This window comes from Odocoileus virginianus, chromosome 2 (genome assembly GCF_023699985.2).
Source record: "Odocoileus virginianus isolate 20LAN1187 ecotype Illinois chromosome 2, Ovbor_1.2, whole genome shotgun sequence".
Taxonomy (NCBI): Eukaryota; Metazoa; Chordata; class Mammalia; order Artiodactyla; family Cervidae; genus Odocoileus; species Odocoileus virginianus.
The window spans coordinates 45,752,985-45,821,331 of record NC_069675.1 but is presented as its reverse complement, the minus strand read 5'-3'; the positions used below and the strand labels follow the sequence as shown (position 1 = coordinate 45,821,331).

Below are 68,347 nucleotides of genomic sequence, written 5' to 3'. Positions count from 1 at the left end.
AACTCTGTAGACCCAGCAGGCTGAGGCACTCATGTTTTTAGGTAGTTTTTTAGAAGTCTCAGTTATCTTATACTGATGTGCCCTTGAAAACCCAGGAGGAAATGTGGTTTTGGGAGCGGCGATGCTGGTAGCCTGTGTTGTATTCTGAGCTCTGCCACTAGCTGTCGGAAGAGTCCATCTGGGCCACAGGAGTGAAGAGGCGGTCATACCTGCTCTCTGCTTAGCCAGCTCACCACCCTGGTGGTGTGGCAGGGTGATGGATATATCTCCTCCCAATCAACAAAACAAAGAGTTACTTTAAAATGGTGATTTTCTTGCAAACAATGGAATATTCAGAGAATCTGACATGTGTGGGCTTGTCAGTGAAGAGGAAACAAGGGCCACGGATCAACTCACAGTGATACCATTGAAGGTGCTGGGCCAGGGAACACCAACAGGTGTGTTGGGAAAGCAAATGACCTAGGAAGGGTGGCTGTATACCTGGGTGCATCTCTTAACCCCTACCACATGGAAAGAACCCCAACTCACCTTCTCAGCCTTCTCTGTGTGGGTAGCTTACTGCGTCATTGCTGGGCGTGAAGTGTGGCAATTAAAAATACCCACTTCCTAAAATGGAGAGCAGGGTCAAGATTGTTCTTTGATATAACACAGTATCACTTGCGTTGCTGTTGGCTTCCTTGTGTGGGCTAGAAAGAGATGGAGTGACAGCTGGCACACTGGGCATCAGCCATGGAGATGGTCACATGTGGATATAGCTGTGAATTTTGAGGGGTTCTTGAAGCATGCAGGGACTTTCCTTTGAGAAAAAAGGAATTCCACCAGTGGAATTGTTGCAGAAAGGGGGACCCCTTCCAGGGCCCAAAAGGAGGCTCTTGTCTAACACTTGGAAATGAACTGTCCAAGAAGACACATGTGCAGGCAAAGCAAGAGACTTTATTGGGAAGGGGCACCCCCGGGTGGAGAGCAGCAGGGTAAGGGAACCAGGAGAACTGCTCTGCAACATGGCTCACAGTCTCCTGTTTTATGGTGATGGGATTGGTTTCCTGGTTGTCTCTGGCCAGTCATTCTGACTCAGGGTCCCTCCTGGGGGCACGCATATCGCTCAGCCAAGATGGATTCCAGTGAGAAGGATCCTGGGAGGTGGTAGGACATGTGACATCTCCTTTTAACCTTTCCCAAATTCTTCCTGTTCATGGTGGCTTATAAATTCAGTGTTCCTTACCAGGATCTCCTGTCATAAAATAACTCACAAAAATGGTTACTATGGTGCCTGGCCATGAAGGGCAGTTATAGTCAGTGTGTTTACCCAGCAGAATTGGTTAAATGTAAGTTGGGTTGCCCAGAGAATGTGAGATCCATGTCACAGAAGATATTCAAATGGGAGGTGGACAAACTCTTGGCAAGGTTATTGTGAAGGGTGTTCAAGTATTGGGTTGCTGAAAAGATCCATTTGTGTTTTTCTGTAACACCTTATGGCCAACCCAATATTATTTTGGAAGCTGAATTCTATGGGCTTTCAGTTCCTTTCCCAACATAGAGATCTATATCTGAAGGATCAGACTTTACCAGTTGCAAAGATTTTTGAATTTTAGTTGCAGTTTTCTGCTGCTTCAGCCACAAGTAAAGTAGGGAAGGAGCCCACAGCATACCTTCTATGTAGGGATCATGCATGGACGCTGGGACTTGGTATGGTGAGAAGATTGGGTAAGTTTATGCAGGACCCAATTTAACCACTCTTGTACTAGTCTCTATAGGTTGGGGTGGGGGACAGGACATCATACCAGGTCTCACTGGATGGTGGTATTTGGGTAAAGTCCTTTCTCTGCCATTTACTTTCCAGCCTGGGGACTGGATGGAGCTTGGGCTTAGTGTCCTGCTTATAAAATAGCAAGAATGCATCTATGCATAAGGGGTTAGTTGAGACAGTGCAGGTAAAACAGTACAGTACCAAGCACATGTGTGTGTGTGTGTGTGTGTGTGTGTGTGTTTGCACGCAGTTGTGTCAGACTCTTTGTGACCTCATGGACTTGTAGCCACCCCAGGGTCCTCTGTCCATGGCATGTCCCATGCAAGAATATTGAAGTGGATCGCCATTTCTTTCTCCAGGGGATGTTCCCAACCCAGGGATCGAAACCACGTCTCCTGTCTTCTGCACTGGCAGTCAGATTCTTTACCACTGAGCCACCTGGGAAGCCCCACCAAGCACATAAGTGCTTAATAAGTGGAGATAGTGACTGGCAGTTGAGGTAGAATCGAACGTCAGTAAACAATGTGTGAAGACGTGGGTCATCTGGTAACTTTAAACTCTAAGTGAGTTTGGAGGCAGGCAACCCTCCTCTGAAAACAAGTAGAAATGTGTATACGAGTGTGGTCAGACCCACAGACAACTTCTTAAAAGAGGCCCATAAAGTCCATAACCTTATTGATTGATATGTTGGAAATTTTAAATTTCTTTTGATGATTTTTTTTTTCCTCTCAAAGGAGATTTTTGCAGCTGTGGGGGATGCTGTTTTTGAGCTCAGTTTAAAGGGTAAGATGCCTTTCTGACAGCCCTGGACTCAGAGACATGAAATCTTCAGGGCGGCTGGAGACGGTGAGTCTGTGATGTTTGCAGCCAACATGTAAGTATGAAAGTCTGTATTTTTTAAAATTATGTTTAAAATGAGTATGTTTTAAATAGGTACAGCCTGAAAAAACATTATTTTCTTATTTTCAAAGTCATGTATCTTTTATGAGAAAATTTAGGATATAGCAAAGCAAAGAGAAGAGGAAAATTAAAATATTCATACAATTCTATGCCCAGAGATACAACTGGCAACCTCTGCTACGGCACTTTCAAGATTCTCTGTCTTAAAAATGGCGCCATGTTCTGGTTGCTCTGATAATTCTTCATAGCTTTTTAAAAATGTTTTTAAGCAGTAATTTTTGTCATTATACATTCTCCTCATATATATTTAAAAAAATTAAAATTCCTTACTGTTTTGTCTGGCTATAAATGTAATACACAATTGGAAGCAATTCACATGCATAAACAAGAAGGAAAAAACCACCTGCAATCTGCCCCCTCCCCCAACCCCTATAACAATCCGACTGAGCATTTTGGCACATAGTCTTTCTGACTCTCTTTTTAATGTGTCTTTTTTATACACAGATAATTCCCCTCTCCTCCAAGATTGGGTTCCTATAACATTTGATGTTCCATGAACTTATTTTTAAATTTGAAAATACACTGGGTACAGACAGAGAAAAAAAACTTTTGGTTACCAAGGGGAAAAAGGAAGAGAGGGATAGATGTGAAATTTGAGATTAACAGATACAGACTACTATATATAAAATAGATGAACAACAGGACCTACTGTAGTGCACAGGGAACTATATTCAGTATCTTGTAATAACCTATAATGGCAAAGAATCTGAAAAATAATATGTATATATACACATATAACTGAATCACTTTGCTGTACATGTGAAACATTGTAAATCAACTATACTTCAATAAAAAATAAAAAACAAGCAAATATATTGTGAATATCTTTCCAGTTATTAAGCATTCTTGCACAGCATTGTTTTAGGGGCTCTCTTTATGGTATATGGATGTATTCTTTTACTCCACTGGTGGATATTCAGGTTTCTAGCATGTTTATAATATGCTTACAATAGCATGATGCATATCTTTGCTGTTACTAATCCCTATGTGTAGCCATAATCACCTTTTCATGATATAATTCATAGAAATGGAATTGTTGGGTCAAAAAATATAAACAGCTTATGTCTCCTGATACATGCTAACAAATTGCCCTTCACAGTGGTGGCATCAGTCTGCATTCTGAGCCATGGAATACTACTGGGCTCATTTATCAGCATTCTCATCTATCTAGAATATTATTTTCTGGTATGATCAGGTGAAATGCATTTTAAAAATGAATTCCTATTTGTTGTTTACCTGTTTAAACAACTTCAGTCTATATTAGAAGCAAGTTTGTCTTTAATTTTTGAAACATTAACTTATTGAAACCACCTGAAATTTCTTTTGGTGCAAGATGTAAAGAGCTAAAACTTCCTTCTTCCCTAATAGTTACCAATTGTCTCAACACCCTTTATTATAGAATATTATAGAATCCTTTCTCTCCCTGTATATGTGAAGGCCACTCATAGCATGTAATCCATGTATCTACTGGGGTCTGTTCTTTGAATCACTGTATTTTAATTATTGGGATTAGTAATTGTAAATTGACCAGAATGTGTCTAGTAGCCATCACTTCCTTCAGGTGGGAGAGGCTCTCACCTTTGAGAAAGAAAACTTTCTGATTCTAAAAAGATGATTGAGTCACATTCTTCATTCTCTGCAAATTTTTCCCTCTGTTGGGACATAAGGATGGGAAAAACAGGCCATCACAGTGAGGAAGCAGGAATTCAGAATATGACCAACCAACAACAAAGCTTCTGTGAAAGCTTAAGCTCCCCCAGTCCCCGGGGGTGGAGGGTCATCACAGAAAAAAAAACTAAAGATCAGCCTCAGGGATTCTGACATTTTGAGAAGTCAGCTAGATTCGGGACCCTGATGAGAAATTAAAAACGAAGAGTTTTAAGTTTTTAAAGAGTTTTTAAGAGTCTCCTTAAAAGGAGATCATGAAGGACAGGGAAGCCTGGTGTGCTGCAGTCCTTGGGGTTGTAAGGAGTCGGACATCACTTAGTGACTGAACAACAGCAAGAGTTTGGAGAGATGAGGGACATTTTATTCTCCAGCTTTTAGAAAAATAACTTTTTAAAAAGGATCAAAGAACCATGTTTCAGTAGGTCAACAACTTCATTGGACCAATATGCTCGAAATGCATCTTTTTGAATGCAGAAACTTGTTCAGCTACTGCAGTAACAAATTCTACTTCTGTGGAAAAAAGTACTGATGAGTGGAAATTGCGCTGTATCATCTCACCGTGCTTCTGAGCGACCCGAGTGTTCACACCATGAACCCACAGCCGGAGCATCACAGACCATGGGGGGAGGCAAACTGTAATTATAGATAAATTTAGAAGAGAAAATAAGTTTCCTGGAGTGACTGGAAAACTAAAGCTGGAAAGTAAGAGGTGATATCATTTGAGGATGAAGGACACAGAAACATCAAGTTTTACCAGCACAGATAAGCTGGCTTAGAGATGCTGAAGGCCAGTTGGGCTTCTGTGATGTTGCCACAGCTCTGTCCCATTGCTGGTTCATCCTTTCTTATGGTTCCCTCCCTGCATATAGCTTTGTAAACTGCCCCAAATCCTTTCAGAAATAGAGCAATGCCTGAATAAATAAAAATATTGATTTTTAGGTGCTTTCTGATGTATTGTGAAATTGAATTTTAACAGTCAAGGTAATTAAAATAAAAGGAGGGTTACTTTTGTTTTAATCTTTCATTATTGAAATGAAACTAATTCCTCAGTGCTTTTTAGCACTTGTGACTCATGTTGGTGGTCTGGCAGATGTCCTTCTATAGTGGCATTTATTGATAGCTCCTCATGCAATCATATGCTCAGCTATATGTTTGTAGAAGGTTTTCTACAGGTGATTATTTGCTTTATAGAAATATGATCTTTTGGGGTTTTTTGGCCATGCGGCATATGGGATGCTAGTTCCCTGAGGGAAGGAACCCGTGCCCCCTGCATTGGAAGGGCAGAGTCCTAACCACTAGACCACCAGGGAAGTCCCAGCATCATATTTTAAATACACTCTGTTTTTGTTTCCTGAGGATCCCTGGTGGTCTTGCCAGAGCATTCTTGTAAGTCATTCTTTTGATGGCTAGGTGATATTTTAGGGTGTGGCTAGATCACAATTTATTTAGTGATTCCCCACTCATTAGCTTGGGGTTGTCCAAGCTAATGGACAACCCGCTTTTTATTTTGTCCAAATAAAGGAAAATGCAATAATCATCTTTATACATTTATTCTAAGGTAATGTGCTTTGACTTCATAGGAGTGCTGAGTTAGAGTATATCATTTATATTAGACGTTATTAGATTGCTGTTGCTTTTGTTCAGTCACTAAGTTGTGTCCTACTCTTTGCAGCCCCATGGACTGCAGCATGCCAGGCTTCTCTGTCCTTCACTATCTCCTGGAATTTGCTCAAATTCATGTCCATTGGGTTGGTGACACCATCCAACCATCTCATCCTCTGTTGCATCCCCTTCTCCTCCTGCCCTCAGTCTTTCCCAGAATCAGGGTCTTTTCCAATGAGCTAGCTGTTTGCATCAGGTGGCCAAAGTACTGGAGCTTCAGCTTCAGCATCAGTCCTTCCAATGAGTATTCAGGGTTGATTTCCTTTGGGAATGACTGGTTTGATCACCTTGCAGTCCAAGGGACTCTCAAGTCTTCTCCAGCACCACAATTCAAAAGCGCCGATTCTTTGGCACTCAGCCTTCTTTATGGTCCAACTCTCATGTCTGTACATAACTACTGGATGTTACTAGATACCGCTAAACTGTTTTCTTGAAGTTTCCAGTGTTTCATGATACTATGGGCAATGCCTCTGAGGTTGTCCACATCCTCTCCAGCAGTGAGTGGTATCCTGCATTTACATTTTCACCCAATGACTGTTTGTATGTAAATGACAGATTTCCATTTTCTGGAAAATGTAGTATTCTTAACCAGGATGGAGACACAACTCATTCTATGAAGATGAAATTTTGCTGTAGAGGTAATAGCAGGAGACAGAGAACAGTTTGAATTAACCCCCCTCTCATAAACACACAGATACACTCAAAGGTCTTAATTTAGTTTGGTTGAATACTAAAGGCAGGGTAGAGAGGCAGTGGGGAGACTTTGTGTTGACATCAGCAGAGTCTGACTAGGTTCAAGTATGAGGACACCTGTCTATTGAAAGGTCTTGTCTGTCGATAATCAGGAATACGATCTATGGCAAATACACTGACCCACTTCACTTGCCACATACACACAGGAGCACACTAAATCGGAAATTACATAGATAAAACCCCAGTGGCATCATTCTCTTTTCCACGAGTTAGCTCCTTATGTGCTGGCTGAGCTAACAGAGTCCTGGCACAGGAAGATGTGAACAGCCGTTGGAGCAAAGACTGGCTCTTGTTTGAGCCCCAGTGCACTTTTCTTCTTGCTTTCTTCAACCCTCCACACAACTGGGTGGGCCACCAGAGATGGGGTTCTGAGTTTCTGAGTTTGAGTGGGGTCCAGAGAAGGTCTTCCACAAAGGCCTGCTTCTCTTGTGGGAGTCATTTTTCTTCCTATCCCCCAATCTCCCTGGGCCCCCCAGGCTTGGCTGAGGCCTGGAGTGTGGTGAGGGGGCAGAGACAGGAATCACAGCATCCCTTTTGCCTAGCCTGGCCCTCCCCTGACAGCAGATCTAGCCAAGCCACCAGCTTTCTGCCCACAGGATGCTGAGGGGCTGCTGGGGGAGGGGATGCACTGGGGAAGGGGGGCCTCTGCCACCTGCCAACACTTCAAATCTTCCCCTTTTCACTTTGCCCCCACCCAACCGCAGAGACCTCCACAAATCTACTGTGAGCAGCTGCAAACCCTACTGTCAGAGGAACATAACTCTTTTATTTTATTTTTTATGTTTATTTATTTACATATTTGGCTGACCCAGGTCTTTAGTTGCAGCACACAGAATCTTTTTTCTAAAATTAATTTATTATAATTAGAGGCTAATTACTTTACAATATTGTGGTGGTTTCTGCCATATATTGATATGAATCAGCCACAGGTGAACATGTTGTGTCCTCCCCATTCTGAACTCCCTTCCTACTTCCCTCCCCATTCCAGCCCTCTGGGTTGTCCCAGTGCACCGGCTTTGAGTGCTGTTCCATGCATCGAACTTGGACCGGTAATCTATTTCACATACGGTAATATACATGTTTCAATGCTATTTTCTCAAATCATCTCACCCTCACCTTCTCCCACAGAGTCCAAAAGTCTGTTCTTTATATTTGTGTCTCTTTTTCTGTCTCACATATAGGGTCATCATTACCATCTTTCTAAATTCTAAATATATGCATTAATATACTGTATAGGTGTTTTTCTTTCTGACTTACTTCACTCTGTATAATAGGCTCCAGTTTCATTCACCTTATTAGAACTGACTCAAATGCTTTCTTTTTAATAGCTGAGTATTATTCCATTGTGTATATGTACCACAACTTTCTTATCTATTCATCTGCCAATGGACATCTAGGTTGCTTCCATATCCTAGCTATTGTAAACATGTCATTGCAATGAACATTGGGCAATGAAACATGTCTCTTTTAATTCTGGTTTCCTCGGTGTGTATGCCCAGTGGGATTGCTGGGTCGTATGGAAGTTCTATTTCCAGTTTTTTTTTAAGGAATCTCCACATTGTTCTCCATAGTGGCTATGTTAGTGTGCATTCCCACCAACAGTGTAAGAGGGTTCCCTTTTCTCCACACCCTCTCCAGCATTTATTGTTTATAGAGTTTTTGATAACAGCCATTCTGACTGGCATGAGATGGTACCTCATTTTGATTTGCATTTCTCTGACAATGAGTGATGTTGAGCATCTTTTCATGTGTTTATTAGCCATCTGTATGTCTTCTTTGGAGACATGTCTGTTTAGTTCTTGGGCCCATTTTTTGATTGGGTCATTTATTTTTCTGGTGTTGGGCTGCATAAGCTGCTTGTATATTTTTGAGATTAATTCTTTGTCAATTGCTTCTTTTGCTATTATTTTCTCCCATTCTGAGGGCTGTCTTTTCACCTTGCTTATAGTTTCCTTCATCATGCAAAAGCTGTTAAGTTCAATTAGATCCCATTGTTTATTTTTTCTTTTATTTCCATTACTCTGGGAGGTGGGTCATAGAGGGTCTTGCTGTGATTTATGTCAGAGGGTGTTCTGCCTATGTTTTACTCTAGGAGTTTTATAGTTTCTGGCCTTACATTTAGATCTTTAATCCATTTTGAGTTTATTTTTGTGTATGGTGTTAGAAAGTGTTCTAGTTTCATTCTCTTACAGATGGTTGACCAGTTTTCTCAGCACCATTTTTAAAGACATTATCTTTTTTCCATTGTATATTTTTGCCTCCTTTGTCAAAGACAAGGTGTCCATAGGTGCATGGATTAATCTCTGGGCTTTCCATTTTGTTCCATTGATCTACATTTCTGTCGTTGTGCCAGTACCATACTGTCTTGATGACTGTAGCTTTGTAATACAGTCTGAAGTCAGGCAGGTTGATTCCTCCAGTTCCATTCTTCTTTCTCAAGATTGCTTTGGCTTTTCAAGGATTTTTGTATTTCCATACAAATTGTGAAAGTATTTGTTCCAGTTCTGTGAAAAATACCATTGGTATCTTGATAGGGATTGCATCGAATCTATAGATTGCTTTGGGTAGTATACTCATTTTCACTATATTGATTCTTCTGATCTATGAACATGGTATATTTCTCCATCTGTTTGGGCACACAGAATCTTTAGTTGCAGCATGTGGGGTCTAGTTTCCTGACAAGGAATAGAACCCAAGCCCCCTGCATTGGGAATGTGAAGTCTTAGCCACTGGACCACCAGAGAAGTCCCAGAATGAATCTTTTCGTGAGGATGTGATTCATGCCATGGCCTTGTGTTCCCATCAGCTAGGTGTTTACCAGTGAATTGTTTACTGTCTGTCTAGGGCCAGCTCAAGGGTGGGGTGAGTGACGCCTCAAAGGCACTCACTCTGACATCACCCAAGTGCTAGCCTTCTTTCTGTCCCGACCCCCAAAGATGATGTAAGCTCAGGGTTGGTGCCAAGAGTACATTAGGTGTTCAATTAGCATCTAATATGTTGAGTTTGTGTTCTCCAGGGGGTTTGTCAATTGCACTTGGCAGTAAACACTGAAAAAGTGGAGAAGTTGAGTCCTTGCCACCCTGGGATGCCCAGAGGCATTGGGTAGGGGTTCCAGGAGAAGAGGTGCTGGTGGAGGTTGAGGGTGGTGTGTAGAGAGAGGGCAGTGCTTCTGGCTCACTGACATGGCCCACTGCCTGAGGCCTCCCAGATGAGCCTTCTTCTTTGTTTGTTTGTTTATTCACGTAGACTCTGGTCCTAGACCTTGGGAATGCTGAGCATCTGGGCAGATGGCAGGACAGGGCCAGAAGGTCCCACAGCCCTCGGTCCCCTCACTCAAGGAAATGAAGGACTGGCTTCAGCCTAGAACCTCTTTTGTAGCACACATGAGTCTGGAGGGCTGGGCAGTGTCCCTCTGGCCACCTTCATCCCAACACAAGGCAGGCCAGCACACAAAGGTGCTGGAGTTAATATATTTGTAGCAGCAGCAAGCAGCCTAAGGAAGAGCATCACAAACTGCACAGAGAGGACTGGATGATTTCTTCACATAAATGAGGGGCAGGAAGGAAGATGGTCTGCAGTCAATAATATATGAACCTTGAGACTGTCACATATAGTGAAGTAAGTCAGAAAGAGTATCATTTATTAACAAGTATCATTTATTAATGCATATGTATGGAATCTAGAAAAATGTTACAGATGAACCTCTTTGCAAAACAGAGATAGAGACACAGATGCAGAGAACAAATGTAAGGCTACCACAGGGGAAAAGGGTGAGATGAATTGGGAGATTGGAATTGACATGTATACAGTATTGATGGGCTCAGTAGTAAAGAATACACCTGCCAAGCAGGAGATGCGGGTTCAGTCCCTGGGTTGAGAAGATCCCCTGGAGAAGGCAATGGCAACCCACTCCAATATTCTTGCCTGGGAAATCCCATGGACAGAGGAGTCTGGTGGTCTGTAGTCCATGGGATCACAAACGAGTCGGACACGACTGAGCATCTAAACCACCACCACCACATTACTGATACTATGTACAAATAGATAACTAAATGGAATCTGCTGTATAGCACAGGGAACTCTACTCAGTGCTCTGTAGTGACCTAAATGGGAAGGGAATCCAAAAAAGAGGGGATACATGTGTATGTATAGCTGATTCACTTTGCTGTGTGGCAGAAACTAACATGACACTGTAAAGCAACTATACTCCAATGAGAATCAGTAAAAAATAATCATATATGAATTGAGATATAGGTAGTTTCCATTCAAATTTAGGAACTGAAGCTAAACTCTAAGATGGGGTGGTGGTTTAGTTGCAAAGTAGTGTACAACTCTTTGTGACTCCCTGGACTGTAGCCTGCCAGGCTCCCCTGTCTATGGGATTCTCCAGGCAAGAATACTGGAATGAATTGCCATGCCCTCCTCCAGGGGATCTTCTCAACCCAGGAATTGAACCTGGGTCTCCTGCATTGCAGGTGGGTTCTTTACCAAATGAGCCACAAGGGAAGTCCTAAGATGAGGACCTGCATGTAAAAGGCAGTCAATTAATGGAAAAAAAAAAAAAAAAACAGGACTCCGGAGAGCCAATGAGACCTCACAGGGACAGCAGTGCCCTTTTCAGCACTTCTGCTTTCGGCTTGATAAGAATCACATGTGTCACACGTATTTCTGGGAATCCCAAACTCATCAGTGTTGGGGCCTATGGTTTCCTTCTGTTGGGGTTCATGCGCGGAGCTTTGCAGGAGGAGGACTCCAGGAACCAGTGACTCACAGCCACCAAGGAGTGTCAGTGACGCATCTGAGGAGGTTTCCCAAGAAGCAACAGAGGAAACCTCTTTTTGTCCTCCACACCTGGAAAGGCCCCTGAACATAGGGCTCTTTCTCTCTTTCCCTTTGACTGGGGTGGTAGATTCGGATCAGCTCTGCAGCCCACACTGGGGGGCCGGGGATCACGTTCTGAAAACAAGTTGCTCACTTCCTACAGGTAGAGAGCAGCCGGCGGGGGTGGGGGTGGGGCTGTCAGGATGTAAGGGAAGGGGATGTGAGAGCCTCCTTCCTCCTTTGAACTTGGCCTCCACTGGGAGAGGGGGGCACCCTTGCTTCCCATTGAGAGGAAGGGAGGGGAGGAAACCAGCATTGCCCCAGACCCTCCTATCTGTGGTCATTCAAGGCCAACAGCAAGATCAAGAAGGAGATACCTCTGGAGCCCCCATTTCAAAGGAAAGAACAGGTTCACAGAGGTCAAATAGCTTGCTCAAGGTTATAGAGCTGGTAGAGTAAGACCCTGTTAGCCAGCCACCTCAGCATGTATCACTGATTTCCATTGTACAGATTTTTAAAAATCATGATTTAGGAACAAATCCCTTATTGATGGCTATTTAAACTGATTCCAGTTTTTTAATATTACAATCATCAGAGCCTCTTTTAACAGAAGCTGTTTCTTTTTTCCAAGCTTTTTCTTTCTCCCCAATTATAAAAGTAATAGGTGATTGTTGTAAAAAAAAAAAAAAAGAAATTCACAGACCATAGAAATGTATGATGCAGAAATGGAAATTCCCCAGTGTAATTGCCATTAACAGTTTGGAATCTGTCTTTCCAGACCTTTTTCTATGAATGTAGGAACAAACATGTCCAGAGGTCTCGATATATTATTAGAGAAAAAAATCAAGCAAAACAATTCTATGTTCTATGTTTTATATTATACATTATATTTTATAAGATTCTAAGTTTTGGTTTAGAAAGTGCATAAAGGGGGACTTCCCTGTGGCCCAGTGGTCCAATGTAGGGGGCCTGGTTTCCATCCCTTGTCAGAGAACTAGATCCTACATGTCCCAACTATGAGTTCACATGCTGCAACTAAAAGTTCCCACATACTGCAACTAATACCTAGCACAACCAAGTAAGTAAAAAGAAATAAATTTTTTAAAAAGATAAGACAAAATTTTTAATAAATAAATAAATAAAAAGTATGTGGAACTTTGAATAAATTTTTTTAAAAAGTACATTCTGGAAGAACAAGAAACTTTCAAATACCAATTTTACACATTTCTGCAACATTCTGTACTTTGATTTTTAAACTATCTCTTTATAGAAGTATAATGTACACCTATTTCCATAGCTATATATGAAAGTTGAGGGCTTCCCAGGCGGCTCAGTGGCAAAGAATCTGCTTGCCAATGCAGGAGATGCAGGTTCAATTCCTGAGTCAGGAAGATCCCCTGAGGAAGGAAATGGCAACCCACTCCTGTATCCTTGCCTGGGAAATTCCATGGACAGAGGTGCCTGGTGGGCTATAGTCCTTGGGATCACAAAAGAGTCAGACACGACCTAGTGACTAAGCCACAATATGAAAGTTGACATCTCATGACTATACAGCTCTATGACTTTTCACAAACTGAATACCCCCTGGGACCAGCTCCCACATGGAAAAACAAAACATGTGCACCCCAAACCTCTGCTCCCTTCTCATGATCATCCTTGCACCAAGGGTACCCATATCCTGACTTCTAACTTACATACATTTGCCTGTTTTTTAAAATCTGTGCTTGAATTTTAACACTGACCATGTATTACATTTAAAATGAGAATAATCTGGGACTTTCTAGGCAGTCCAGTGGTCAAGACTCTGTGCATCCACTGCAGGGGACACAGGTTCGAGTCCTGATCGGGGAATTAAGATCCCACGTGCCTCACAGTGAGGCCAAAATAAATAAATAATAAAAAGAGAATAATCCATACAGATGTTAAAATAGATGCAGATGTAGTGGTCATCATTTGATGGCAGTGAATAGGCATCGGTTCTTTTCTTCACAGTTACATGGAGTCCCTTGCACAGCATTTGATCTGACTGGCTCTTTTTAAGGGACATTTGGATTGTTTCCAATTTTTGGCTCACAGGCAACACTCCAAGGAACAACCTGATGCATATTTCTATGCCACATCACTTTGGGATGTGTTTTGTTGAGATACACGCCGGGATGTGTTTCTTTAAGATACACGCCGATGAGTGAAACTGCTAGTCAAAAGATAGCTAAATCAAGAAACATTTTTGGATATTTTTCTGTAACAGCCCTACAGAAAGCAATAAATGCTCTGTTACTTCTTCAAAACAAGAGTCAGGTGCTGAGTGCAAACGTCCTCACCGCAGCCCCCTCTCACTGGCAGCCAAGTCTGTACACCTGGCTCCCAAGGCAGATGGAGCCCACGAGCACTGAAAACAGAGGGGCCCCCCTTCCCCACCCAGACCCCCAAACCTCACTCCATGAGAACGTGCAAACAACTAAACACTACCGCAAAGACAGCGGCCGGGAGATGCAGTTACATAGCAGAGCTTGTAGAGGAATGAGGCTGTTGAGGCCTGCTCTTAACTTCCGCTGCGGACGGGGTGTGACCTTCAGGGAGGGCAGAGTGCACATCTGGGCCTTAGTCTCTTATTAAATAGGGCATCTCGGAGCTAAGTGAACCCTGGAGGACTCTGGTCCAGGCTTCCCTGGTGGCTCAGATGGTAAAGAGTCCACCTGCAATGCGGGAGACCCAGGTTCAATCCCTGGGTCGGGAAGATCCCCTGGAGGAGGAGATGGCAACCCACTCCAGAATTCTTGCCTGGAGAATTCCATGGACAGAGGAACCTGGTGGGTTACAGTCTGTGGGGTTGCAAAGAGTCAGAAACAACTGAGCGACTAACACTACACTACTAAATCGGGCATCTTGGAGCAAAGTGAACCCTGGAGGACTCTGGTCTAGATTAACCTGGCCCTTTTAGATGACCCATCAGCCTCAGAAGACAACCTATTCTGTTGACCTCACAGCTCGTGGGCAGAAAATGTTTGCTTCTCTTCCTCACTTCCTTCATCTAAGCCCTTCTGACTCCCATCCACCATACCTAGACCTGCCCTGTCCCTAACTCCACAGGGAAACTTTCAGATGCCAGAAAATGTTTCACACCAGCCCAGGTCACAGTCACATTCTGTGGCTGCCAGAGACCTCTGCACAGAGCCTGGTTTGTCATTGCCCTTCTTAAATTACACCTCCCAGCCCAGGGAAGGCCAGGAAATGCAGGTGGGACTCTTTCCTCCTTTGACCTGGGTCGTGTGCTTCTGTTAACGTGACCAAATGTTGAATTCTTCTCTGGCCCCATAGCTCTTAAGTTGCTCAAGTGCAGGCTGGGAAACTAAGATAAGATCCAGCGGCTCTTATGACTCCTCCACTTCAGCTCAGCATCTTCTCCTTGTATCTTTCTTCTCTGACTACTGAAGCTGAGAGACAGTAAAATATTAATGGACATGTGGCAGAGACCCTGAGGTCTCTCACCTTCCTCTCTCTCTCTTTTTATTTTTTGATGTGGGTCATTTTTAAAGTCTTTATTTGGTTTGTTACAACACTGCTTCTGTTCTATGTGTTGGTTGTTTGGCCAAGAGGCATGCAGGATCCCAGCTCCCCAAACTGGGGAGACTGAACCCGTCTCCTGCGTTGGAAGGTGTAGTCCCAACCACTGAACCACCAGGGAAGTCTCTCTCACCTCTTCTTTGGTGCAAGTTCACCTGCCTCATGGCCAGGCGTCCCCAGGGTTCCATGCTCAGTAGAAACGAACAGGTAGGTGTTAGTGAAAGCAGTTTGGGGGTTGGGCTGGAGCGGGGGTTGGCCTTGGAGGCATCTGCTTCTTGGCTCTAGGCTCCATCCCCTCCAGGCTTTCTCTATAGCTACAAAGAGGACTATGGCATGTTTGGGGGCAAATGAGGGTGGTGCTAATGGTAAAGAACCCTCCTGCCAATGCAGGAGACATAAGAGATGTGGGTTCAATTCCGGCTTGGGAAGATCCCCTGGAGGAGGAAATGACAACTCACTCCAGTATTCTTGCCTAGAGAATCCCATGGATAGAGGAGCCTGGCAGGCTACAGCCCACAGGGTTGCAGGATAGGACACAACTACAGCAACTTAGCACGAATATACGAGGAGCTTGATGCAGAATGAAGCCATAGTCATTTTAACCTTGTTAATTTCTTTTTAACTGAGCACCAACATCTTTGCCGCACAGATGAGCTTTTGTGCATTTATATCACAGGAGCCATCTGCATCTTTTTACTCAAGGCTTTATTGTTACAACAAAGATATTATAATAAAAGGAACAGCGAGCAAGAGAAGAAATATATAAACCATGGGAGGGCAGAAGTGAAAGCAGAACTTCCTAGCAGGATATCAAGGGGTCTCTTGTCGCCCAGACCGCAAGTTCCCAGCCCCAAAGGAGATCCTCAGAAACTGAAGTGACCCTGAGAGCCAGATCAGCCCCTTGGAAGCCTCATTTCCAATCTGGGTCTGCTCTCAGGGGCACCCTGTGGAAAGGGTTAGCCCCGGCCTGGGAAGACCAAGGGGACCCAGCCCATCACCATCCCATGAGAGATTCGGGTCTCAGTGTCATTGTCCTACCTGGGCAAAGAAATGCGGTGGCTGGACAGTCAACACAAAGTTCCCAGCCCAACCCAGGCTGAGTTACAGGAGCCAGAAGTGATGCACTGCGTGCCATTTTGTACTCAGTCCTCCAGAGTGCCTTGCAAGTAGCAGGAAGTGCCGTGGGGTTCTGAAGCCTTCTCTCTAAGATTGCCAGTGACCATGTAACAAGTTGATTCCACGAATGAGGCCCATAGAAAGAACTTGCAGTAGTTAAAAACAGGCAGCTTCTGCAGTTTCAGTGACATTTCCATGGCTGAATGTGTCCATTCTTTCTCATTTTTCTGGATCTCACTCATCACTGACCATGTATTTTTGTAGCGGGACACCAAAAAACATATTCTCTGATCACTTGTAAAACCTGAAAACAACAGGCAACTTGTGAAACCACTTATTTTCAGGCTAATGCTATTGAATTTCCTGTAACAGAGATAAATAGCTCCTCAGGATGCAGGGCTCTAGTCCCAGTAACTAGCCTACAGCCAAGAGTTTTGTGTTAGAGTGTTTTTAAGGCCCATCTTCGTCATTAAGGAAAAATTAAAAATGCTTGGAGAAGGAAATGGCAACCCATTCCAGTATTCTTGTCTGGGAAATCCCATGGACAGAGGGGCCTGACAGGCTACAGTCCATAGGGTAGCAAAGAGTTGGACATGACTTAGCAGCTAATGAGAACACTTTCATGCTCAGGATGGATTTTCTAGCTCCAAGTCACCTTTTGAGGAACTGCCTCACTTTGCACTGTTTTGTGTAAACATAAAGACTATTGTTTAAGACACACACACAAAATTAAAATGCTTAAAAAAATGCAGCCCTAAGAACTCTAGCTTTGAATAGTGTTACCTCTTGCGGTGCCTTCTAAGATAAGCGATTCACTCATGTGCACTAAGGGACCAGAGGAAGATGACCTGCTGACGGATGATTTTCTAAAGCCAGTTAGCGGGTGGGGAATGTCTGCCCCAAACTGCAACTTGAATTTGTAACAGATGCTCTTTGAGGCCCAGGGACTATTTCATCCACACCTGGATCCTGAGAATAAACCCAGAGGTGGTTTTCAAACTTCTTTTAGCCTCAGACCCTTTTGTTCAACGACATCTTACAGGTAAGTGTAACTATGGGCAATGGATGAGAGGAGAGCTCTTTGGAATGAAGAGGGTGAAGGGGCTCGGTTCCCACCTAGGGCCACCCCCAGCCCCTTGCTTGCCTGACCTGATCCTTAGAACCCCTGGGTTTGGCACAGCATGAGGTCTGAAACAGACTCCCCCTAAACTGGCATCAAATCATCAGGGGAAAAAGTTAAAACAAAGTGGTGGGAGGGAGGTAGTCACAGGCAGTACCCTGAGGGGGAGACGTTTTCCATAAGAGGTCACCACAAGGAAGAGATGGACGAAACACACCGGAGGTCTAGGGTGAGCAAAAACTCTTAAGTTACTGTGTCCTAAATGTGGGGGAGTTTCTAAATCCAGCACATAAATTAAAAATTGCCGACCATCAAAACGATCATCGAAGGACTTCCCTGGTAGTCCAGTGGTTAAGAATCTGCCTGCCAATACAGGGGACACGGGTTTGATCCCTGGTTCTGGAAGATTCCAGCTGTGAGGCAACTGAGCCTGGGCACCGCAACTACTGAGCTGACACTCTAGAGCCCAGGAGCCGCAAGTACTGAAGCCCACACACCCAGAGCTTGTGCTCTGAAGCTAGAGAAGCCACCACAATGAGAAGCCTGCACACCACAGCTAGAGAAAGTCTGCTCCCAGCAATAAAGACCCAGTACAGCCAAAAAAAAAAACCCCACAAAAATTATCATCAAAAACATATGAAACGTAATAGGCATGTTTAAGCAACTGTATAATACAACATGTATAAATACATACAAATACAATGTGCATGATAATGTAGAACATATAGTATAGTGAGTATGTTTGAAAATTTATAATTTCACAATATTTAAAAGTACATTGTGGTCTTCCCTGGTGGCTCAGTGGTTAAGAATTTGCCTGCCAATGCAGGAGACACAGGTTCAATCCCTGATCCAGGAAGATCCCTCTTGCCTCAGGGCAACTAAGCCCAGTGCGCCACAACTACTGAGCCTGTACTCTGGAGCCCAGGAGCTGCAGCTATTGAAGCCCTAGAACCATAGAGCCTGTGCTCCACAAGTGAAGCCACCACAATGAGAAGCCCTTGCACCACAACTAGAGAGTAGCCCCTGCTCACCTAACCTGGAAAAAAGCCTGTGTAGCAATGAAGACCCAGCATAGCCAAAAATAAGTAAATAAATAAAAATAAACATTTAAAAAATACTTTGTATGTTACACACCTGAAACTAGTATAATATTGTATGTCATTTATAATCAACAAAAAAACATTTTGTGTCTTGGGTGTTGGGCTCATAAAATTGTCTTTTGTAAGTAGCATGAGCTGGTGCTTGGACTCCAAGAATACAGGAGCTGAGCATCTGGAAGGTGTTTCCCCAGTAAATCCTTACAATAGCCATGTGGTTGTTACTGCTGTCCCATGAGGGATCAGAGGCTCAGAGAGGTGAAGTGACTTGCCTGCAGTCACAAAGATAGTGAGTAGCAGACAGAATTCAAACCAAGATCTGCTTGAATGGAGCCAGAGCTCTTTATCCTCAATCTAAGGGCAGGAACTTTCTTTTTTTTCTTTTTTCAAACACCCCTACATAGAGGGGAATGTAATTAATGAGATAGGTAGATGTGAAACTATCTCTGTTTTGAGGCAGAAAAAGCAGTCCAAGGGCACTGCCCATGACCAAATACTGATCCAGAAGCCCTTCAGTATGGAAGCAGCAAGCAGCCTTGGCTTCTGCTGGAGCTTACACAGTTCAGTGGGCCTGAAGAGCAAGCTTGTTGCCCCTGTGTCTGTGTGACTCAGCCGGTGGGTTTGCTGACTCCTGGGACCCAGGTGGGGTCAAGTCCAACACACAACACTAGCCAGGAAGGAATTCCACTGCCCTTGGGGTCAACTGACTTGTCTTCAAGTTCCATTCTTCTCTCTACTGCCCCAAGTGCTTTGAGCAAATCTTGATCTGTAAAAATAACCCTCTTATGTCATGCAGGACCAAGTTTAATGAAATAACAGGTGACAAAATGTTTGGGATATCCTACTAGTTCTAACCAAGCAGGAGTTGGTTATTCAATAACCTATAGTGGAAAAGAATCTGAAAAATAAAATATATATAACTGCATCACTTTGCTGTATACCTGAAACTAATGCAACAATATAAATCAACTATACTGCAATTAGGAAAAAACAAAAAAGAAAAGAATTCACTGTTATCCTCAGAAAAGCTAAGAACTAAATCTTATCACACTTGACATAAACTTAAACAACTAGCCAGTATTCTGTTTGCTTATTTCTCTCTTTGCCTGAACTCCACCACCACACCTACTTATACAGTGTGTGAGTTTTTGAAGGTAGTGTCTGGCTGGGGCTCCTCAGATGCCTGTGAGCAGCTGCCAGGGTGAGAAAGCCAGGGCCACACCCAGGGCTGCAGACTGGGCACTTTTTCAAGACCCCAACCACTTACTGTTTTAAGAGACGAAGCCGGGCTCTCCTCTGCAGGCCTGGAAGGAGGAAACAAAAAGTATGGGTTGATGTGGGTTGTGAACTACAGATACCAAGCCCCAGAGAGCAAGCAGAGTGATGAGAGGGACAGCTAACACCTAGAACCACTTCTTTGGTTCCAGGCTCTGCTCCAAACATTTCATGGGTTTTAACTCCTTTAATGCTATGAGTTGAATACTACCTTTATTATCTCATTTTGCAGATGGGGAAACTGATCTAGAGAGCGAGTGTGTAACTGAGTAACTTGCTTAAACTCCTGTAGCTAGTGAGTGAGTGATTGTGTGCCCTTGAATGCACCATCTTGCCCTTCATGGCAGGTCACGAAGGAGAGGCTGTACAGACAGGTAGTCTTAAACCAGAGCTTGTGGACTCTGGGGGTGTACAAGATTTCCCCTTGGGATGTAAGAAGGAAATATGAGCATGTGTATTTTCATGTTTATCTCATCCTTTTTATCTCTGAAGAACATTTAATAATATACACAGTACTGAGTTGGACAAAAAGTTTAGCTGGGATTTCTATAAGATGGTACAGAGAAATCTGAACCAACATTTTGGCTAATGCAACATATTAAATAAACCCAGCTAACATAAATGTTAATAATTTATTAAATAAATATTTATAAGTATATATTAAATATATACATACACAATATATTAAAAATACAGTTAGTTGCAGTTAGTATTTATAATTAAAAGATTTTTTTCAATGAAAAAGCTCAATGATGAGTTCATTGAGCAAAATATTTGCAGACCCCTGAGCTCTAAAAGTTCTTAGAATGAAATAAATTGATCCTTTTTTGGGAGGCAATTGTATGCAAAAGTGTGCACACCATGCATTTCCCTGTAGAGGGGGTCCATAATTGTGATCATATGTTCAAAGGTATCTGTGACTTATGAAAGAGCCACTGACCTAGTCCATGTTCCAGTGGGCCAACCCCTCTCATTTTATAGAAGCCCAGAGAGGGTGAGTGACTCGCTCAAGCCCAGAGTGCACCAGTGAGCAGCAGGGTCAGGAGTAGAGTCTGGGGCTCTGGGCTCTTGACCAGCTGTGCTGGCCTCCCCTAAAAGTCCCCTGAAAGTGAAAGTGTTAGTTTCTCAGTCAAGTCTGACTCTTTGTGACCCCGTGGACTGTAGCCCACCAGGTCCTTTGTCCATGAAATTCTCCAGACAAGAATACTGGAGTGGGTTGCCATTCCCTTCTCCAGGGGATCTTCCCAACCCAGGGATCAAACCCGGATCTCCTGCATTTCAGGCAGATTCTTTACTATCTGAGCCACCAGCTCCCCCGGAGGCCCGTAGAAGGAGGTGATCCTACCCCTGAAGTGGCCGAGAACAGCAAACCATCTCTGAGTTTCCCAACAGCCTCAAGGGGAGGATTTCTAGCTTTGGGGAGTGAAATGCAACCCCCAGTGTAATTTCCATGCACTGTTTCCACCCCAAATGCTCCTCGGTGTTCCTGCTTATAGAGTACATGCCCTGGGGCAGGACTTTACAAAAACAACCCAGGGAGGTAGGTAATATAGTTACCCTGGGTAGGGCCGCTGAGCCTCAAGGGGGCCAGGGCATCTGCCCAAGTCGCTAGATAAAGAGTTGAATTCAAATCCAGGTTTGTCTGACTCCAGAGATGGGGTGGTCTCTGACTCCTGCAGCTTGGCCTCAGGCCAAGAATCACTTCTGGGAATTATCAAGGGTTTGGGGTTGGAGGAGCAAACTTCCCACCAGGCTGCCACCTGCCCTGTTCCCCTAGAGAAGAAAGGACCCTGTAGGACACATCCAGCAGCAAAAGGAGTCACCATGAAGATCCAGGCTTGCCAGGTGATAAAGAATCCACCTGGAGAAGGAAACAGCAACCCACTCCTGTGTTCTTGCCTGGGAAATCGCATAGACAGAGGAGCCTGGCGGGCTACAGTCCTTGGGGTTGCAAGAGCAGAACACACCTGAGCAACTGAGCAAACACACGCACATGGCGGCCCAAGAGGGCAGAACTTACATCGCAGGTGGATGGCCACACCTAAGGACACCAGAAGAATCAGGACAGCGGCCACCAGCAGGCCGATGATGAGCGGGGTGCAGGACAGACCTGGAAAACACACATGTGCTGAATGAACATTTGAGATGTGCAGATAAACACACAGAGGGAAAAATCCACAGGAAGCCCCACCCGTCACTCAGAGAATACCACTTTTTTTGCATGCTTCCTTCTAGTCTTTTCTAAGCTCTTTAAACATATTGAAATCATTTCATATATAAAACTTCAGGAAAGTGAAAGTGAAGTTGCTCAGTCTTGTCCGACTCTTTTCGACCCCATGGACTGTAGCCCACCAGGCACCTCCATCCATGGAATTTTCCAGACAAGAATACTGGAGTAGGTTGCCATTTCCTTCTCCAGGGGATCTTCCTGACCCAGGGATCGAACCTGGGTCTCCCACATTGCAGGCAGATGCTTTACCGTCTGAGCCACCAGGGAAGCCCAATCTTCAGGTCCCACATCCAAATTTAAAGAGTTGATAAACTCAGTAGCTACTTTTATTCAAAATGAGATAGACAATTTGCATGCCTGGTAATGGGATTTTTATTATTTATTTTAAAAAATTTTAATTTTAGAAGAAATAGCTGAATATATTTTCACTGTAGCTCCTTCACAGAAATAATTACCATTGTTAATTTGCCTATATATAATTTACATAGACACATCACATATAGTTTTATTTTAATTTATTTTTAATTGGAGATAGTTGCTTTACAGTGTTGTGTAGGCTTCTGCCATACATCAACATGAGTCAGTCATAGGTATACATAGGTCCCCTCCCTCGGGAACCTCGCTCCCACCCGTCTAGGTTATGACAGATCGCCAGGTTGAGCTCCTTATACTATACAGCAATTTCCCATTACCTCACATTGGTCAGAACGGCCATCAGCAAAAAGTCTACAATAAATGCTGGAGAGGGTGTGGAGAAAAGGGAACCCTCTTGCGCTGTTGGTGGGAATGTAAATTGATACAACCACTATAGAGAACAGTATGGCAATTCCTTAAAAAACTAAAAATGAAACCACTATGACCCAGCAATCCCATTGCTAGACATATACCCTGAGAAAAGCATAATTGCAAAAGACACATGTACCCCAATGTTCATTGTAGCACATATAGTTTTAAAAATACAGAGGCTTATACAGTACAAATTGTTCTGCAACCAGTCTTTTTTCTTAAACATGCCAGCATATTCTTTTTTCTAACAGCATGTCATCTGAAGTATGGCTGTACCATGGATTATTTAGCCATTAATGTGCATTTTTTTTTTTTTGCATTTTACAAATAAGGCTGCAGAGAACATCCAGGTATGTTCCTCCCTGTGCAGGAGCCTGCCCAAGGCAGATACTGAAAAGAAGAACAACTAACTATAGACTATATCCATTTTCAATAATAACAGATACTGTAAAATGCCTTCCAAAAAGGCTTCACTGATTTCCATTCCTAATCACCAGTCATGTACCCTGCCTACCCCTGACATTATCAGAGATTTTAATTTTTACAGAGCAGTGGGTGAAAAATAATATTTCATTTCAATTTCCTACTTGCCAATTTCAGCCATTTTCATGTATTGACCATGCAGGATTTTTCTTCTATGGGTTGCCTATTTGTCCTTCTACACATTTTGTAAATTATGTAAATAGCAGAATTTATATCAAATATAAACTGATACCCCAAATCCTTCTCTGACACTCTTCCTTTCCCTATGACTGGTCCTTGTGAGTGGCTAAGCTGGCAGAATCAGGACCCATGGGTGAAAAAGGCAAGGCAACAGACTGATGCCCAAGGTTGAAAAAGAAAGAGTTTTGGATGTCAGAGAAGGGGTAGAATGTTTACTGAAGATCTGTTATGTGTCAAGTACAGTACTAACTGCAAACTTCCAACTTGTGAATGGAAGAAAGGAAGGAATTACTATCATTTTTATATCTCATTTTACAGTTCAGAAAAAAGAAGATTCAAAGAAGTTTGATTACCTGCCCAAGGCTACCTGGATAGTAAAAAGCAGGGCCTGGATACAGACTCAAGTCCCCTGAGTTCTACAGTCCCTGCCAGTCTCATGGCTACAGCTTTAGGGCAGGAGAGGTGGTGGGGAGGGGCGGGGTGGGGAAGGGAGGAAGGAAATGGCATGGGCTGCTCTTGGGGAGAGAACCACCATCACCAAGGCTGGCTGGTGCCATGTGGAGGGGAAAGTTCGGCGAGAGGCCCTGGGAGGTCCTTTTCCGTTCTGAGATGTGAAGCTTCTGTCTGCCTCCCTCTCATCTTCATGGGTTTCCTAACCTGGATGAAACTCAGAAATGTGATGCGAAGTGAAAGAAACCAGGCATGAAAGACCATATACCATATGATTCCATTTGTACAAAATGTTCAGGAGAGATGAATCTATAGAGAGATGAATCTATAGTGACAGAATGTAGATTAGCAGTTTCCAGGGGCTGGGGGGGTGGACAGAGATTAACTATAAATAGGCAAAAGGGATCTGAGAGTTTGATGGAAATGTTCTAAAACTGGTTTGTGGTGATGGATGCATTACTCAGTAAATTTATTAAAAATTACTGAGTTGTGCACTTAGAATTTTATGACATGCAGATTATGCTGGGATAAAGTTTTAAGTAATGGAGGTGGGCATAAACTGCAGGGATGTGGAAGGTAGAAAGACACCTTTCTTCTGGGTGGAGAGGTGTCAGGGGAGGCCTCCTGAGCTATGACCTGAACCAGAGACCTAGACACAGCTAAAGGTCCTCGGTGAAGTGTGATCACCTCCCCAAAATGTGACTCCAGGGAAAGCTGCTACTTGCCTGTGCACCACAACTAGAGAGTAGCTTCTGTGCACCACAACTAGAGAAAAGCCTGTGCAGTAATGAAAACCCAGCACAGCCAAAAAACAAATAAAAACTTAACAACAACAGAAACAAAGAATAATGCTGCTGGGAACATTTGTGTGCAAGTGTTGGGCAGATAGATCCTTCATTAGGGGTGCTGGTAGCTTGGTGGTAAAAAAATCCACCTGCCAACGCAGGAGATGCAATTTCCATCCCTGGTTGGGGGAAGATCCCCTGGAGAAAGAAACGGCAACCCACTCCAGTATTCTTGCCTGGGAAAGTCCATGGACAGAGGAGCCTGTCGGGCTACAGTTCACGGGGTTGCAAAGAGTCAGACACGACTTAGCGACTGAGCACTGAGTCCTTCATTAAGTTTTGTCCTGTGACGATTTACGAGTGTGTCCCCCACTAGAATATGAGCGACTGGAAAACAGCACTGCTGTTGCACTCAGCTCTCCTTTAGACTCCAGCTCAGGGCTAGAGAAACAGGCTAGAGTCCACACTTGGGAAGAGTTTGTGGAAGGAAGGGAGGGAGAGAGGGGAGAAGAGTGTTGGCTGTGCTTCTGAGAACCCAGAGGAATGGGAGAACTCACCTTTCCGAGTTACTGGGTTTGGGAATCGGCACACTTTCTTTCTAGGGCTGCTGGTCTTCCTGGTTGGCTGGGGAGAGGTAGGAAGTACATCAACTGCAAAAACAAGCAAGACACATGTCTTAACCAGGTAAACAGCAGGTCGACTCAGAGACAAAACTTAGAACTGCATGTCTGATACTCAGGTATTAAAATCCTTCTTAGTGTTCCCTAGGCTGTCACGGGCTTGAAGGTCACAGATCAATGGGATTTTTGATCTAGTAATTCTCAGACGGATCTGAGGGCTCAGAGATGGAGGTCAACTTCGTGTCCTGGAGAGAGGGCCTCTGGAGCCATCCAGATATGAAAAGAGCCCCAAGACCCCTGATCAACCACTGTGGACTGCAAAGAGATCAAACCAGTCAATCCTAAAGGAAACCAATCCTGAATATTCATTGGAAGGACTGATGCTGAAGCTGAAGCTCCAACACTTTGGCCACCTGACTTGAAGAGCTGACTCACTGGAAAAGACCCTGATGCTGGGTCAAAGGAGAAGGAGGCAGTGAGAATGTGACGATTAGAGAGCATCATCGTCCCAATGGGCATGAATTTGAACAAACTCCAGGAGACGGAGGAGGACAGAGGAGCCTGGTATGCTGTAGCCGTGGGGTTGCAAAGAGTCAGACATGACTTAGCAACTGAACAACAGTAATGACTAGGGGCAAGTCCTATCGCTTCTTTGTGAGGTGACCCCCATCTCCTTTCTAAGGTGGTTGTGAGAATGAAAGGGGACAGTGAGCCCAGCAAAGTGATTAGTATGGATGGCTTCACCTCGCTGAAGATCTTGAGCTACATCTGGAGTCCCCTAGCCCTTGGCACGACCAACCCCCGAGCCCTCCTCCCTATGCGAATGGAAGAACCTGGAAGAAAGGAGGTGGTGCCTCTTTCTGTGTGGACAATACCAAACAGGTTGGGAGGTTGTGTAGGTTGAGATTTTCTTTCTCAACCTCATGGTTAAGAATCTGTGCTTCCATGGCAGGGGGCACAGTTTCGATCCCTGGTCAGAGAACTGAGACCCCACATGCCTTGGCGCTCAACCGAAAAAAAAATAAAATAAAATAAAACAAGCAAACATATGTTATCAGAGGGACTTTAGACTAGTCTCAACCTTTAATTTCAAAGCTAGAACACTAGTGATGTAAGGGACTGACCCCTGCGAGGCCCCACAAAGCAAAGGGCCCAGCTGGGGTCTGCAAGTTTCTCTCCTGACTCCTGGTGTGTAATGCCTCTCTTTCATTCTAAACCACTGTCATATGGCTGAAGTGCTGGGACAGGGCAGGGGGACAAGCCCACAAGGCAAAGGGAGACACTGAGGCTCGAGAATCCAATCCCCTGCCTCTGACAGTTGGGGAAAGGCATTTCACTGATTTTCTGCAAAATGGTAGGAGAGGGAATTGTGTGACACGTGAACTTGGACTCTAGAGTCAAGGGCACTGGGAGAGGCAGCCAGTGTTTGATACTTTGCGTCTGGCATCTTCCATATAAAGTGTTGACCCTTTGGACCCTCACCACCCTGAGACATGGGCAGTAGAGAAATTGTGCCCCCTGCTCTACATGATCTTGGGGGTTTCAAGAAGAACCAGCTAACCAGAATTAACCTTTACCAAGCTCCTACCTCATGCTAGTGGTTGTGCCAAGCACGTCAGCTTAAGCTTACTGAACCAACAACTTTGGGGATGGGCACTAGTTTCTCTGTTTTATCTCCAGGAAGCCTTGGCTCAGAGGGTTGAAATAAGTTCAAGTTGCTTATTTGAACTTGCTCAAGTTCAAGAGCCAATAAATAGCAGGGCCAGCATTTGAGCCAAAGAATGCCTATATTAGATTCTCACGCCACACATTGCCTAAGGGGCAAATGTATTTTGGCAAAAAGTTAAGCACGGGGTCTTCCCTGGTGGTCCAGTGGTAAAGAATCCGCCCTGCAATGTAGGAATGGTGGGTTTGATCCCTGGTCAGGAAACTAAGATCCCACATGATATGAGCAGCCAAGCCCATGTGCTGCAAATACTGAACCTGGGCTCTCTAGAGCCTGCCCCCACAACTAGGGAGTCTGAGCACCGCATCAAAAGAGCCTGCGTGATGCAGCGAAGATCCCACATGCAGCAACTAAGACCTGATGCAGCCAAACAAACAAATAAATAAAATTTTAAAAGTTAAGCACCTCAGGTCATCAGAGTGTTGAAGGAACCGGTTGTAAAGGGGGAGAATGGTCTTAGTTTCATGTTCTGAAAGCCTGGGAGGAGTCCGGCCCTCAGCTGGGGTGTCTCAGCCTGGCCTCCCCTTAGCCCTTTTAGTCCTCACTGCTCCAGAAGTGTTCATCTCCCTCCTTCCTACAGGCTCCCACTGGGGCAGTGGTGAGCCTGCAGGGGGCAGATCTACAGACCCCAATGGCCTGGGGCTGTTGGAAGGTTTGTGGGGGAACTTATATTTTTTTGTGTTTAAATTTTTGGCCACACCACGTGGCACGTAGGCTCTCAGTTCCCTGACCAGGGATTGAACCCGCACCCCCTGCCTTGGGAACATGGGGTCCTAATCACTGGACCACCAGGGAAGTCCCACCTTTGGATTTTAATGTCTTCTTGCACAGAGTCAGGAGTCCTTTACTCTTCTTGATTACCCACCCTCACCTTCCCAAGTGGTGCTAGTGGTAAAGCACTCGCCTGCCAATACAGGAGATGTAAGATATGAGGGTTTGATCCCTGGGTCAGGAAGATCCCTAGGAGAAGGACATGGCAACCCACTCCAGTATTCTTGCCTGAAGAATCCCATGGACAGAGGAGCCTGGCAGACTACAGTCCACAGGGTCGCAAAGAGTCGGACACAAATGAAGCGATTTAGCACACATGCACCCAGTTCAAATCTCCCCACTTCTCTCCTCTTTGAAAGGGGCAGGACTTTTGAGCCCATGGTGTCTTGAGGTGCCTGAAAAAAGCCTGTCTTCCCCTCAACACTTTCTTTACCATCCAAGTGCGTGGTAAGTCAATTTAGTCGTGTCCAACTCTATGCGACCCTAAGGACTGTAGCCCGCCAGGCTCCTCTGTCCATTGGGATTCTCCAGGCAAGAATACTGGAATGGATTGCTCTGCCCTCCTCCAAGGGATCTTTCGGACGCAGGGACCAAATCCACATCCCTTATGTCTCCAGCATTGGCCGGCGGGTTCTTTCCCATTAGCATCCAAGAGTCCTCTTTAAACTGTACTGACTTTTCAGCCAGAGGGAGAGCTCTTGTCTGGAGTCCTGACCCCCGGGGAGATGATACGGTGGGGAGCATGTGCTTTGGGGAGAGACTGCCATCCCCGGGGAGCCAGGCAGAGTCAGGAGGTTGGGAAGCTCAAAGCCAGGAGGGGGCAGGTAGTGGAGGAGGTGGGGGGACTCCTGAAAGCCAGTTTTGCTCATTACCATCCACCTTTCTTAGCCCCTGAAATCTCTTGAGTGGGAAGTGTGAGACTTATAGAGACAAAAACAATAAACGAAAACCAAACCCCAAACTCTGAAGAGCCTAATGCTCAATACAAGAATCAGTTAACACCCATCCCTCCAGCGATGCCTCAGCTTCTGGTGCGAGCGTTCTCTCCATCCTCCCCACCTCCTGATTTAAGACCCAGAGCGGGAAGGGACAGTTTGGGAGTTTGGGATGGACACGTACACACTGCTGTATTTAAAGTGGATAACCAAAAAGGACCTACTGTGTAGCACAGACAACTCTGCTCAATGTTATGTGGCAGCCTGGATGGGAGGGGAGTTTGGGGGAGAATGGATACATGTCCATGTAAGGCTGAATCCCTTTGCTCTTCACCTGAAACTATCACAACATTGTTCATTGGCTATACCCAATACAAAAAAATGAAAAAGATCAGAGGCTGGTGACATGTGAAGAGAGCATCACTCTCGCTTGTGTCTTCTTAATTATGTTGCTACGTCTGCACCTCCCATGCCGAGTGGTCCAATTCGTGGGGGCCCCCTGTCACTCTCAATGCTCCAGCCTGAGAAGATCTCAGGTGAGAGGGAAGCAAGATAGTGGGAGGCCCACTGGGGGTTGGCCTTGGCCATGAGTTAATCTGGGGAGGGGGTTAAGCCAGACGTTGACCTTTGAGAATTCACACGTTTGATAGTTTAATCCTCACTGTCCAACACGGCAGCCACCCGCCACGTGTGCTACAGAACACATTAATGTGGCCGGTCTGCCTCGAGATGTGCTGGTACATGTAAAATACACATCGAGCACTTAGTACGAAAAGAAAATGTAAAATATATCAGTAATAAATTGCATACTGATTTCATGCTGAAATAATAATATTGTCCATAAACTGGGTTAAACAAAATGTATTATTTAAATTAATTTCACTTGTGTCTTTTGACTTTTTTTTGAGTGTGGCTACTTTCTAGAATTTTTTTTTTTTGCCAAGGTTTGTGGGATCCTAGTTTCCTGACCCAGGATTGAATCAGGGTCCTAGGCAGTGAAAGTGATGAGTCCTAATCACTGGACCATCAGGGAACTCCCTAAAAAATTTTAAATTACATCTGTGGCTCGCAATATATTTCTACTGCACTTGCTGACTTAACTTCTGAGGAACTGCAGCTTCTAAGGGCCAAGAGGGAATCAGGGAGGTCCTTAGCAGTCCCATGATACAGAAGGGAAAACTGAGGCCTGGGGAGGGAAGTGACCTGCCCATGGGCATATGGTAAATTTGCAGCTGGGTCTGGGGTCTAGCCTCCTTACTCCCTGCAACTCTGGGCGTGGGTTCAAGCCATGGGCCCCCATGCACAGTGTAAATGCTCTTGTTGGGTATGTCCAGGCAGCAAGGATATTCTTTCCCTGTGGGCACACTGGGAGGGGACTTCTAGCAGGTGTCGGGACTTGGACCAATCCAGGCTCAGCCTCAGATGGGCCTAGAATGCCGTCCTGTTACTGGAAGAAGCAGCAATGCCCCAAAGCATCTCATCTCCAATGGGAATCAAACAGCACCTGCCTCCCAGTGTGGTCGATAGCATGAAATGGAATAACTACATACAACCTTTGCATTAGCTTGGCTTTGGGTTATTGTTACTATTAACAGTAGTGTTTTAGAGAACTAGCTTATGGTTGCCAGGGGAAAGGATGGGAGGGACAGATAGCTAAGGGGAGTTTAGGATGGACAGGTACCCACTGCTATATTTAAAGTGGTTAACCAACAAGGACCTACTGTATAGCAGTAGCAACTCGGCTCAGTGCTATGTGGTAGCCCGGATGGGAGGGCAGTTCGGGGGAGAATGGATACATGCATATGCATGGCTGAGTCCCTTCGCTGTCCACCTGAAACTATCACGATATTGTTTGTTAATCGGCTATACTCCAATACAAAAGGGCAATTCGGGGGAGAATGGATACATGCATACGCATAGCTGAGTCCCTTCGCTGTCCACCTGAAACTATCACGATATTGTTTGTTAATCGGCTATACTCCAATACAAAATAAAAAGCTTCAAATACAGCTTTCAGTCATGAAAAAAAAAAAAGACCCGTAGTACTGTTGCTCCTGGAAGTCAACCCCTCCCTCCGAGTAGGGCTCGCTGAGAATGGGAGCCATCCCAGGACATGGCACGCTCTCAGCACCTAGTAGGTACTCAGTACTCATCTGTAGCACTGAGCCAGATTCTTACCCACACTCAGTTGAGTTCCTTTCCCAAAGATCAGGTTGGGTACCCCAACGATCATGCAGAAGTAGACACCACTGTCAGCAGGCTTCACACTTTGGAGCTTGAGCAAGCTCCGGGGAGAATTTCCAAGCACAGCCAGCTTCTCCTGCTCCACCTCCTTGCCATACACAGTCTTATTGACGGACATCCCGTAGGCCAGGAACTCATAGTGACTGTTAGCGCTCAGGGCCTGGCGCTGCCGTAGCCAGTAGACGCGTGTGTTAGAAGGTGAGGTTTCGGTTTTACAGGACAGAGTCACCGTCTGGTTGGTCTGAACCATCAAGGATGCAGGGGTCTGCTGGAGGACCAAGCTGCCGTGCAAAGCTACGAGAAGCAGAAGGAGCAGAGACCATCAGCACCTTTTCTTGGCCAGGGTTGTGGGGTCCCAGATTCAAACATGAGAGAAGTGATGAGAGAGCCTGCCCGGTTGCAGGGCCCAGGGGCTGTGTGAAATACAGCCAGTGGTTCCAGGACTTAGCACACACTATCCCCCAGGATGATCATCCACCAGGCAGTTGTTCATGATGCCAGCCTGACAAAGGGGACAGGGGAAAAAGTACCACTTGCTGACTGCATGCTTCTATGCTTGGCTCTTGGCATAAATTACCTCCAACAAGCTTAAGACTTACTTTAGGATTTTGATCCCCACATGAGGAACAGAGGCCTGAAATGCTTTGTTCAAAGTTCTGCTTACAGCAGGCTCTTCTAAGAATGCCCCAATGGGACCCCTCTCGAGACAGACAGGTCAGAGGGGCTCTTTGTGTAGATCCTTGCCTGCGTCATGACTCGAAGACTTCCTAGCCCAGACACACCCTGGTTTCTGTCGTGCCCACTTGCTTTTCAGCCCCTGGAGATGGAACCCCTGGCTGTGGTCGAGTCCCGTATGTGCTCTGGTCCAGGCCTTGCCACATGCATGGTCTCATTTGATTCATTTCATTGTCTCAGTCACCTGGTGATCCCACTCAGAGGGACCTGCTCTTTCTAAAACGATCCACAGTAACTCTAGTCGCTTTGACTGGCCTAGACTAGCTTCTGCTAGAGATGCTGTTGAGTTCACCAGGTCAGACCCAGGCTGGCAGGCCGGGTCACCTTGGGAGGAGGACCAGTTTTGGAATTTTTGGATTAGAGAGCAAATCAACCACAAGTTAGTGGGCAGTTTGGGGTGGGGAGGGACTTCTTCTACAAGACTGACTGGGCTGGCCAGAGGGACAGACTCCCTGCTCCTTTCTTGTTCCAACATTCCAACTTCATCGCTGCTTGTTCTGGAAGCTACACTGCCCACAACACCCACCCTCGGGGAATATTCAGGAACCAAGTCACCCTGAGGGGGAATCCTGCCACATCTGTATGAAAACTGGCAACAGCCTGGTATTTGGCGAACTGTGCTACAGTTTGCCGAGATACTTCCTCAGAAGTAATAAAAATGTGTCTATGGAACCCTGGGCTCAGAGATGGGCACCAAAGCCAGAACTGTCCTTCCCCTCTGGACTTCCCCATCTCTCTTTTCTTCTTTTCCATCTCCTTCAACACTCCCGGCTCCCTCTCGGCTCTCTCCCTCCTCTCTTCCGGTCTCTGTTTTCCTAGGTTCAGGCTTTGGGGGCAGAGGTGGCCTCAGTGCAGAGGCTCCGGGGGACTCCTGGGGGTAATGGGTTCCCTGGGAGGTTTTCCATCCCCAGGGACCGAGGCTGCCTCCCGGGTGTCCCGGCAGATCCGGGGTCTGGGCATCCTGCGGGGACAGCTTTCTCCAAACTTCACGCCTCAGGCCCTTCCCGGGCCCAGCGCAGAGCCCTCGCATCCAGCCCCGCGCCCCCAGGGTCTCCCCGCCTTACCTGCCAGCTGCGCGGCGAGGAGGAGCCACAGCCGCGCCTGCATCTCGGCGGGCGCGGGACACCGCGTCCCAGCGGAGCTGGCAGAGAAGGTCCGGGCGGGGCAGTTGGGGGCGGGGTGGGGGTGGGGTGGAGGAGGGAGCGGGGAGCAGGGAGGGAGGGCCCTGCCGGGGGAGAGGGCGGGAGTCTGCTGTGAGGAAGGTGAGGTCTCTGCCCTCATCCTCCACGCGTTTCAAAGGTTTTGGGAGGCGACGCCGCTGTCCCGCACCAAGTGATCGCGCGTGTGTGATCGCTTTCTGCCGTGGGAGGTCAGAACAGGGTCATGACTCCATGTGATTCCAAATGAAGCAGATGAGGCTCAGAGAAGTCAGGGTGCTCAGGAGGGCCTCTCGAGAGTGCTGATGGAGCAGGACCCTAACTCCAGTCACTTCCTTCCTTGTTGAGTCGTTACTTAACCGAGAGAGCCTTCTGGGTAACCCAGGGCCAGCGGGCCCGGAGTGACCAAGACCCAGGCCCTGTCCTCAAGAGCACACACTTGAGAGGATGAAAGAAAGCTAACTAAGAGTGACACAGAGTCTGATGCTGAGAAAGGTGAGCTGGGGCGCCGGGCTGGGCCAGGGGCACATCCAGACCTTGGCCATCAGATTCCGGAAGAGCTGAGAAAATTATCATATTCTCTACCTTTCTCACACGTGCAATTCCTGTTAAAATAACACTGAAATGGGGAGTTAGCAGCTGATCAACAAAGATTCCCTGGTGGCCCAGGTTTGATCCCTGGGTCAGGAAGATACCCTGGAGATGAAAATGGCAACCCATTTCAGTATTCTTGTTGGGAAATCCCACGGACAGAGGAGCCTGGTGGGCTATAGTCCATGGGATGGTAAGAGTCAGAGATAACTTAGTGACTAAACCACCATCACTATACCTAGGATTATAATTGCTACCTTATGTAGTAATTCTGTATTTAACTTTTTGAGTTTTTAAAGCTATTTTTATAGCAGCTATGCCATTTTACATTTCTACCAACAATGTATGAGGTTTCCAGTTTCCCCACATCCTCACAAACACCTGTTACTTTCTATTCTTTCTTTCTTTTTTTAATATATCCATTCTAGTGGCTGTGAGGTAGTATCTTATTGTGGTTTTGATTTGTATTTTCTTAATGACTAATGATGTTAGATATCTTTTCATATGCTTATTGGCCATTTGTATTTCTTACTTGTATGTCTATTAAAATCCTTTGCCATTTAAAATTTTAGGTTTTCTTTTTGTTGTTGAATTTTAAGAGCTCTTTATATATTCTGGATACTAGACACTTCTCTGATATATGATTTGCAACTATTATTTCCCATACTGCTAGTTGTCTTTTCACTTAGTTAATAATGTCTTTTAATGTACAAAAGTTTCAAATTTTGATGAAGTCCAATATTTCTATTTTTCTTTTGGTCTTGTATTTGGAATCAATTGCTGAATACAAGGTCATGAAGATTTACCCTGAAATTTTCTTCTAAGAGTTTTATGGTTTTAGCTCTTATAATTCAGTTATTGATCCACTTTGAGTTCACTTTTATATACAGTGTGAGGTAGGGGTCTAACTTCATTTTTTTGCAAGTGGTTATCTAGTTATTGTAGTGTTATTTGTTGAAAAGACTATTCATCCCCCATTGAATAATCTTAGTATGCTAGTTGAAAATCAATTGACCAAAGGTATGGGGTTATTTCTAGACTCTCAGTTTTGTTGCATTGATATATATGTGTAGCATTATGCCAGTAACACATGGTTTTGATTACTGTAGTGTAACGGCCAATTTTATGTCAACTTGACCAGACCACAGATACCCAGATACCTGATTAAATGTTACTTCTGGGTGTGTCTGTGAAAGTGTTTCTGGAAGAGAGTAGCATGTGAATTAGTGGGCTGAGTAAAGTAGATGGTCCAACCTCATGTGAGTGAGTAACACCCAATGTGTTGAAAGGCTGAGTAGAACAAAAAGGTGGAGGGAAGTTGGATTTGCCCTCTTTCTGCTTGTTGATCTGTGCTGAATATTGATCTTTTCTTGCTCTTAGCACTCCTGGTTCTCAGGCCTTTGGACTAGAACTGAAATCTACACCATTAGCCTTCTGGCTCTCAGGCCTTTCTTTGAACAACAAAACCCAATACATGTAGTTGTGTAGTAAGTTTTAAAATGGAGATATGTGATTTGCCCAGCACTGTTCTTTTTAAATATTTGGGACCCCTTATATTTCCACATGAACTTAAGAATTAGCCTTTCCATTTCTGCCCAAAAAAAAAAAAAAAAGATGTCGAAATTTTAATGGGATTTGCTTGAATTTGTAGATTGCTTTGGGTAGAATTGCCATTTAAACAATATTATGTTTTCCATTCCATATTATGTTTCCATGAACACAGAATGTCTTTTCATTTATTAAGGTTTTCTTTATTTTCCTTTTGCATTTTATTTTTTATTTCAGTGTACAAGTCCTTCACTTTTTTGGTTAAATTTATTCTTTGGTATTTTATTTTTTTAGATGCTATTTTAAGTTGAATTAGTTTCTTAATTTCCTTTTTAGATTGCTCATTGTTGGTATATAGAAACATAACTGATTTTTTGTGTGTTGATATTGTATCCTACAACTTTGCTTAATGTTTATTAAATGGAATAGTTTTTTTGTGTGTGGATTCTTGGAGATTTTCTACATACAGGATCATGCCGTATGAGAATAGAGATAGTTTTCCTTTTTCCTTTTTAATTTGGGTGTCTTTTATTTATTTTTCTTATCTAATTGTGCTAGTAAAACTACCAGTATAATATTGAATAGCAGTGGGTGAAAGCAGATAACCTTGTTTCATTTTTGATCTTAAGAGAAAGCTTTCAGACTTTAACCATTGAGTATAATGTTGGCTATGGTTTTGCCATATACGTGTTGATGAAGTTCCCATCTATTGCTAGTTTTCTGAGTGTTCTTACCATGAAAGTGTATCGGATTTTGTCAAATGCTTTTTCTGTTTTCATTGAGATGATCATGTGGTTCTTTTCCCCTTTGTCCTATTAACGTGGTGTACTACATAGATTAATTTTCTTATGTTGAACCCCTGCGTTTCCAGGATAAATACCATTTGGTCATGATGTGTAATCTTTTTAATATGTAGTTGGGTTTGTTGTTGTTTAGTTGCTAAGTCACGTCCTAGTCTTTTGCAGCCCCATGGACTATATATAGCCCACCTGACTCCTCTGTCTGTGAAATTCTCCAGGCAAGAATACTGGAGTGGGTTGCCATTTCCTTCTCTAGGGGATCTTTCTGACCCAAGGATCAAACCTGTGTCTGCATTAGAAGGCAGATTCTTTACTGCTGAGCCACCTGAGAAGCCCGGGTTTAGCTTGCTAAGATGTTGTCAAGAATTTCTGCATCCATATTCATAAGGGACATTGGTCTCTAATGTGAGCTTTGTGTCAGTTCGACCACGGAGCTGCTTTGGCTTGTGAATGCTTTTAGAACTGAAGCCATTCCTGTGCTGTAGTCAATGTGGCGAAGGGATTAATGACTGTGAATCATCAAAGCTGAGCCACGTTTCCAGTTTTGCTCTCCAGCCTCTGCAGGCTGTGCTGATCTAGAAAAGCTTTCTTGCCCTCATGCCTTCCATTCAGCAAACAAGTAGTTTTCTCAATCGTATGCAGGAAATAACAAACGATTTCATCGTGGGGGACAATGATGTAGACTTCTGAGCTTTCTAGTCAAGAACTTTCAAGTTAAGGAGCTCGAGATGATGCGAAATACATCTGAAACAGCTCAGTGGTTATTGCCTCCTGATGAAGCAAAACTAGCTTGGATCCTCCTAGAAAGCCCTCACCATTCAACCTAAATCTTTTCCCAGGGACTTCCCTGCTGGTGCAGTGGCTAAGACTCCACATTCCCAATGCGGGGGACCTGGGTTCCATCCTTGGTCAAGGAAATAGACCCCACATGCCACAATTAAAATATGGTGCCACCAAATAAATAAAACATATTTAAAAAAGAAAAACCTTTCCCAACCTCCAGACACAGCTTTAGATATAACTAACTATTCATAAAGTCTTCCAGATTGCCAGTTATTCATTATTTGAATCTTAATCTTATCTCATACTGCAACATGTCAGCCCATAGACTCTACAAGGTGTGGTTTAGGCTGGTGTTCCCAACCATTTGTTATTCACCTCTCACTTTTATTTTTCCAGATTATGTCTTCCAGGATTGCATTTTCTTTAATTGATTTTTAAAAGAAAAGCTTGAGTAAGTTTTTTTATTTTTAAATTTTTCTTGGAGTTTATTGGGTTTATAGTGTGTTAGTTTCTGCTGTACTGAGACGTGTATCAGTTATACATGTGTGCGTGCTCACTCAGTCATGTCTGACTCTTTGTGACCCTATGGACTGTAGCCCACCAGGCTCCATTGTACACGGGATTCTCCAGGCAAGAATACTGGAGTGGGTTGCCATTTCCTCCCCCGGGGATCTTCCTGACCCAGGGATTGAACCCATATCTCTTGTGTCTCCTACATTGGCAGATGGATTCTTTACTACCAGTGTCAACTGGGAAGCCCATACATATACATATATCCACTCTGTTTTAGATTCTTTTTCCATATAAGTCATTTCAAAGTATTGGGAAGAGCTCCCTGTGCAGCACTGTATTGCTTATTAGTATCTATTCTTATATAGTAGTGTGTACATGTCAATCCCAGTCTCCCAGTTTATCCCCCGCTACTTTCTGAACTGGTAACCATAACATTGTTTTCTACACCTGTGACTCTATTTCTTAAACTTATTTTTTTAAAAATTCTCATAACAAGTGCCATAAATGGAAGGTAACTGCTACATATACCATGCAAACAAAAGCTGAAGTCAGCAGGGGAGGTTAACAGCCCTGGAGAGGGGTGTAAAGACACGCCAGCACTGAATGGAGCCTTCTCCTTGCTGAGCAAAAGGAGAGGACGAGAACTAAAGAGTGAACCACCTTCTCCCTGTGTCACTTAATGTTTGGTGCTGTGTTCATGCATCCCTTAAGGGAGCATTTGGAAGCAAGCGTGGGAAGAGCACTGGGTCGGGGGTCTCAGAGAACCTAGGTTGGAATCAATACTAGGATATTCCACCCCATGAGGTCTTGATTTCCTTCTCTGATAAGAGGAGGTTGAGATACCAGCCTTGGGGACTTACCTGGTGGCCCACTGGTTAAGAATCCACCTTGCAGGGCCGGGCTCGGGCTCCCGGCGGGCACTGCGCGGCGCGCGGCCCCAGCCCCCCGGGGCGCGCGCCCACCCCGCCCCTCACGGCTGCCTGGCGTGGGCGGCGCCACCTTCCCCTCCCCCCGGCGGCGGCCCGGCGCGCAGCGCTGCTCCCCAGCCCCCCTCCCCCTCGAATGTGACCAGAGCTTGAGGCGCGCAGGGCCGGAGACGCCGCAGACCCGGGACTCGGAGCAGCTCTTCAAGTCTGCAATAAAAAATGGCCTCCAATAAAACTACATTGCAAAAAATGGGAAAGAAACAAAATGGAAAGAGTAAAAAAGTTGAAGAGGCAGAACCTGAAGAATTTGTAGTAGAAAAAGTACTGGATCGCCGTGTAGTGAATGGGAAGGTGGAGTATTTCCTGAAGTGGAAGGGATTTACAGATGCAGACAATACTTGGGAACCTGAAGAAAATTTAGATTGTCCAGAGTTAATTGAAGCATTTCTTAATTCTCAAAAAGCTGGTAAAGAAAAAGATGGAACAAAAAGAAAATCTTTGTCTGACAGTGAATCTGATGATAGCAAATCAGAGAAGAAAAGAGATGCTGCTGATAAGCCGAGAGGTTTTGCCAGAGGTCTTGATCCAGAACGAATAATTGGTGCCACAGACAGCAGTGGAGAATTAATGTTCCTCATGAAATGGAAAGATTCCGATGAGGCGGACTTGGTACTGGCAAAAGAGGCAAATATGAAGTGTCCTCAAATTGTAATTGCTTTTTATGAAGAGAGACTAACTTGGCATTCTTGTCCAGAAGATGAGGCTCAATAATTGTTTGCATTGCCTTTTATATATATTTATATATATATATAAAATGTGGGTCTTGGTTTTTTGATTTATTAGTGTGAAGAAATAACTACATTCTAATGAAAATCAGGTTTGATATGTTTGTTTTGAAGTAATATTGGGGAAGTTACATTGGGTTTTTTGTTTTTTTTTTTCCATCTGTAGCACCGGTTACTTTGAACAAATAAAAGCTTTCTGTAGTTGCTTCCTTCAGTAGGGAAAAAAAAAAAAAAAGAATCCACCTTGCAGTGCAGGAGACGTGTGTTTGATTGCTGGTCAGGGAACGAAGAACCCACGTGCTGTGGAGCAATGCAGCTAAGCCTACACATTACAGCATTACAATGTGAGAGACCATATGCTTCAAAGAAGGATCCTGAATGACACAACTAGGACATGATGCAGCTAAATAAATAACTAAATATTTTAAAAGACATCAAATTGTACACTTTATATATGTATATGTCAATTATAGCACAACAAAACTGTTAAAACATATCCAACTTATTTAAAAAAAAATACCAACCTTACATGTCTCACCGGATTGCCTTCAGGGACAAAGGAAATCAGAGACTTGATTTTTAAATGTTTGTTCAATTGAACTTGGAGGGAGGCTAAGTCAATCATTCTCAGAGGGAACAGAAACCTCTGGGAGAGGGCATGTTCTGTAGACGAAAGGGGCCTATGTTAATTGTCTCAGTGTTTCAGGTAGGGAGAAGGAGCTACTGGCATTTGTGTGTGTTGCGCTTGCGTGCTTAGTCATGTCTGACTCTTTGTGACCCTATGGACTGTGGTCTGACAGGCTCCTCTGTCCATGGGGTTCTCCAGGCAAGAATACTGGAGAGGGTTGCCATTCCCTTCTCCAGGGGATTTTCCTGACTCAAGGTTCGAACCCGTATCTCTTAAGTCTCCTGCATTGGCAGTTGGATTCTTTACCACTGTGCCACGTGGGAAGCCTCCTGGTTTTAAGCAGTTGGGGACGAAGGATACCAGATGTTTTTTCCCTGATAGCTCAGTTGGTAAAGAATCCACCCGCAATGCAGGAGACCCCGGTTCCATTCTTGGGTCGGGAAGATCTGCTGGAGAAGGGATATGCTACCCACTCCAGTATTCTTGAGTTTCCCTTGTGGCTCAGCTGGTAAAGAATTTGCCTGCAATGAGGGAGATCTGGGTTTGACCCCTGGGTTGGGAATATCCCCTGGAGAAGGGAAAGGCTACCCACTCCAGTATTCTGGCCTGGAGAATTCCATGGATATAGTCCATGGGGTCGCAAAGAGTCGGATAGGACTGAACGACTTTCACTCACCAAACAACGAAAAATGGATGCTCCCACAGCCTGCAAGACTCTCAAACTTCATCTAGATCCACTTCCGGGTGTCTACCTGCTCATCATGACTCTATCCCAGAAATGAGCTCTATTTTATACATCAGCAGAGGCTTCCTTCTCACTTTTCTTCTTTGTATTTCACTTGTATTTCATCCTCTGCTTTATCTTAAGGCCTAGAACAATGACAAGAATTCAATATTTTTTTCACTAAATGAATAGATAAATGCTTGTTTTCCTATTGGGTTGTTCATATTTTTTTTTATAAAATGGTAGAAGATATGTGTCTGTTAGGGTTATATCATTCAGGGCCAAATCAAGAGACAGACCGTACCACTAATTTGAATAGAGAAAATTAGATATAAAGAATTTTTAACTAATTAGAGGTGGTTAACAAGAATCCTCCTGCAGTGCAGGAGACCTGGGTTCGATCCCTGGGTTGAGAAGATACCCTGGAGAAGGGTATGGCAACCCACTCCAGTCTTCTTGCCTGGAGAATCCCCATGGACCGAGGAGCCTGGTGGGTTACAGTCCATGGGGTCGCAAAGAGTTGTACACAACTGAGTGACTAAGCACCATAACCAAAAGAGGTATAAAAAAACCTGAGGCAGGGACAGGCAAGCTTCTTGTGTAAAGGGCCAGGTGGTAGATAGTTTAGGCTTTGTGGAGTAAGAGGCTTAATCAAGGATATTATGTAGCTGCTTATAAAACAACACTGAAAACAAATTTCCACCATCTTTGTAATAACTGAGTACAAGCTTTGCTAATAAAGTTCTTTAATGAGAAGAATAGGATCCACTGTTTTGGGATAACATTCTGCTACTTTGGGGTTCAAATGTGAAAATTGTCCTTAGATGGAGGACTGTGCAAATACAAGAGAGGGCTGGATTTAACCTGCAGGCTGAAGTTTGCCCACCCTTGATCCCTGAGGGAGGAAGAAGGTAGGAGGGACTGAAAAACTGAAGAGAGGCTCCTGTGACCCAGGTTCAGACCTCTGCAGAAAGAACATAAATGCCCCAGGTTACACAGTCTTTCAGTAACAAAAAAATATGTCAGAGGACATGGGCTGCCACTAGGTCACACACCAAAGTCAGGGAGTTGCTACCATGAAAAACTGGGAAACACGCAAAGCTGGGAAAAGGAAGAAAAGTCCCTTCAGCTCCCAGTTTATGGTGTGCCTCCAGCGCCTTCTACTGGCAGAGACTAGCAAGGCAGCTGGCAAAGGAGACTGGTTTATAGGGTCTCAAAGAGCAAAGATGCTCATGAGGCAGTCATTTGATAATGGCACAAGAGATAGTAATAGAGAGTGTTGCACATATTTTTTTTCCCAATCTGTTTCTTACCTTAAAAAAAATGTTTTTTTTTGTTTCAAAGGTAGGGACTTTCCTGGCGGTCCAGTGGCTAAGACTCCTTGCTCCCAATGCAGGGGGCCTGGGTTTGATCCCTGATTTGGAACTGGATCCCACCTGCCACAACTAAGAGTTCTTGGATGCGACTAAAGATTCTGCATGCCACAACAAAGATCAGAGATCTCAAGTGGTGCAACTCAGGCCAGGTGAAACCAAATGTCGACTTAAAAAATGCACAGTGTCAGAGTTGCAAGTTAAGTTTCATTTGGGGCAAAATGAGGATTGCAGCCCAGGAGATAGCATCTGAGATAGCTCTGAGAAATTTCTCCAAAGAGGCAGGAGGAAAAGGTGAGTATATATATGATTTTTGCTGAAGGGGGAATACATTCAGTCAGCATACATTTTTCTAGAATGTTTCTAATAGTCTCATGAAGCTTTTGCTAGTCAAGAGAAACAGTCATCACCATGAAGGATTTAAGTACTCTTCTAGATATGGGGAGATTCAAGAATTAGGCTTATAAATTTGGCCCCTGAAAATATCTAACTATCTGAAGACCTGTCCTGCTAGTTTCCGCAGCCCCACGTCAGCACAGAGAGCCTCATTTCTGCCCTCCCCCCTGAACTCCTTTCAGACAGTGTTAAAGGTCAGCAGCTGCAGCAAAACATGATTTACTCCTTATAGAGGTAAATGGCAAGTGCCCACGGCAAGTGCCAATTTGTAGTTGACACAAATAAATAACAATTTTTAAAAAAAGATTGATCTGTTAAAAACAACAACAAACCAGTGACCCAAATGATAATCTTTCACACTCAAGGAAATGGAGTCAGAAGAAACTCTGGTAAGAGGATTCATTTTTACTTTCTTCTCTGGAAGAAAATGGTATTTGGATTCTTTTTTATTGTGAATGATAGACTAGGATTCGTTAGTTCTAGCACCCTGATCACTAAAGAATAAATATTTTGAGTAGAAACTAAAAGTTGATATAAGGAGTAAATCCTTCAGCATTGATTTCTTAAAATCTATATTCTTAACAAAGTGTACCAGTCTTTCAAAAGTTTATTCCAACCCATTTCTTCTTTTGTACTCTAAAACACCTTCATTATGTTGTTTGATGAGATAGATTCACAAGAAAACAGAGATGCCCAATCCAACTTTCAGCCAATCAGGTCTTGCCATGTGGAGACTCCCGGATGTAGACCTTGCTGACTTAGGTGCCTGGCTGGGTCTTCAGCTTTGACAAAGGGACACAACAACATGGATGGTATCATCTTGCTGGCTTACATCATATCTTGAAACCAACTGGGTTTTATATTTGATATATTTGAACAGAGTCAGAGGTGGGGATCTAATTTTATATTCTTTGAAGTGTTGTTGCAGGAAGGGGACCCCTTCTAGGGCCTGAGGTTGGGCTCTTATATAACACTCAGAAATGAATTGTCCGAGCTGACAAAGCAAGAGACTTCATTGGGAAGGGGCACCTGGGTGGTGAGCAGGAAGGTCAGGAAACCCAGGAGGACTGCTCTGCCACGTGGCTCACAGTCTCGGGTTTCTGTGGGGATGGGATGAGTTTCTGAATTGTCTCTGGCCAATCACTTCCTCAGGGCCCTTCCTGGTAGCATGTGGTTCACTCAGCCAAGATGGAATCCAGAGAGAAGGATCCTCTGGAGGGAGGATGGTAAAATATATGGACTGGGGTCTCCTCTGTCTTTCTGACCTTTCCCGAGTTCTTCTGGTTGGTGGTAGCTGTTAGTTCCAGGTTTCTTACTGGGATTTCCTGTTATAAAATAGCTCACGTAAGTGACTACTATCTAGCCTGGCCAGGGATGGCTGTTTCAATTAGTGTCTCCCCTAACCGTATGTCCAATGAATTGCTTCAATACCATGTAATCCAGCCTTTCCAATGGATCCAAATCATTTAATATCTGGGGCCCAAATCCCCAGCATCAGTAACCACCGCCGAGAATAGCTTGATCCCACAAGTCCCACTCTTGGGTGCTGTGTTTGCCAGGATGCTTCTTCTCTCTACTGGACCTTCTTCTTCCCTCCTTCCTGGTGTCCCAATTGTGGGTGCTCTTCTTTCTGTGTTTGGACTTCTCTGTGCTGCCTGGCTCCACCTTGGCCTTCCTCTTGTTCTCTTTGTAGGAATCTCCATCCTTGTGGTTCTTCCTCTTCCACTCTGCCTGCTCCTCGCCACCGTGTCCTCCTCCTTCCTTTTCCCTGGATCTTCTCTTCCAGCCTCTGTCTTGGTCTCTATCTTGATGGATGCTGGTGAGGTACTCTGAGATGCAGCTAGCCTCATCTTTGTGTTGTGTGGCGTGGGGACCAGTGATCGTTCCTTGCACAGGAGGCCTTGGAAACCACCAGTTATTGAAGAAATGGTCGCGTTTTTTCTGACAGTGACTTACAAGTTCCAGTCTCTGTCTCAAGTGATGACTGCTGGACAGTGGGGATGAGTGACTTTCCACTGTTTTTGGCCTTTTGTAGGAACCACAAGACTTGTGGGGCTGCCTGAAGGGGAAGCCCTGCTCCAGAACTGGAGGTCGGGGTGCTGTGTGGTCACTTTCTCTGTATGCAGAGTCTTCTGTCCCCTTTCTAAAGCAAACCTCTGGCTTTAATCCTCTGGCTCTCTGCTTTCTGATGTAATCTTGAAGTTCATGTTGAAAAGAGTCACAAGTTTTAGAATTTTCCGTTATGCTGACTATGGATTAATCTCTGCCAAGGAAGATGAAGAAAAACTTTCTGTTAGTTGTTTTGCTGTAAATGTATGCTTTTTCTTTGAAAAGACCAGGTCGTCAAATTTCTAGTGGAGATTATATTATTATAATCATGTACTATAAATACCATGTAGCTATTGGTTTTGAAAATATATGTATATTGAAAATATTTATGTATTTTGTATATATATTTTGAAAATATTGATTTTAAAAATATATGTAGCTGTCAATACCATGTAGCTCTTGATTTCCAGACAAACACCCCAATCAAAAAATGGGCAGAACACCTTAATGGACATTTCTCCGAAGAAGACATCACACTGGTCAGAATGACCATCATTCAAAAGTTTATGGATAACAAATGCTGGAGAGGGTGTGAAGAAAAGGAAATCCTCTGACACTGTTGGTGAGAGTGTAGTTGATGCAACCACTAGGCAATGAAATATGGAGGGTCCTCAGAAAACTAAAAGTAGAGTTACCATATGATCCAGCAATCCCACTCCTGGTCATATACTGGACAAAACTGTCATCCAAAAAGATGCAGGTATACCTATGTTCATAGCAGCACTATTTGCAATAGCCAAGACATGGAAGCAACTTAAATGTCCATCAGCAGATGAATGGAAAAAGAAGCTGTCTGCATATATACAACGAAACACTGCTCATCCATTAAAAAGAACAAACTAATGCCATTTGCAGCAATATGGGTGCAGCTAGAAATTATCATAGTAAGTGAAGTAAATCATGAAAGAGAAAGACAAATACTGTATGATATCACTTATATATGGAATCTAAAATATGGCACAAATGAACCTAGGTACAAAACAGAAATGGACCTATAGACATAGAGATCAGACTTGTGGTTGCCAAGGGGAGATGGGGAGGGAGAGGGATGGACTGGTAGTTTGGGGTTGGTAGATGCAAACTATTACATTTAGAATGAATAAACAACAAAATCCTACCGTATAGCATGAGGAGCTATATCCGGTCTCCTGGGATAAACCACAATGGAAATGAATATTAAAAAATGAAATGTATATATGTGTAAAACTGAGTTGCTTTGCTCTGTAGCAGAGACTGTCACAACGTTGGAGATCACTTATACATCAATAAAAACATATGTGGTTTTGACACAGACTGAGAATCATAAAATACAACGGACTAAGAAAATTCGTCCTAAAACACTGTGTAAATTTGAGGATCTGGGAAAATATCATTAAAAAAAAATTATTTACTAATTTTTGGCCGTGCTGGGTCTTTGTTGCTGTATGGGCTTTCTCTAGTTGCAGCGAGTGAGGGCTACTATTCGTTGTGGTGCACGGGCTTCTCACTGCAGTGGTTTCTCTTGTGGAGTGAGGGCTCTCGGGTACTTGAGCTTTAGTAATGGAGGTACTTGGGCTTAGTATTTGCAGCTCCCGGGCTCTATAGCACAGGCTCAGTAGTTGTGGCACATAGGCTTAGTTGCTCTGAGGCATGTGGAACCTTCCCATACCAGGGATTGAACCCGTATCTCCTACATTGACAGGTGGATTCTTTACCACTGAACCACCAGGGAAGCCCTGGGAATTTTAGACATCATTAATGTCTAAAATTTATCAGTGGTTATCACTAGGTTCAGAGATTATAGATGATTTCAGTTTTTCTTACTTGTACTTTGTGTTTTTTTGCCATAAATAATACTACTTGTATGGTAAAAAAAAAAAAAAAGAAAGTCAAGTCATTTTAAGACAGCAGAGAAAACATCAGGCAAATAAATTATTCGTAAATTCTACAAAAACAGAACTGGCTAGTCCTTGTGTTATGTGCCAAGAAAGAAATAAAAGAGCTTTTCAAACATTTGTGTTTTGATCTCATAGGTGGGATAAAAGAACAGAGAAAGATTCTACTTATTGTGATAAAGTCTAGACCTATTCTTCTTCTTTTCTTTATTTTATTTTTTTTTTTTTTACAAATGAGAAACTGAGTTAGAGTTTAAATAACTTACTTAAGGTCACACAGCCAGAAAGTAGAAGAGCCAAACATTGAACCGAGGCAGAGGATCCAGAGCCTGCTCACTTAACTACTCCAATATTGGTACCAACCTTCTAGGTGTTATAAAGACTAGAAGAGTGATGGGTGCAGAGACACAGGTCAGTGCCCATCAGCTATTACTATTCTCATTAGGAAGCTGGAATGATGGCTAGCAGCATTTAATGTGTTACTGGTGGCCTATTCTGAGAACTTTGTCTCTATTTTACGTTAGTGTTTTGTCTTTCTAGTTAATTAAAATAAACACCTATTTGTGCTAAAAGTTAAAAAAAAAAAAAAAAAGTCACACCAGCCATATACACTGTAAAATCAAATAGTGGATTTTGGGTGGTAAAGAATCGATCCCTGGTCTGGGAAGACCCCACATGCCTCAGGGCAACTAAGGGCAACTAAACCTGTGTGCCACAACCACTAAACTGGAGCTCTAGAGCCTGTGCTCGGCAACAAGAGAAGTCACTGCAAATGAGATGCCAATGCGCTGCAACAAAGCGTAGCCCCCACTTACTGCAAGTAGAGGAAGCCCGAGCACAGCAATGAAGACCCCTCGAAGCCATAAACAAAAATAAATAAAATTCCTTTTAAAAAAACTGAGCTGATTTCTCTCTCCAGAGGTAACTACTGGACATATGACTATTATGGGGTGCCCATGGACTGAGGCTTGCCAGAGTCCTCTGTCCATGAGATTTCCCAGGCAAGAATACTGGAGTGGGTTGCCATTTTCTTCTCCAGGGGATCTTCTCAAGGGATTGAACCTGGGTCTCCCATATTGCAGGCAGATTCTTTACTGTCTGAGCCACCAGGAATGCTCTATATTACTGTGTTCCTGAGGACTAAAACTTTGATCAAACAGGCAGGAGGTCAGATTGTGCATTCTGGTTTGCAACCCAGCTTTTCTTCCCAAACAATGTGTTCAGACTCATTTTCTACTTCAATGCACAAAGTTTGTACCTTGTCTTTATGGGAGCTTCTTGGTGTGACAGAACAGGCATGGACCATGATTCTTTAAGAAAACAAACAGGGATTTCCCTGGTGGTCCAGTGGTTAAGAACCTGCCTTCCAATGCAGGTTTGATTCCTGGTGGTGGAACTACGGTCCCACATGCCATGCAGCAGCTACGCCCACACCCTACAACTAGAGAGCCCTCCAGCAGCAACTAGAGAGAAGCCTGTGCACAGCAAGACCCAGCACGGCTAAAAAAAAATTATATATTAAAAAAAAAAAATTATATATATAATTAGCTTTAAAAAAATCAGATGCCGGAAAATTTAGGTCCTCCTAATTTTTAGCTTTGGTCACCAAAGCAGCAGTGTTCTGCAGACACTGACCAAGCGGCCTGGGTCCGTGGGGCACTGTAGGGTGCTGCCAAGTGGCGCTGGTGGTAAAGAACCTGCCCGCCCATGCAGGAGATGCAAGAGACTGCAGGTTCAGTCTCTTTGCCAGGAAGATCCCCTGGAGAAGGGCAGGGCAACCCACTCCAGTATTCTTGCCTGGAGAATCCATGGACAGATGAGCCCGGCAGCCTACGGTCCATAGCATCCCACAGAGTGTGCAGCTGAGCAGCAGCAGGGTGCTGGCCCAGAGGTGGGCTGCCAGGCTAAGGCCCTCCTCCTTGGGAAGGATCTGCTCCTGAAACATTCTTGGTCAGAAAGAAAACTTCCTCCCCTAAATAGAACTTGAGAGGGGTTTGAATTTGTAGGAGAGTTCAGCTTTTTTTTGTGGGGAGTTCAAACTGATTCTGGATTCTGGTGAGGTGATTTCAGAGAGCCATCCAGTCATTTCCTCATTGTGGAAGGATGAAAGTGAAAGTGTTCGTTGCTCAGTCATTTCCAACTCTGCGATACCAGGGACTGTAGTTCTCCAAGCTCCTCTGTTTATGGAATTCTCCAGGCAAGAATACTAGAGTGGGTGGCCATGCCCTTCTCCAGGGGATCTTCCTAACCCAAGGATTGGACCCAGGTCTCCTGTATTGTAGGAAATTGTAGAAACCCAAGTTGTCTGCATTCTTTACTGCCTGAGCCACAAGGAGGGTGGAATGCAAAGTCCCTGAAAGGACTTAGCCCCCAACACACACACCCCCCAGGGCATAGGTGGGATCTGAGAGCCTTTTGGCAGGTTACAACTCTGGGCAAGTGTGGATCTGGAGTCAGGCTGCCACATACTCATGCTGTTGACTTATGTCAATAGTGAAGGACAAAGAAGCCTGGCGGGCTACAGTCTATGGGGGTCACAAAACAGTCAGACCACTTAGCGGCTAAACCATCACCACCACGCCTCCTAAATATGCAACATAAACAGTCTTAACAAGCACTAGTAAGAGAGGGGTGTGGTCCAGACCTGTCCACTGGGAGGTGGGTGGGAGGGGACAGGGCTGGGGAAAGCAGGCCCTGCTTACATAGGGCTTGGATATAGTCAAACACAGAAAATGTGTGCACTGTGAGATCTGCCAAGCCTGGCCTATTTTACCTACTACACACCCCTGGAAGCTACTTAGAGTCCTTCTTCCTGGCTACCACCTACCCAGTCTAACCCTGGTCTCTTCACCAGTGCCACATACCAACCTCCATCCATTTTCACCCACCCCTGAAACCTTCTCCAGGAAAAAGCAGCCAGAGAAATCTTTTTAAAGTCAATCTGATTATAGCCGGCACCCTATGCTCCATATCTACAAATGTGAAATCCAAATACCAGAGCCAGACTGTATTCATAGCCTGAGTCACATTATACAAGCGACCTGAGTATGGGGGCAGGGGCATCCTGGGACCAATTCCCACAGACCAAAGGACAACCGGATGTCTGCTCCAGCCAAGTCCCTCTGTTTCTTACTGTGCTAAGATTGTCCTTTTTCCCATGACTCAGCTGGTAAAGAACCTGCCTGCCAATGCAAGAGATTCGAGAGACATGGTTGGATCCCTGGGTCAGGAAGATCCCCTGGAGAAGGAAGTGGCAACACACTCCAGAATTTTTGCCTAGAAAATCCCACGGACAGAGGAGCCTGGTGGGTTACAGTCCTTGGGGTCACAAAGAGTCACTCAGGACTGACTGAGCTAGCATGAACGCACACAAACACACACAAAAGTCCCCAGGCCACCCACGTCTGACTTCTGACTTCTACCTACTCTTCAGTCTCAAGTACCAGCTGCAACTGCTGCCTGCCTTTCTGTTTCTGCACCCCACCCTCCCAGCCTTTATAGAATCCATGCTCCCTCTGGTCTCTACCCCCAACCCCCATCAGCTTCTCCCTTTCTTCATGGTCTGCCAGGTTATCCCTTTCCAGCCTACTCCACCTCATCTCTGGTCCTCTGGCTTTTTTTAGTTGGGATGCTCTATATTAAGACAAATTTGGCTACACCATAGAGGAGGAAGCAAAATTTGTTAAATAGATAATAATATCACATCTGGTTAAAACCAAGTCCTTGAAGACATTTCCTTCTGCTCAGAGCTCACAACATTCCCTCCCCCTTCCCATTGTTCTCACTCCCGGAGATGGAGATTCCAGTCCACTTTTCTCCCAGGGAACTTGTAGGAAGTTTGGGGAGCTCGAACTGCCTCCCTGCTCTCCATCTCCCTCCACTCCTGTCATTCCTTCCATGGTTCAGACTGGAACCCTAGGATACACTCGCTGTTCCCTACCTCACTGGGCAGCACCATCACAAGTCCTGCTTGCTCTGCAGGATTGGGGACTTCCCTGGTGGTTCAGTAGTTAAGGCTCCCCTGCTTCTAATGCTGGGGGCCTGGGTTCAATCCCTGGTCAGGGGATAAGATCACACATGCCTGAGGTCCCCATTGGAGCCACACACACACACAAAAAGCATCCAGGAAGGGAGCATTTCTTTGCATGGAAGCTGTTCCTGTAGGGGGTGGGACCATATCTCCGCTGTATCACAGCTTTGTTGTTGTTGTCTTAAACAATAGTCTTTATGTTTACACAAAGCAGTACAAAATGAGGCAGTTCCTCAAAGGGTGACTTGGAGCTAGAAAATCCATCCTGAGCATGAAAGTGTTAGTTGCTAAGTCATGCCTGACTCTTTATGACCCTATGGACTCTGTAGCCCACCAGGCTCCTCTGTCCATGGGATTTTCCAGGCAAGAATACACGAGTGGCTTACCACTTCCTTCTCCTCACTGTCCCTTCTTAATTGGCCTTCTAGCTTCTGCTTGATGAGTCTGTTTCCAAACCAGCAGTCAGAATAATTATCTTTGTTTGTCTAAACTTTTTATTTTTTAAATTATGAAAATATGACTGCTATATCCTTCCACTTATCTGTATATTCATTATATTAATTTTTGAGAGTTTGATGTTGAAACTCCAACCTAAAACCTTATCTACCAAAAAAAAAAAAACAATTATAATATGGTGGAATTATATGTAACCTTGTTCTGTATTTTCTAAGTCTCCTGCAAACGTGTTATCTTGCAGAACACTTGCAAAATAATTCTTTGAACGTATGTAATCCTGGTCAGAAAGCAATGGCACCCTGCTCCAGTACTCTTGCCTGGAAAATCCCATGGACAGAGGAGCCTGGTAGGCTGCAGTCCATGGGGTCGCTAAGAGTAGGACACAACTGAGCGGCTTCACTTTCACTTTTCACTTTCCTGCATTGGAGTAGGAAATGGCAACCAAGTCCAGTGTTCTTGCCTGGAGAATCCCAGGGACGGTGGAGCCTGGTGGGCTGCCATCTATGGGGTCACGCAGAGTCGAACACGACTGAAACGACTTAACAGCAGCAGCAATCCTGGTCAAATCATCACTCCTCTGCTCAAAATCCCTTGGGTACGCTTCTTTCCTAAGAAGGAAGCCCAAACCCCCAAGGGTGCCTACAAAGCCCAGCCACTATTGGTAGTCTCACTTATCTGAAGTTTCTGGTTTCTCTCTGATAACCCTCCTCTTGTTCCTCCTTTCTAGCCTTCATTCTCCCTGCAAGAGAGGATGCTTGGGCACCCTCTAACTTAAGCTCTTGGACTGTGGATCCCAGGGGAAGACTCTCCTTTTTTTTTTCAACCTTAATTTGAATATTATCTTCTCTCAGTTTTGACTGTCCCTCCCCCAACCCCAGGACACCCTAGGTCTGTCCCCTGATTTATTTTTCTCCAGGGCACGTATCTAAGACAGTAGCTCCGGATGTTGTTAAAATGCTGATTCTGATCCAGTGAGTCTAGGGTGGGGCCTGAGATGCATTTTTGAATGCAGCCCCGGGTGATGCTGGATGCTGCATCTGACATACATCTGCATCTGACATACATTTTTAAACTGAAAAATTTGGTCTATTTTTCATCTTAACCACCCTCCAATAGAAATCCCTCACCAAGGAAATTCTGTGGCCATCCAGTAGTTAAGCTTAAGTGCTCCCACTGCAGGGGGTGTGGTTTGGATCCCTGGTTTGGTAACCAAGATCCCACATACAGTAGAGTGACCAAAAAATTAAAAAAAAAAATCCCTTTTTTAAATTAAAAGGATTTCCCTGGTGGCACAGTAGATGAGAATCTGCTTGCCAATGCAGGGGACACGAGTTCCATCCCTGGTCCAGGAAAATTTCGCATACCATGGAGCAGCTAAGGATGAAAGCCACAACCACTAAGCCCATGTGCCCTAGAGTCTGTGCTCTGCAATGAGAGAAGTCCCCGAAACGAGAAGCCCATGAACTGCAAGAAGAGTAACCCCTCTTCACCGCAACTAAAGAAAGTCTGGGCAAAGTAATGAAGACTCAGTGCAGCTAATAACAATGACAAAAATTTGAAAAGAAAAAGAAATATTTCACCCAGCAGAGATTCCTTATTCACTGCTGTCTCATATCAAATTGTGCTGACCTAAGGGCATGCACGCTCAGTTGTGTCCAACTTTGAATTTTGTGACCACATAGACTGTTGCTCGCCAGGACCCCCTATCTATGGACTCTCCCAGGCAAGAATACTGGAGCAGGTTGTCATTTTCTCCTCCATGGGATCTTTCTGATCCAGTGATTGAAGCCAAGTCTTTTGTCTCTCATGCACTGGCAGGCAGATTCTTTACCACCATGCCACCTGGGCCAAGGTAGATGCCTAATCACACTTGCTAAATGAATATGGGAGGGAAGAAGGGCCTTGGCTTCTCTCCATACTTTGCCCCCACAATTCCAGGTGCCCTGGGAAGCCCAGATCCAAGGAGTCCTACCTGCCTCAGCCATGCTTCCCACCCACCACCCTCCAGTTTGCCCCTCAAGCCACCACCTCTCCCAGCTAGCACACCCAAAGCCATCAAACAGGAGTGAAAAAAAAAAAAAAGCAACCCATTTGGCTCACCTTTAACCTGGAATCACCACCATGCATGCACTAGTTTACTGAGAGAAATTTCCACAGATGGAACCCTTATTTCTCGAGCCTACAAGTCTTTGGGGTCATGTAAGTAGAAGACCTGTGGGCCCACAGAGAGCAGAGTTTTGCCTGTCTAGTACCTCAAAAGGAAAGAAGGAAGGAAGGGAGGGAGGGAGGCAGGAAGGGATCCCTAGACAGGGGTATGTTTTACTCAACTCCAGGAGAAGAATCCCAACTTGTTTGCAGCACAGACTTCTCTGCCAGGTACCCTGGAAGCAGGGAAGCTGGGAAGCAGGAAGCCACGCCTCTTTGTCTGGGGATTTCAGGTTTTAGAATCTCACCATCTCACAGCTCCAGGCTATCAGGAGAAAGAAATCCAATCAGAGCATTTAAGGTGATTTAGGAACACTTAGGGCTTCCCTTGTGGCTCAGTTGGTAAAGAATCTGCCTGCAATGAGGGAGACCTGGGTTTGATCCCTGGGTTGGAGTATCCCCTGGAGAAGGGAAAGGCTATGCACTCCAGTATTCTGGCCTGAAGAATTCCATGGACTGTATAGTCCTTGGGGTCACAAAGAGTGACAGGATGGAAGACTTTCACTTTTTCTTTCTTTCAGGAACACTTAAGCTCATCACCTTGGGACACAATCTCAAATCTAAACCTTACTATTCTATCCTGTTTGAAGAGTTTAGTTTGAAATATTTTAAAAATAAAGCAAGCCATTCTCAAATCATAAAATATAGCACACAAGCAGAAATGTGCACGAACAAAAACCTACAGGATGATGATTTATTACAAAGGAAAAGTTTATCAAACTCCAGTTTTGGTTGGTAAATAAAACACTGCCATGCCCTGGATCCTTTCTTTCTTAATCTTAACTCCCCAGCTGTGTGATTTTTTATGGTCATCTCATCCTTGCTCTTTATAGTTTATCACTCAAGTATAAATCTCAAACTATGATACCTTTTTCTTGGTTATAACTTTATGTAAATGGAATCATATCACATACAGTTCTTTTGTTCTGAATTTCACCACAGTACACTCATTTTCATGGTGGTATGATATTCCATTCTATGAAGAAAATATACATACATACACAACCACAGTTCATTTATCCATTCATGGGCATCATGAGGGTTTCCAGTCCAGGGCCATTTTTAAACAACATTGTCATGTATATTTTTACATACATCTCTAGGTATACTTCAGCCTGCATTCCCATAGCCTGTATACCCAGTAGAGGAATGTCTACAATTACAGTCTACATGGTGTGGCACATTTAGTTTTATCAGACACAGTTCCATCTGTGGGACACTGTTTTTTATCAGAAACAGTTTTTCAAGAGGTTCTATCAAGAGGTTAAATCCTCCCAGAATCATTTGGGTGTTTTACATTCTTTCTAATACTTGGAATTGTCTGACTTTAAATTCTGCATTTAATTGCAACGATTAGAATCAATAGTATTTCCATGCTCACAATGAAACTGAGTATCTTTCCTAATGTCTATTGACCACTTGGATCTTCTGGAGTTCTCAAGTGAGGTCTTCACTGGGTCTGTGTGTATGAGATCTCCTACTCTGTGCCTTGCATCTTCATTCTGTTGGCAGTATCTTTTGATGGACAGAAGTTCTTAATTTTAATGTTGTTAAAGTTAATAATTAAACAGCACTTTTTTGTGTCATATTTAAGATGTGATTTCCTAACCTTAGACCAGAGTTTCTCCACCTCAGCACTACTGACATTTCAGTTTAGGTAATTTTTTGATGTAGAGGTTGTCCTGTGCATTATACAACATTGGACAACATCCGTGTTCTTTACCAGCTAGATGACAATAGCAACATCTACCCCAAGTCTTTTAAATTAATTAAATAAATTAAATTAAATTAAATTAATTTTTGGCTATCTGAATTGCAGCACATGGATCTTCGCTGGATGTTTGTTGTGACATGCGGGATCTTTAAGCTTGGCCTTGAGTGCACTGGTGTTTCCCTGGTGACTCAGTGGTAAAGAACCTGCCTGCCAATGCAGGAGATGCAAGAGATACAAAATATGTTGGGAAGATCCGCTGGAGTAGGAAATGGCAACCCACTCCAGCACTCTTGCCTGGAAAATACCATGGATAGAGGAGCCTGGTAGGTTACAGAGCACAGAGTCTCAAAGAGCTGGACACAACTGAACAATTGAGCACACACAACAAATCAAATCCCAGAGACAGAGTTTTGGTAAAGTAGAAAAAGATAGCTTTATTGCTTTGACAGGGAAAGGGAGATACATCAGGCTTATGCTTTGAAAAATTATGTGCCAGAGAACTTGAAGGTTGTTATAACAGCAGGTCAAAGCTGAGGTCTCTGACAAGAATAGGGTGTGAGCAGGGCTTGTACTCCCTTAATCTCATTTTAGGTGGGTGGTTTCCTAATCTTGATGTGTTTGTCTGGTTCCTTTAATCTTGCCTCAGGTGTTTTTTTGGCTGTTTCTCCCTTGATTAAGTGTTTCCCTGATCAGTTCAGTTCAGTCACTCAGTCCTGTTCTCTTTGTGACCCCATGGACTGCAGCACACCAGGCCTCCCGTCCATTACCAACTCTTGGAGTTTACCCAAACTCATCTCCGTCGAGTTGGTGATGCCATTCAGCCATCTCATCCTCCATCATCCACTTCTCCTCCTGCCTCCAATCCCTCCCAGCATCAGGGTCTTTTCCAATGAGTCAACTCTTCACATGAGGTGGCCAAAGTATTGGAGTTTCAGGGTCAGCATCAGTCCTTCCAATGAACACCCAGGACTTATCTCCTTTAGGATGGACTGGCTGGATCTCCTTGTAGTCCAAGGGACTCTCAAGAGTCTTCTCCAACACCACAGTTCAGAATCATCAATTCTTCGGTGCTCAACTTTCTTCACAGTCCAACTCTCATATCCATACATAAGCACTGGAAAAACCATAGCCTTGACTAGACAGATCTTTGTTGACAAAATAATGTCTCTGCTTTTTATATGCTATCTAGGTTGGTCATACCTTTCCTTCCAAGGAGTAAGCGTCTTTTAATTTCATGACTGCAATCACCAGCTGCAATGATTTTGGAGCCCCCCAAAATAAAGTCTGACACTGTCTCCACTGTTTCCCCATCTATTTCCCATGAAGTGATGGGACCAGATGCCATGATCTTAAGTTTCTGAATGTTGAGCTTTAAGCCAACTTTTCACTTTCTTTCACTTTCATCAAGAGGCTTTTTAGTTCCTCTTCACCTTCTGCCATAAGGGTGGTGTCATCTGCATATCTGAGGTTATTGATATTTCTCCCGACAGTCTTGATTCCAGCTTGTGCTTCCTCCAGTCCAGCGTTTCTCATGATGTACTCTGCATATAAGTTAAATAAGCAGGGTGACAATATACAGCCTTGACATACTCCTATTCCTATTTGGAACCAGTCTGTTGTTCCATGTCCAGTTCTAACTGTTGCTTCCTGACCTGCATATAGATTTCTCAAGAAGCAGGTCAGGTGGTCTTGTAGTTCTAATCTCTTTCAGAATTTTCCAGTTTATTGTGATCCACAGAGTCAAAGGCTTTGTCATAGTCAGTAAAGCAGAAATAGATGTTTTTCTGGAACTCTCTTGCTTTTTTGATGATCCAGCAGATGTTGGCAATTTGATCTCTGGTTCCCCTGCCTTTTCTAAATCCAGCTGAACATCTGGAAGTTCATAGTTCACGTATTGCTGAAGCCTGGCTTGGAGAATTTTGATCATTAGTTTACTAGCGTGTGAGATGAGTGCAATTGTGCAGTAATTTGAGCATTCTCCGGCATTGCCTTTCTTTGGGATTGGAATGAAAACGGACCTTTTCCAGTCCTGTGGCCACTGCTGAGTTTTCCAAATTTGCTGACACATTGAGTGCAGCACTTTCACAGCATCATCTTTTAGAATTTGGAAGAGCTCAACTGGAATTCCATCACCTCCACTAGCTTTGTTCATAGTGATGCTTCCTAAGGCCCACTTGACTTCACATTCCAGGATGTCTGGCTCTAGGTGAGTGAGTATACCATCATGATTATCTGGGTCCTGAAGATCTTTTTGTACAGTTCTTCTGTGTATTCTTGCCACCTCTTCTTAGTATCTTCTGCTTCTGTTAGGTCCATACCATTTCTGTCCTTTATTGAGCCCATCTTTGCATGAAATGTTCCCTTGGTATCTCTAATTTTCTTGAAGAGATCTCTAGTCTTTCCCATTCTATTGTTCTCCTCTATTTCTTTGCATTGATCACTGAAGAAGGCTTTCTTATCTCTCCTTGCTATTCTTTGGAACTCTGCATTCAAATGGGTATATCTTTCCTTTTCTCCTTTGTTTTTCATTTATTTTTATTAGTTGGAGGCTAATTACTTTACAATATTGTAGTGGGTTTTGTCGTACATTGACGTGAATCAGCCATGGAATTACATGTATTCCCCATCCCAGTCCCCCCTCCCACCTCCCTCTCCACCCGATTCCTCTGGGTCTTCCCAGTGCACCGGGCCCGAGCACTTGTCTCATGCATCCCACCTGGGCTGCTGATCTGTTTCACTATAGATAATATACCTGCTGTTCTTTCAAAACATTCCACCCTTGCCTTCTCCCACAGAGTCCAAAAGTCTGTTCTGTACATCTGTGTCTCTTTTTCTGTTTTGCATATAGGGTTATCATTACCATCTTTCTAAATTCCACATATATGTGTTAGTATGCTGTAATGTTCTTTATCTTTCTGGCTTACTTCACTCTGTATAATGGGCTCCAGTTTCATCCATCTCATTAGAACTGATTCAAATGAATTCTTTTTAATGGCTGAGTAATAGTCCATGGTGTATATGTACCACAGCTTCCTCATCCATTTGTCTGCTGATGGGCATCTAGGCTGCCTCCATATTATGGCTATTATAAACAGTGCTGCGATGAACATTGGGTTACACGTGTCTCTTTCAGATCTGGTTTCCTCAGTGTGTATACCCAGAAGTGGTTTTGCTGGGTCATATGGCAGTTCTATTTCCAGTTTTTTAAGAAATCTCCACACTGTTTTCCATAGTGGCTGTACTAGTTTGCATTCCCACCAACAGTGTAAGAGGATTCCCTTTTCTCCACACCCTCTCCAGCATTTATTGCTTGTAGACTTTTGGATAGCAGCCATCCTGACTGGCGTGTAATGGTACCTCACTGAGGTTTTGATTTGCATTTCTCTGATAATGAGTGATGTTGAGCATCTTTTCATGTGTTTGTTAGCCATCTGTATGTCTTCTTTGGAGAAATGTCTGTTTAGATCTTTGGCCCATTTTTTGATTGGGTCATTTATTTTTCTGGAATTGAGCTTCAGGAGTTGCTTGTATATTTTTGAGATTAATCCTTTGTCTGTTGCTTCATTTGCTATTATTTTCTCCCATTCTGAAGGCTGCCTTTTCACCTTGCTTATAGTTTCATTTGTTGTGCAAAAGCTCTTAAGTTTAATTAGGTCCCATTTGTTTATTTTTGCTTTTATTTCCAATATTCTGGGAGGTGGGTCATAGAGGATCTTGCTGTGATTTATGTTGGAGAGTGTTTTGCCTATGTTCTCCTCTAGGAGTTTTATAGTTTCTGGTCTTAGACTTAGGTTTTTAACCCATTTTGAGTTTATTTTTGTGTATGGTGTTAAAAAGTGTTATAGTTTCTTTCTTTTACAAGTGGTTGGCCAGTTTTTCACAGCACCACTTGTTAAAGAGGTTGTCTTTTTTCCATTTTATATTCTTGCCTCCTTTGTCGAAGATAAAGGTACATGGATTTATCTCTGGGCTTTCTATTCTGTTCCATTGATCTATATTTCTGTCTTTTTGCCAGTACCGTACTGTCTTGATGACTGTGGCTTTGTAGTAGAGTCTGAAGTCAGGCAGGTTGATTCCTCCAATTCCGTTCTTCTTTCTCAAGATTACTTTGGCTATTCTATGTCTTTTGTATTTCCATACAAATTGTGAAATTATTTGTTCTACTTCTGTGAAGAATACCGTTGGTAGCTTGATAGGGATTGCATTGAATCTATAGATTGCTTTGGGTCGTATACTCATTTTCACAATATTGATTCTTCCAATCCATGTACACGGTATATTTCTCCATCTATTTGTGTCCTCTTTGATTTCTTTCATCAGTGTTTTATATTTTTCTATGTATAGGTCTTTTGTTTCTTTAGGTAGATACACTCCTCTAAGTATTTTATTCTTTTTGTTGCAATGGTGAATGGTATTGTTTCCTTAATTTCTCTTTCTGTTTTCTCATTGTTAGTGTATAGGAATGCAAGGGATTTCTGTGTGTTAATTTTATATCCTGCAACTTTACTATATTCATTGATTAGTTCTAGTAATTTTCTGGTAGAGTCTTTAGGGTTTTCTATGTAGAGGATCATGTCACCTGCAAACAGTGAGAGTTTTACTTCTTCTTTTCCTATCTGGATTCCTTTTATTTCTTTTTCTGCTCTGATTGCTGTGGCCAACACTTCCAAAACTATGTTGAATAGTAGTCGTGAGACTGGGCACCCTTGTCTTGTTCCTGATTTTAGGGGAAATGCTTTCAATTTTTCACCATTGAGGATAATGTTTGCTGTGGGTTTGTCATATATAGCTTTTATTATGTTGAGATATGTTTCTTCTATTCCTACTTTCTGGAGAGGTTTTTTTTTTTTTTTATCATAAATGGATGTTGAATTTTGTTAAAGGCTTTTTCTGCATCTATTGAGATAATCATATGGTTTTTATCTTTCAATTTGTTAATGTGGTGTATTACATTGATTGATTTGCAGATATTAAAGAATCCTTGCATTCCTGGGATAAAACCCACTTGGTCATGATGTATGATCTTTTTAATATGTTGTTGGATTCTGTTTGCTAGAATTTTGTTAAGGATTTTTGCATCTATGTTCATCAGTGATATTGGCCTGTAGGTTTCTTTTTTTGTGGCATCTTTGTCTGGTTTTGGAATTAGGGTGATGGTGGCCTCATAGAATGAGTTTGGAAGTTTACCTTCTTCTGCAATTTTCTGGAAGAGTTTGAGTAAGATAGGTGTTAGCGCTTCTCTAAATTTTTGGTAGAATTCAGCTGTGAAGCCATCTGATCCTGGGCTTTTGTTTGCTGGAAGATTTCTGATTACAGTTTCGATTTCCATGCTTGTGATGGGTCTGTTAAGATCTTCTATTTCTTCCTGGTTCAGTTTTGGAAAGTTATACTTTTCTAGGAATTTGTCCATTTCTTCCAAGTTGTCCATTTTATTGGCATAGAGCTGCTGGTAGTAGTCTCTTATGATCCTTTGTATTTCAGTGTTGTCTGTTGTGATCTCTCCATTTACATTTCTAGTTTTGTCGATTTGGTTCTTCTCCCTTTGTTTCTTAATGAGTCTTGCTAACGGTTTGTCAATTTTGTTTATCTTTTCAAAAAACCAGCTTTTAGCTTAGTTGATTTTTGCTATGGTCTCTTTTGTTTCTTTTGCATTTATTTCTGCCCCAATTTTTAAGATTTCTTTCTTTCTACTAACCCTAGGGTTCTTCATTTCTTCCTTCTCTAGTTGCTTTAAGTGTAGAGTTAGGTTGTTTATTTGACTTTTTTCTTGTTTCTTGAGGTAAGCCTGTAATGCTATGAACCTTCCCCTTAGCACTGCTATTACAGTGTCCCATAGGTTTTGGGTTGTTGTGTTTTCATTTTCATTTATTTCTATGCATATTTTTATTTCTTTTTTGATTTCTTCTATGATTTGTTGGTTATTCAGAAGTGTGTTATTTAGCCTCCATATGTTTGAATTTTTAACAGCATTTTTCCTGTAACTGAGATCTAATCTTACTGCATTGTGGTCAGAAAAGATGACTGGAATGATTTCAATTTTTTTGAATTTACCAAGGCTAGATTTATGGCCAGGATGTGATCTATTCTGGAGAAGGTTCTGTGTGCACTTGAGAAAAAGATGAAATTGATTGTTTTGGGGTGAAATGTCCTATAGATATCAATTAGGTCTAGCTGGTCCATTGTGTCATTTAAAGTTTGTGTTTCCTTGCTGTTTAGTTGACCTATCCATAGGTGTGAGTTGGGTATTAAAATCTCCCTCTATTATTGTGTTATTGTTAATTTCCCCTTTCATACTCATTAGCATTTGCCTTACATATTGTGGTGCTCCTATGTTGGGTGCATATATATTTATAATTGTTATATCTTCTTCTTGGATTGATCCTTTGATCATTATGTAGTGTCCTTCTTTGTTTCTTTTCACAGGCTTTATTTTTAAAGTCTATTTTATCTGATATGAATATTGCGACTCCTGCTTTCTTTTGGTCTCCGTTTACATGAAATATTTTTTTCCAGCCCTTCACTTTCAGTCTGTATATGTCCCTTGTTTTGAGATGGGTCTCTTGTAGACAGCATATATAGGGGTCTTGTTTTTGTATCCATTCAGCCAGTCTTTGTCGTGACTTCCTACTTTTGCATTCCAGTCCCTTATAATGAAAAGGGCATCTTTTTTGGGTGTTAGTTCTAGAAGGTCTTGTAGGTCTTCATAGAACTGTTCAACTTCAGCCATTCAAGTTGAAGTTTAAGCTGAAGTTTCCCCGATAGCTCAGTTGATAAAGAATCTACCTGTAACACAGGAGACCCTGGGTCAATTCCTGGGTCTGGAAGATCTGCTGGAGAAGGGATAGGATATCCACCCACTCCAGTATTCTTGGGCTTCCCCTGTGGCTTAGTTAGTAAAGAATCCACCAGCAGTGTGGGAGACCTGGGTTTGATCCCTGGGTTGGGAAGATCCCCTGGAGAAGGAAAAGGCTACTCACTCCAGTATTCTGGCCTAGAGAATTCCATGGACTGTATAATCCATGGGGTTGGAAAGAGTCAGACACGACTGAGCAACTTTCACTTTCACTTTCTTTACCTTGATTCTGTTCAGTTCAGTCGTTCAGTTGTGTCTGGCTCTTTGCAACCCCATGGACTGCAGCACACCAGGCTTCCCTGTCCATCACCAACCCCTGGAGCTTGCTCAAGCTCATGTCTATTGAGTTGGTGATGCCATCCAACCATCTCATCCTCTGTTGCCCGCTTCTCCTCTTGCCTTCAATCTTTCCCAGCATCAGAGTCTTTTCCAGTGAGTCAGTTCTTTGCATCAGGTGGCCAAAGTATTACAGTTTCTGCTTCAACATCAGTCTTTCCAATGAATATTCAGGACTGATTTCCTTTAGGATTGACTGGTTGGATCTCCTTGCAGTCCAAGGGACTCTCAAGAGTCTTCTCCAACACCACAGTTCAAAAGCATTAATTCTTCAGTGCTCAGCTTTCTTTATGGTCCAATTCTCACAACCATACATGACTACTGGAAAAACCATAGCCTTGGCTAGGCGGACCTTTGTTGGCAAAGTAATGTCTCTGCTTTTTAATATGCTGTCTAGGTTGGTCATAGCTTTTCTTCCAAGGAGCAAGCATCTTTTAATTTATCTACTGTTCAAATCCACCTTTTGGAACTCAATGAAGGCCATGGAGGCTGGAGACTTACCTACAAGAAATGGGGGATAGAAAGGCTCTCCAAACCTGGGAACTCTGCATGTTACAGAGTCTAAGCCTGATCACTGCATGACAGGTCAATTAACTGAGAGACAAGGTATTTAGGCAAATAATATGACTTTATTCAGAAAGGCAGCTGACTGAGAGGATAGCAGATTAACGTCTCAAATTAGCCATCTTATCCAGATATGGGTGCCAGTTTCACAGGTGGGCTGGGTCAGAGTCTAACAAAGGCACTTTAACAGTCAGGTAGAGGGGCACAATTCCCTGACACAAGCCATTATGTATGATTATAATAACAAAAGCAGCAAATACAAGGTTAAAGTCAAAGAAACAGATCCATTGTGAAGTCAGAATTGGCTCTTCCCTGCTACAATTCCCCATTGTCAATGTCCATTCGACAGTCTTGTGGGAAAACGTAGTGATGACTCTTCTAACTGCTTTATCAGATGGATTCGTCCAAGAGTGTCTGCTATCGGTGTTCCAGTTGTCGATATTTGTCTTCTTCCATTCTTATTTGGAATGTGTCTACTTTACATCTGTAGACTTAGAAATATTGGACATATAATGTAGGAGGCAGCATCTCAAGTTAAGGAATTATGTACTTTTCTATGTATGGGAAGATGCAAGAGTCAGGGCTCATTAAAATTATTTCCTTGATATGTACCTTAGCTATCTGGGGCCTGTATCCTGTATTTTCATATCCTGAATTTCCTCAGAGTTCATCACAGGTAGTGGCTGCAATCTGATGACTGCTTAGTGGCAGGTATTCTCCTTCCTCTGTTTTCTCAGGGCTCATCCACTCACATTGGAGGGCTGAAATTGCTGATGATTGACAGGGCAGGAAGTATTCCATTTCTCACATTCTCCCGTCTTGGTTGGAAATTTGATCAATATTTGGGAGACATTTCATGACCAAATTTTGTCTCACGGTGCTGGGAGGCTCATCCCAGTTTGGGTGAAAGCTCTTGATATGCCACTCCAGGTGCTAAATTTTGGATTAGATCCCAGCAATAATGAATGATTCTCTGGATCTTGTGCCTAATTATGATCCAGCAGACATTTTGCCTTGTTGCTTCTTCCCATACCTAGAGTCAAACTGTTACATTTATTTTATGTTATATTTTTAGTCATATAAGCTTTGTTGGAGGCCTGGTTACACATCGGGTATTACACGAGACAACAGTCTTATAAATTAGACAAGATATAAGCAATGCAGCCAGTACCACTGACAAAGACAAAGTGCAGCAGGGAGGCACAGAGCACAAACAGTTTGAAAACAAAAAACAAATTAAAACGATGATTAGTATAACTAGTTTTAATCCAGTTGCAATAGTCAAGCAACCAAAGGAGTCATAACTGATTTAATGAGCTATCCATAGTTTCATTGTCCAGGCTGTGCACAACTTATGCATGGCTTAATCTTTGAGACAAGCATTCGCAGGATCAACCAAATAGAAAAAGATAAATGTTTCAATTCTTCTTACAAAGGTATAATTTACCAAATTATTGTAAGTCATAGTTAGTTTAAGGGGGAGATTTTCCTTACTCTTGGAAAACACAAATTTAAACCAGTAATTTTTTAGATAGAAGCCATAAAAATTATAACCATATTTACCAGTTCACTCAGTTCTATGTAACTAACTTCCCTGGACCACCAGGAAGTCCCTACCCCCCAGTTTTAACAACCAAAAAAAAGTTTCCAGACATTGTCAAATATCTCCTGGGGAGCATTATTGGCCCAGACTGAAAACCATTGCCATAGATCATAAAGATATATTCTCACAGGATGTCTTATAAAAAGCTTCATGGATACATGATTCAATTAGAATTGATTTTTGTCCAAGCTTCGAGGCAGGCATTCTATGTCATTAGTTCTCCCTTGCAGATATTATATTTTTTCAACAACATTTATTGAAAAATCTATCTTCCTCACTGTTCTGCAGTGCTGCTTTTGTTACATTAAAAAACAAAATTCAACTGAGTAAACTGGAAGATCTAATTGGCTTTATTTGATAGTCTGGCAGTTATCCCTTCTAACAAATAGTAAAGAACTCTGAGGACCTGAACAAAATGGAAGGTTTCATAGACAGAAGGAAGATGGGAAGAGGAAGTTAAGATTGGATTATTTTAGGCAAGGTCACCTCCCTTAGAGAAAGGCAGGGGGTTTTAGGCAGATTACATCACAGGAGTTGATCAGGTAATTCTAGATTGATTGGTTTAAAATTCTACTCCTGGGAGGGGCCTAAACTAATCACAATAGGGCTTAGCCCAAGGAACTCCATTTTGGGCTTTTGGGCTTTTGTTTGGTTTGTTTCTTAACACTTTTATAAACAGCATTTATTCTACAGAGTACTCTTAAGGAAGAAATATGTGCAGCTATTTGCATTCATTAATATGAATGCAAACATTCTTTTTTGTCCTGAAATACTGAAAAGGTGAATGTGTCTGGTAGAAAAATAATCCTTAAGAGTTACCAATTAGAAAACAACACCTCTCAAAACAGATTTTTCTTTTCCCGGTAGAAAAACAAAACAACAAAACTCTGGATTATGGGGAAGAAATTAAACTAAATAAAGTCTAATCAGTTGTTGAGGTGGCTTTAACACAAAGTTTTATCCCTTAAGCCAACTTGTCAAAAGCAGCAAGTGGACTTCTCTGGTGGTCCAGTGATTAAGAATCTGCCAAGGCACAGGAGTGATCCATAATTCAGGAAGATTCCACATATGTCTCAGGGCAACTAAGCTTGTGAGTTGAAACCACAGAGCTTGAGTAACCCATGCTCTGAACCAAGAGAAGCCACGGCAAGGAGAAGCCCACACACCACAACTTGAGAAAGCCTGTGCACAACAACAAAGACCCAGCACAGCCAAAAATCAATCAATAAAAGAATTTTTAAAAACCTTTTTTAAAAAGCATGAAATGTATAAAATCTAGATTATAAATAGACATTACTGCCTGATTAGTAACACAGTTTCAACAACTTACAATAACACTTTTGGTGTTCTTCCTGCAGAAATAATATCCCTTCTTGGCATCCTTATGGGGTACATGTGCAGGAGATCTTCAGTTGGAACTGTGATTTACAACCTCAAGTCCAACCTCTTACTACATGGGACCATCTACAGCACAGCAAATACACCAAAACCAATTGGTTTTTAAAAAAAACAAGTGGGTGGAGGAGGCAGGAGCACAGCCATTATGAAGTCTTCCTGAAACCCTTTAGAATAGAGTAGATGTTATTAAAGGCTTCATTAATTTCTCTTCTGACTTTAGCACCTGTTAACACAACTTTTCCAGAAACAAAAATAAGGAGAACAATTCTCGGTTTGATCATTCTGTAGACTAAACCAGGAAATAACTCTGGCTCATAACTGGCGAACTGTCGGTGGCTAAGCACAAGGGCTTCTAACCTTATGGAGAACTTCACATCACAGCTCCCCACCATGTTCTGAATCTTGAAGTCCAAGAACTTAGCTGGAAAACCCAACTTCTGTATGATCCTGGCAAATTTTCTTGCTGCTAGTCTGGACTCTTCTTCACTCTTGCCTCCTGTGCACACCATCTTCCCAGAACTGAAGAACAGTGCAGTGGTCCGGGGCTCTCTTATTCTCATGATTACAGCAGCAAACCTCTTGGGATTATATTCAGCATTTCGAGCAAGAAGGGCAATGCTCTTTAGGTCAAGTTTACAACCAAGATTCACTGTGCATACAATATTGTGCAGCTGCGGCACCAATTCAGTGATCTCTGAGGCCGGCATTGCAGGAGTCATGGGGGTCATGGGAGTCACGGGGGACGGATACAGGGGAGTGGTACCTAGCAAGGGTGTGGTCATAAGAGGCTGTGAGTCGAAGAGCCGTGGTGTCTGGTCCGAGGCCTCCTGGGTTGCCTGCTGGGACGTTGTCGAAAGCTGACCTGTTGCCGCCTTCGCCTGCTGCTGCTCCTCCTCCAAAGCAGACAGACCGTCGGTGCTCTGAATTGGCTGCGGAGTCAGTCCTGTGCCATAATGCATCGTTGGACTGAAGACAGGGATTCCAGGACTCATGGCACCTTGAGGGGAGGCCAGATACTGGTCAAATGGAGAGAGGCTATCATTCCGATCCATGATGTTCACTTTCTTCTTGGTGAACCAAAACCTTCAGACTGGAGATTGCCTAGGAAAGCGTTCAGTCTTTTCCTGGAGCTAGTCTAGCACAGTCTGCTCAGCAACCGACTTCTGTTACTGGAAGCTCAGCTCCTCTGTACATCCGTGTCGAATCAAATCCCGGAGACAAGAGTTTTGGGTGAAGTAGAAAAGAATAGCTCTACTACTTCGCCACGCAAAGGGAGATGCGCCAGGCTTCTGCCTTGAGAACCTGTGAGTCTCAAACCCGAGAGCTTGAGGGTTTTTATATTGGTGGGGTCTGACAAGGTCAGTGTGTGGGCGGGGCTTGCACTCCCTTAATCTCATCTCAGGTGGGTGGTCTCCTACTTTTGATGAGTTTATCTGGTCCCTTTAATCTTGCCTCTTGTGGGTTCTTGACTGCACCTCACTTTATTAGCAACTTTTTGCATCTGCCCTTTGAAACTCAGGGAAGGTCATAATGACTGGATATGGATACACTAATGCAGTCTAATAAGCATACAAGTGGACTTCCTTCCATTTCTTAACCTCAGAACTCCACTTAATGTTACATTATACAAAGCAGTGTGGTGTGTGTGTTATTTGCTCAGTTGCGTCCGACTGTTTGTGACCCCATGAACTATAGCACACCAGACTCCTCATCACTCATCAGTAGGCAGTGTGCCTCCCTGGGATGTAGCTGACATGAATTAGTGATGGAGGAGGAGGTGGCCTGCAGCACCCTGCATCCGGCAGGAAGACAGCAACGCAATGAAAACAAGGCTGCAGGGCTGTGCCCAGCTGAGGGGTGCCGTTCGGGCTCACTTCCTGCTCCCACCTTGCCAGCAACCTTGGGCGGGAAGTGAAATGGAGTGAAGTGTGGTGGGGAGACCTGGGAGGGCAAGACAAGCAGGCCTGGGGAGGCACTCACAGGTGCTGGGTTCAGGCCGCTCCAGATGAGAGATGAGGTCCCCTTGTGGCAGAGCCTGCTGCTGAGCTCCATTCTCCCAAATGGAGGGGAACCTTTGAGATCACCCATTTCAATGCCCTCCTTTTCTGCCTAGAAACCACTCATTACCCCCTTTCCTATCAGACCAGGACAATAACCTCACTTTTCAAGTGAGGCGTGTGCCCACCGTCACCTGCATATTCTCTCATATGCCCTGAGGCTGGGACTCCCTTCTTCCCTTCAAGATCTATGGTAAACGCGATTCCTCACCCTTGGCCCCTCCAGGAAGGCAGCACCTATGTGCCTCGTGCCCCCACCCCCACTCAGTAGGCTTCTCCTGGATCCCAGCTCCCTAAAAGGGGGGTGGGGTGTTTCAAACCTCAGTCCTGGAAGGAGAGATGACTGGGCTCCAGAGTAACCCTGGACAAATCCATTTCTCAGGGCCTCAGCTTTCTTCAGTTTCCTCCAAGTAAAGTGGCGGGAGTATTGCAGTTCCCTTTGTGGTGGTTGTGGCATGAAGTATACAAGGATGTTCAATATTTTCCAGGGCCTGGGGACCATTTGGAGTCCCTTGTTATTAGGGACTCTGTTCTCCAGGCGATCTGTGGTATATTGATTTGATTTGGACATCCACCCTGACTTTGATGATTATCCTTTCCTTTGGCCTATTTCTTGCCTGCAGAGGGAAATATATTATACTCCCAGAGGAGCCAGCTAAGTCGCTGAGTGCCCCTGCATCCATTGCTGGGGGTGTTTGTGAGAGGTCAATTGAGGCATGTGGGTCTTTGTTGCCTAAACAAGGATGGAGCCCTTATCTCCTGCTTTGGAAGGAAGATTCTTAACCACTGGACCACCAGGGAAGTCCCCTGCTTTGTATTTGGATCTTTGCTCATCTTTTATCACCTACTCGCAAGGTGTAAATTTACTTTTGTTGGAATATCTTCATTATTCTCCTTCCTATCCTGTTCTTTCTATGGTGCCTATACTCTCTTGTGTTCCTTTCAATGATTTGATTTTGTTTTCTTTTACTATATATTTTTCCCCCCTATATCTGTCAAGGTCATTATTTAGTAACCATGTCTGGCTCTAATTTGATGCTCAATTAATGCCCAATGAATATTTTTGACTAAAAATTAGAATTACTTTTTCATTACTGCATTATATTTTATTTTTCTTGGAATTGACTACTGTCTTTTTCAGTTGCATAATTGACCATTTCATTCCAGAGTTCTTTTTTTGTTTTGTGCTCTTT

At 43.6% G+C, this 68,347-nt stretch overlaps 2 protein-coding genes, 2 long non-coding RNA genes and 1 pseudogene across 4 annotated transcripts; 3 read left to right on the top strand and 2 right to left on the bottom strand.

Moving 5' to 3' along the window:
- The first annotated feature begins 1,975 nt into the window (after window positions 1–1,975).
- Window positions 1,976–5,313, top strand: LOC139039106 (uncharacterized). The gene is made up of 2 exons (XR_011492298.1): window positions 1,976–2,310; window positions 2,482–5,313. It is a non-coding gene; the product is annotated as an uncharacterized lncRNA (long non-coding RNA).
- Window positions 5,314–15,863: 10,550 nt separating this feature from the next.
- Window positions 15,864–32,904, bottom strand: CD8B (CD8 subunit beta). Its single transcript, XM_020889473.2, has 6 exons — window positions 32,796–32,904; window positions 30,931–31,290; window positions 25,258–25,350; window positions 21,807–21,896; window positions 19,779–19,815; window positions 15,864–16,595 (listed from the first exon to the last, which is right to left on the bottom strand). Exons 1-6 carry the CDS (start codon window positions 32,836–32,838, stop codon window positions 16,583–16,585), a joined length of 636 nt encoding a protein of 211 aa, XP_020745132.2. The 5' UTR covers window positions 32,839–32,904; the 3' UTR covers window positions 15,864–16,582.
- A 74-nt stretch (window positions 32,905–32,978) lies between these two features.
- Window positions 32,979–45,351, top strand: LOC139039104 (uncharacterized). The gene is made up of 3 exons (XR_011492296.1): window positions 32,979–33,383; window positions 37,007–37,061; window positions 41,531–45,351. It is a non-coding gene; the product is annotated as an uncharacterized lncRNA (long non-coding RNA).
- On the top strand, window positions 38,239–39,072 carry LOC110134796 (chromobox protein homolog 3). The gene has a single exon (XM_020889474.2). It carries the CDS (start codon window positions 38,269–38,271, stop codon window positions 38,818–38,820), a length of 552 nt encoding a protein of 183 aa, XP_020745133.2. The 5' UTR covers window positions 38,239–38,268; the 3' UTR covers window positions 38,821–39,072.
- A 19,873-nt stretch (window positions 45,352–65,224) lies between the features above and the next one.
- Window positions 65,225–66,239, bottom strand: LOC110134810 (TATA-box-binding protein pseudogene; annotated as a pseudogene).
- Window positions 66,240–68,347: the final 2,108 nt, after the last annotated feature.

Coding starts and splice junctions, on each gene's coding strand:
- CD8B (XM_020889473.2), bottom strand. CDS start 32,838: ATGCAGGCGCGGCTGTGGCTCCTCCTCGCCGCGCAGCTGGCAG. Junction 31,291..32,795: donor CCTCGCCGCGCAGCTGGCAG/GTAAGGCGGGGA, acceptor TGCTTCTCGTAG/CTTTGCACGGCAGCTTGGTC. Junction 25,351..30,930: donor AGGAACTCAACTGAGTGTGG/GTAAGAATCTGG, acceptor TTGTTTTTGCAG/TTGATGTACTTCCTACCTCT.
- LOC110134796 (XM_020889474.2), top strand. CDS start 38,269: ATGGCCTCCAATAAAACTACATTGCAAAAAATGGGAAAGAAACAAAAT.